A 72,089-nucleotide genomic window follows, 5' to 3' on the forward strand; every position below is an offset into this window, starting at 1 on the left:
GAAAAGTGTTAAGGATAGATATTTTCCTTCTTCCTTCTTACATTATTTGTCTTCTAAAGCTATTCTATTGTTTGCAGGGAGTAGGAAAAATATTTTGGAATCCATTAGATTACCATGGTTAATGAAAAATATATTTTTGGAATGTCATGAAACATGACTCTATTTGAAGATTTTTTGTTCATTTATATCTTACATTTTAAATTAATTTTTTTCATACACTTGAAAGTGAAATTGTAATTAATCTTAGGGTTGTAAAAGGGATAGCTTATCACCTTCTCTTACAACCATTGTATGAAGAGGTCTAATCTTCACTTGTTAACATTATAAAAGATTTAGCAAGTATACTTAATGGTAAAATTACTTAGATAAAGGGTTTGATTACGATTCAAACAGTTTAGATTAAAGGGTTTTCTGAAAGTTAAAGATTACCTCATGTGATTCTAGGGCTTGATAAATAGAGGTCTATCTAAGGTTTTGGTTACTTAGTTTGATTTATAGGGAACTTACGTGTTTAGGTTAATAGGGTTTGTGTTAGATTCAGATTTGATTAGGATTTCATTCTAGGGTTTGAGTTAGGGTAACTTGAGTTAGATTAGGGTTTCAATTTGAGTTAGGGTTTCAATTTGAGTTAGGGTTTAAAGATTAGGATTTTAGTTATGGTTAGGGTTAGGTTCTAGGGTTATCTAGTTATCTATTAAGATTAGGATCTGAGTTAAAAATTAAGGTTTGATCTAAAGGGTTCAAATGATTTCTAGATTAGGGTTTGAGTGAACTAGATTTTAAAGGGTTTGTTCGGGGTTACGGTTGTACATTATTTATTGAAACTTGGTTTGAGTTAGGGTTTGATTTAAAGGGAACTTTCAATTTAGATTATTAGTTTAGGGTTTGAGTTAAAGATTAGGGTTTGGTTAGCATTTGATTTAAAAAGAAATTATAGGGTTTGAGTAAATATTAGAGTTTGAGTTTTAAGTTAGGAAATTAGATCTAAGAGTTTGATTTAGATTACTGTTTGAGTTAAAGATCTAAGGGTTTTAGTTAAATTTGGTTTGGATTAGATTAGGGTTACGATTCAACCTAGGGTTACATTAGCCCATTTTAGTTATGGAACTCTAGGGTTAAAGATTTTTCAAATTAGGGTTAGAGTTTGAGTTGGGGTTAGAAATTAGGGTTAGGGTTATGGTTAGTGTTATTTTTTAGGGTTATAGTTAGTTTTAGGGTTATGTCTAGATCTAGCTCATTCTAATATTTTTTAATTTTCTACACTAATTTATTTATTTTTTTGTTTTTTCAAATGTTTTTCTAATAATTTAAGTTTAATGTTTTTTCTAATATTTTGTAATGATTTTTTCAAATATTTTATATTGGTTTTTTTCAAATATTTTATAATATTTTTCTAATATAAAATGTTTTTTTTCTAATATTTTATAATGTTATATATACTAATTTATTTTCTTTAATGTTGAACACTAATATTTCCTAATGTTAAAATACTAATTTATTTTTCTAATATTGTACAAGAAATTAATGTTTTTTTAAATATTTCACTTAGTGATGTTGAGTTCTTTACTTATTACCTTAGGCGTCTTTTGTCACCCGCTAGTTTTGATGACTCACTGGCTACCTCAGACATGTTTGACTCGCTTGCCTCTGCCATATGGGATTCTACTCTCCTTTCTATTCCCCATCGTTCCCTTCTCTCTTTCACAGCTAATTTTCGGAATACTTGTCCTATGAATAAATGGTTTGATGCCAACTGCAAAGCTTTCCATCGCTCTGTTTGTGTTGCCTTTGAGGCTCAGTCTCCTGCCTTTACCCATTTGCACGTTTCTTATATGTGTTTTCTTCGTCATAAGAAACATTCCTTTGCCTCTTTTCAGTGCGGAACCCTTTGCTCCACGCTTATCCAGAATCCCCAGATCTTCTAGCGCACCATTTTCCCTTGTTGCTCCCCCCCATCCTCCACTCTCAACTATCATTCTCTAACCTCCAATATCAAGACACTTTATGACATTCCTGGGCAACCTCCTCTCTACTCCACTCCACCTCCCCACTGTCATTTGTTCACCTATTCTAGCATTATGGAGGCCATCAAATCTTTGAGATGTAGCAGAGCGGCTGATGAAGAGGGTTTTCAGGCTGAACTTTTCAAACTTGGTACTTCAGTTCTTGGATCTTACCTTCCTACACTCTTTAATAGAGTGGTTTGCACTAGGTTTCCTGATTCCTGGTCTAGACATGTTGTTTACCCTATTCACAAGTCTGGGCCTATTTCTAATCCAGGAAATTATAGAACTATTATGATTGGTCATACTTTTGCCAAACTTTATGCCACTACTCTGAACACCATGTTATCTAGTGAGCTTGATAGATGGGGATGTAGGGCGAGAGGTCAGGCAAGCTTTCGAGAAAACTACTAGACTATGGATCATGTTTTTACACTGCGGGCTATCATTGAGGAGGCTAGACACCGCTCTCAAAAGGTCTATTGTTGTTTTGTGGACTTTTGTAAGGCTTTTGATTATGTTCCTAGGTTGGCTTTATTTCAGCGGCTTCAGGAGATTGGGATTTCAGATATGTTACAAACTGTTATTTTGAGACTTTATGAGAAGGTTAATGGTAGGCTCAGAACTCCGGAGGGCTTTTCTAATCCGATTCATAGCACCATTGGCATGAAGCAAGGTTGTCCTCTTTCCCCTACACTATTTGGCTTGTATATTGATGAGTTGGAGTATTTCCTTATGAAATCCTCTCAACCAGGAGATGGGTGTTATTTACATCAGGTTTTGATCTCTATTCTCCTCTTTGTTGATGATGTCATTCTCTTGGCCTCTTCTCCCGATAGCTTACAAAGACTCCTTGATAGTCTTGCTTCTTTCTGTACTCAGTGATAGCTTGTGGTCAATTTATCTAAGACACAGGTTATGGTCTTTAACTATTTAAAGGCCTCTCATCTTCATTTCTTGTTCCAGGGGGAGGAGGTTGATATTAATCCCTCTTACATGTATCTTGGTGTGAAGTTCTTAGGACCACGTTTCGGTTTGAGACCTGCTATTCAGTCCAGAGTTAGTAAGGGTATGGGCTACCTGGCTTTGCTGGAGAGACAATACTTCAGGCATCATTTTTAGGATATTTCGTCCAAGTTGTCCCTTTTTGACTCCTTGGTTCATCCAACAGTCCTCTATGGTTCTGTGGTTTGGGGACCTTCTCTTATTACTTCTGATTGGGCTTCTATTGAGCGGGTCCAGACACTATTGTTGCGTCATATCATTAGGTGTCACAGATTCACCCATCACAACATTATTTTAGCAGAGTTTGGTGCTCATCCTCTCAAACTTGCCATTATTTTTTACTTGATTTGGTTTCTTCATCGGCTTCGTGGTTTTATGGAGACTAGTGCTGACCGACATAGATACTCTTTTTTGGCATATTGTTCTTCGGTAGAGATTATGAGATCTAACACTTCTGCTAGATCAAGATGCCGATATGCTCAGGCCACCTCTTTGCTAGGTTGAATCGAGATCGAGATTGATCGTCTTCCTCCCTATTAGTTTTCGCTAGATGCCCCAGCTCATCTTCTTCCCTCTCGTCAGGAGTTGAATGAGCATGTCAAACAAGATATCTATAGGCAATACATTACCACTACTTGTTGTCATCCCCTGTGTGGTTTGCGACCTAAGATGGCCTTCTATGCTAAGCATTTTCTTGTTATTCAGGATGGTATTGTTGTTCGCCCTACCTATCTTTATCAACGTTGGAATCATGCATTACGATTCTCTTTGGGCTCTTTTAGGGTTGGTTCTCATCGTCTCAGGGCTCAGACTGATCACCATATGGATCAGGCTGATCGATTATGCCAGTTGTGCACTCTGATGGAGGTTGAGACCGAGACTCACTTCATATTTCGTTGTCCTCATTAACATGAGATCAGAGGGAGATTCTATTGCCTTTTCAGAGACTGTTCTTCTCTCTCGATGTTCTTCAATTATATTGATCAGCGATGTTTAGCACTTTATCTTTAGGAGGCCACCCATCTTCGAGAGAATACCCTGCAGTCCTTTCATCAGAGACAGACTTCTGATCAACTCATTACCACCTTTTTCTCTCCCTTGTCTCCTTCGTGGGGTTTGAAAAGGCCTTCCACTACTTCACATTCCAGATCTGTCAAACATTGTACTAGTCTCTACAAGCAGCATCAGTCCTATGGGGGTTCTTCACGGCATTCGAAGACTATGGATTGTCCACAGATGTACCTCTCTATTACAGATTTCTTTGTGACAATGAAGGACCCTTAGTCCTTGCCTTGTCTTTCTTTCTTCTTGTTGCTTTGTTCCTTTTCAGTCACTGTTTGGTGCCTTTGCTTGGCTAGCTCTTTTATTTGTATGCTCAATCCCATAAACCATTTTGATTTTTCGTGGACATTAATAATTTTATCTTTATCTTATCTTATCTTATCTTATCTTAGAAATGTTTTCATAATAATTCTAAACTGTTATTTTTTAATATTTTTATAATGTTTTTCTAATATTTTAAATTTTCAAGCCTAATATTTTTTAAAATATTTTCTAATATTCTCTAATTTTTTTCTAATACTTTCTTGTAATTTTTTAATATTTTTCAAACTAATATTTTTAAATATATTTTTAAATATTTAAAAATGTAATGTTTTTTCTAATGTTTTTCTAATAAAATTAATATTTGTCTAAAAAAAAATTTTCTAATGTTTTTATAATAAAACTAATATTTTTCTTTAAAAATTATTTCTAATTAAACTAATTTTTTTTTCTAATAAAACCAATATTTTTCTAAATTTTATTTTCTAATATTCAACACTATTTTTTTTTTAATATTTTATAATGTTTTTCTAATATTTTTTAATTTTCAAGAATAACGTTTTTAAAAATATTTTCTAATGTTTTTCCTAATATTTTCTCATAGTTTTCTAATATTTTCCAAATTGATATTTTTTAAAATATATTTTCTAACATGTTTTTCTGATATTTAAATGTAATGTTTTTGTAATATAAAAACTAATATTTGAATGTAATGTTTTTTCTGATATTTTTTATGTAATGTTTTTTCTAATGTTCTGATATTCTAGATTAACGTTTTTAAAATATTTTCTAATGTTCTTCTAATATTCTAAACTATTATTTTTCTAATATTCTAAACTATTTTTTTCTAATATTTATCTAATTTAACACTAATTTTTTTCTAAATTTGTTTTCTAATGCTATATTAATATTTTTCTAATATATAACGAACATATACAAAAAAAATTATAAACGTTAAATTAATAGAATTAAGTAACATAAATAAATAATAAAAATATTAAATTAACATTAAAATATGCTTTGAAAACATAAAAACATTTAAATAATAACATATAGACATACTTGAAATAGTGCAATGACGAGAATCTGGAGGAGAATGATGAGGCACACACGTTCGCTCCAACGTATAAGTCAAAATCAACACTGTAAAAATGAACAGTGAAATAGACAAAACAGCGTTTAAAAATATGGCAATCATCGTAAAATATGTTCGTTGCAAACACTATTGTAATATATATGTTTGCAGCGAACATGCTTACTATGTTCGCGCGAACAAATGATAAATGTGATTAGTGCATTTTGCAATTTTTTTGGATTTTCTTCATCCCACAAAAGTAGAACCCATTATTGTGAGTTCGCCTAGTACTGATTGACATGTTGGCAAGGCTCTTAATGATAAGTAGTCTCTATGATGTTATATTTTAATCAAGTCCCACCGCATTATAATTTCATAGAGAGTCGTCATGTTGCTATCAACAAAGTTCTCACAAGTTTCGATGGTGACATAGCAACCACTGTGACTCTACAGAAATCTAGTATCATGGAAAGAAAAAAAAAACACGTTACTTTCCCTAGTACCTCCTTTACTGTGCTTGACACTTCTAACATCCCATAATGTTAATGTGGCTTAGAATTTATAGTGCCAGTATTTACTTTTGGACTCACTGTGTTTCTCTTTTGTGGGAGGTCACCATGTCACAACCAATAAAACCCTTATAATTCCTAGTGGCAACATGGTGACGACCATTGATCTAAAAAGATCTGATGGCGCGAGAAAAGCATATTAAAACTATATTAAATATCAACTACATCCCACAGGTGGTACTTGCTTGGTCATCATGTCACGTGCTATAAAATGAATGCAACTTTCTATAATGACATAGCAACCAGTGTAGATCTTAGAAAGAACTAACGGTAAAGAAAATTTCAAGAGATTATGAGGCAAAAATGAAAACTCTTTAAATGGTTCCCAAAAAATATACTTTTTCAAAATATTTTTTCCCGCTTGATTTATAAGGTAAAGCATACGACCTAAAGGGGTTACTTAGGGCACAATATGTAGGATACTAATTAGGGTTTCCCTTAGGATTAACAATTTTAAAAGGAATCAAACCCTAATTAGTTTACAAAAACCAAGAACAATCACAGAAAGACATACTCAAAAAAACACAAGGTAAAAACATGATGAACAGGTCATACATCAAACAAATGATGGAGTAATGGTAAAGCAAAATTCAATGGAAAATGCTACAATTGCAATAAGCATGGACATAGAGCAAGTGAATGCAAGGAGAAATTTAAGTTTGAAGGAAAATGCTATAGTTGCAATAAACAAGGACACAAATCTTCTAAATGCAAAACCAATAGATTGAATCTAGTAGATTAGATTGTGAAAGCAATATTTGGATGAGACTACAACACATGGTGTACATGCCACTACTATGGTGAATTTGGGCACATTGGAGAAAACTATGCGAAACATCACATGAGGAAAAGAGATACCACTAAAAGATACTTCATTTATACATAACTTGGACATCTTGCCAAAAACTGTATGAATACAGGAAGAATTGAAGATGAAAAGAAAGCCAAGACTAACAATATTAGAAAGCAGATGAAGCAACAATAGATATCAAAATCTCCTAAGAATGCAAGCCAAAGTCATGAAGTAGATGTCACTCAAGAGTTTGGTAACTTAAGCATTTCAACTTGAATCCCTGTGGGAATAAGTGGAACTAAGATTCTAAAGTAGACATCCTTTATTAGTTTCAACCAACAAGAAGAAGAGATCCATATCAACATTCAAGATGCACAAGAATCATCGAGTGGTTGTGGAAATTCAAGACCTTACCGAGCTAGGTCGGGTCACAAGACCCTACCAAGCAAGGTTGGGATACACTTGGTGACAAAACGGAGTCCGTCTTGTTCATTTCTTGAATGAATTTGGCAAAGCTCAGAGATTAAAGGATGTGCTTAATCGTTAGTATATGGTAGGACTTGTACTAAATTTGGTTTAAACTTGATATAGGTTTTTAAGTTACTTTTGACATGGTTACAACATTCTACTCACACTTAATTTCTCTAAGTTCTTGGTGTTTTGAAGTGAAGTTGGACTTAGTAAAACTCATACACCTGCTTTAGCGCCATTGTGGTCCCAAACCCTCCGCAAACTTCATTGCCTGCAAACCAAACAAAAGATTTGAAAGAAAAAGAAATATCATGAGAAAAGAAACAAGAGAATTTATGCAAAAAGAAAAAGCAATACCAAAGTGAAATAAAGATGAAATTTGGTTCAAGGGTGTGCAATCATCTCTATCGGTGCTATAAAAATAATCACTAAAGGTAGAATCATGATTGTGCTGCTACATCGATAACTCTGTTGCGGCTATAGAGCCTGACTAGTAGCGGGACTCTGTCCAGGTTGCTTTTGAAGTAAAGATATTATAATAGCTAAGTTTAATGGATCTAAGAGATTATCAAGTTCTTGTCAAGCAGGGAATAAATTATTTGCACACACGTGAGTAACTTATGGTCAGGGTGCTTAGGATCAATTTGAGAGTTCTTTCCCTTATTGAGTGCTTGTTCTTAAGTAGATTTGCAGATAGGCCATCCTAAGATTTTTATTCTAAGTTGTTTTCTTCTTGAAACGTTCAGGAACATTTCACTCATGGAGTCACCAAATATTGTGAGGTTCTCACACCATCACCCCAAAATTTTGGAGACCTCCTTTTTCTGGATCGCCTTAGCAATTTTTTCCGAAGTTGTCCAAAATTATTTAGATTTAGAAAATTTTATGCCTTGGATGTCTTCAGGCCAAGAGGGATGTGATTAGATTTCTTTCTTCACTCAGTCTTAACTTGATTTTCCAAAGCTAGTAATTTTATCCTTAAGCCGAACAAATTTTAAAGAATAACACCTGGCAAGATAGATTTGCAACAAATTTTTGGACTTAGACGATTTTATTTTGAAAATTAGATGTAATTGTATAATCTTCAGCATTTTCAAAATTAAAAAAAAATTATTTAGATTTAATGGTTTTGAAATTTTTTAAATTTTTTGGGTGAAAAGAGAAAATTTTGTGATAGTGAAATTAGATTTGGAAAATCGATTTTGAATGCTAGAAAAATGGTTTATTTTTGGTAAAAGAAATTGAAATTGCATTGCAAAATCGAAAATGGACTTAATTGCAAAATTTTGCATTTAATTAGTTAAAATTGCCTTGAAGATTTTTAAAATATTTTTAAAAAATATTAGTAAATTAAAATTGAAAATCAATTTTGGCTTGCTAGAGTTGATTTTAATGATATTTCAATTACTAAAACTTTATTAAATGAAAATTTTGGCATCTCCAAGGCTTTCTTAATTTTATTTTACAATTTTTGGTCCTAACCGGCAATTAAATGTGCAAATTTTACTATAAGCAAACTTAATTTTGACTTGGCATTTAAATTGGGACCATTAATGAGACACTAATTTAATTGTCTTCTCTTATAGGTGCTAGTCGGCTAGCTTGGAGAAGTAAAAGGAAAGTGGTATAAGAGGGCTCCTCCCTCTCCCATTTCTTCATTCCATCATAGCCTTTTCTTGCTTGGCAAATTTTTTTTTTGGAGCAGCTTTCTTCTCTAGCTAGGTGATTTTCTGAGGAAGGGCAGTTCTATGGGTTTGGCAATTTTTGGAAGGCAGATTTCAACCTTGGTAATGATGGAGCAAATTTGAATGTTCTCTATGCTTGGTGATTTTTTTACAAAATGAGGCAATTTTCTACCCTAGCTGATTTTCCTTGAGGAGCAGATTTTCATGTGTTTGGCATTCTCCTTCCTCCAGATTGAGCAAATTTCAGACCTTGGTGATTTTGAGGGGAAGATCAGAATATCTTTTTCTTATTTTGCAATTTTTGAGGAATCTAATTTCCTTGCTAGAGCTGCAATTTCAATTTTAGATCTGAGCAATTTTACTTGGTAGAGGATAAATGATCGAAAGTTTAATTTTTGGCAATGTGGACAATTTCCAAGAGATTAAAATTCTAATTTTGCAAGGAAGCTTGAATTTTTTTTAAAGGTCTGATCCAAATTCAAAGAGAGCCCAGCTATTGGTAAAGGTAAAATTATGGTAAAATTCAATTCATTTTAGAGCTGAGGATTGGTTCAAAGGAAGCATTTACTCCTTGTTCTTGCTTGGTTTCGTTTCCCTTATGTTCTTGCATTCATCATCCACCACTTCATCATCTCATCTATGGGTTGAAGATTGGAGAGATAAGTGTAGATTTCATTATAGGACACTTGGCGAGGGAGAAATAAACTAAACCACCCTAGGAATGAAGTTGGGAGATATAAGTGTAGTCCATTATAAGGTAACGAAGAGGCAGAAATAAATGGTAGTCTCACCCCTAGGTTGAAGATTGGAGATTGATAAGTGCAGTGATTGGACTTGGCAAGATAGAAATAAGTTAGAATTCATTGATAGAAAGAATGTTGGAGATCAATAAGGATAGTCCATATCACTTAGAACAAAGGGACAAAAATAAGTGTTTAGGATGCTAAATGTTAGTGCAAACAAGAACCCCAAGAGAACAAATACCGAGAAAGACAAAAAAGACACAATGCCTAAGACCACGTTTTTCTCGAAAGTGAGGCGAATAAGTGATACCAATATCAGCACAATAAACATGATACACCTAAAGGATATACTAAAGGATGGACAATCCCCCATGGCAAAAAAGATTTACTAAAGCATAATTGTACATGCAACGGCCTTCCCTCTTAGCTTGCCTTGTCCAGAATTGGTAATGGAGTGTGCATTCTAGTTTGATTTGGTTAGTAAATCCATCATTTTTTATGAAGGGAAGAGAGTGTTGGCCAACATCATTAGACAAGTGATCGAAGAAGCATTCAATATCCCTCAGTACAAAAGCATGATAGTAGTAATGATGGATTAGGCAGCTAAGTTATTCCAGGACAACCAGAAGGCTTATTTCATTCACCTAAAGCAAAATTGGTTGCACGAAAGCGAAAAGGGAGTTACTAGATCATCAAGGCTCACCGTGTCAAATTTCAAATTAGAATATGGTGATCTCATTGTGATTCTCAACTAGAGCATGGGCTTAACTTAAGGTATGCAATTCAAGAACTGGATGTATTATTTTATTGATGAAATTAAAAATGTAAAAAGAAGACTTAATTGGGCTAAGATTATAAGCGAGAATTTAGAGTTGCAACTTAAGACTGTGCAAAATCAAAAGCAATTCTATATGGGGTTCTATCTCTTTTATTTGATTTAGAGGCGGTGAAAATTGAAAAGTGAATCTCAAGGAAGAGTGAATTTGGAGGAAGTGATTTGAAAATATTTGAGGTTAGAGACCAAAGGGATAATTCAAGTGGACAAGAGGAGAACGTCAATGAGACAAAATTTGGATCAAGATTCAATAAGTTGGAGAAGGTTGTCATCAGGAAGAAACATTTGAGCACCCTTGCCTCTCTCAATGCCTTTATCGAATATGCAAAAGAATATGAGAAGGATCATGAGAAAACACTGCAAGCAACGAGCAACATGATGAATTTAGCTGAGCTCAAGATAATACATACACCTTGCCCTCCCATGAAAGAAGTCAACAAGCTAGCCAAGTTCATCACTTTGGCCAAAAAGATGAAAGAAAAGGGTAGAACTATATTAGAAGATCATTTGATGTAAGCCCAAGTGGCAAATTTTCCTTTTTCTTGGATAGGATAGGTGTCTGATTCTAATTGGCTACCATTTTGGTGCCTTCTCATTGGTTGCCACTTTTCCTTTTTTTCATTGGTCCATTGATGAGGTGGCTTCTTCTCATTGGCCAATAGGGTGGCAACCCTAATTAGGGTTTCTAGGATCCAATCTAGATCATTGGTTTTGTCTCTTTATCTCTACCATTGGTTGTAATTTTGGCCTCTATATAAAGCCATTTTCTCTCATTTGTAAAAGGTTAGAAAAAATTGTTGCTAAAATAATACCAAAAATTGCCTCTCTTTATCATTGTTGTGACTTGCATGGTGATTAAGAACATTTGGTGTTATTGCATGGTTTCTACTTCCCAATAGTTAAAGTTAGATTTCCTTTGAAGTTGCGAAAGTAGATTTTATTTTAAAAAGGTTGTTAAGTAAATAATAGATGGATAATTGCATGGTGATATTAGTGGATGTTTGATAGAGATCTATAAACTAGGCTACTAGCATCCTAGCGGCTTGTTAGGAAGCTTTGTGGTAAACTACTCATTTTTCTTTAAATCATTGCCTCTATGGAGGTAGAGCCACTAGTTAGCTTTCATTGATCCCCGTCCATTTGCTAATCTTTCCATTCACAAGAGTAGGAGTAGAATAGCAAGTACTATGGTATTTGGAGTTTTGAAGAAGAAGGTTAGGAAGGCTTAAGTCATTAGAACATTCACCCTCCATCACCATCACCATCTCCATCAAAATCATCTGGAACTCATACAAAACCATCGTCATCATCATCCCACCAAAAGTCCAAGTTGTCCTCAAACAAATAGTGTAAGGCCGCCTACGTGATTACCAGCAAATCACATCGATATACTGAGTTTGTATCCACAGGTGTAAGGAACATTGAATTTTTGCTTATGTTTGCATGAGTATTAACTTTTCAAGAGAGGAATTGAAGATTTGATATTCTATATCAAGTGTTTGATTGCTATATGTTATGTAGTGGTACAAAAACTAACATCAACAAATTCCCTTTCTTCTGCTCTTTCAGGCATATAATACTACTTGTCTAGATTATGTTACTAATGGCTTTGTCTCTATCCACTTGCCTCCATTTAAAAGTGGCCCTTTCCTTTTTAACCAATAGACAGAGTAGACTTATCCTTAGAAAAGAAGGAAAAACTACTCAATTTCTCGTGTGTTGCCTGTACTGGTATTTCTTTAAATTCCATTCATTTTTTTCTAACTCCTATCCTAAAATATACATTTTACATCTATTTATAAACAACATTTTCTTCTAGTTCTCATAGAAAATCATCCTTGTCATTGAGAAAACCAAAAACTGATTTACTGTTTTTGGCAGCTGTTGATTGTTTCATATTAACTCCTTCAGCTTCAATTTTCCGGACGAACATTTCCCTTTATTAAATTATTGTCTTTGAACTTTTAGTGTCAATAGTTTCTTGGTATATTGGTAAATATTAAGATTAAATGATTGTAACGCCCCGCCAAGGGATCCAAAAGAATTAACCTAAAGTTTCACTAAGTTTGCTAAACATTTTTTTTTTTTTTTAAAGTAAGAATGTATAACATACACATCAAACACATAGTAGCGGAAGCAATAACATGAAATCATCGACAAACATACATTGCAAGTTACATTTCTTAAAGATCCCAAGACGTTCAGTCACGTTTAAATTTAATTAAATCTAAGTCTAACAACTATCACATACATATGAAAGAATAATCAGAAAGTCCCATGTCCATAATATACATTTGTTCCAAATGCCTCTCGGCAAATTAATTCGAAATGCTCAATCATCCACTGTACAAGTCACCGGGTATGAAAGGCTTAAAAGAATATACATATGTAAAAATAGAAATACATCAACCTCCATGAATCCATGATACAAAGTACAGTAAAGATATATACAAAACTATTCACCATACTTGATACATCCATACATCCATAATGATAAAACATCTAACATAAAATCTAACCATCCATCATAATAATCCAAGGACATAGTGAAGGTAAATGTCAATCACGAAAACTCCAGCCACGGTGACCACGGAATGGATCTCAATGGTAAGAGTAAAAGCACTACCACCCGACCGCGTGGAACCTAAATGGTCCACTCCCACCGCGCTGAGGAGATAGTCTCAAGTTCCAAATAGGATAACAAAACCTATAATCATAAATACTCTCTAAGTCCAGGAAATCCTATAAGTATGCTAACTCAAGGGTTCCTAAAAAGATCGACATCTAAATCTCAAAGGTACCACAAGACACGTAGGAAACCTAATATGCAAGTGGGAAAGTGTCATCGCAAAAGTCACGTAGAAGTTACCCGAGCAATCTCTTAGGAATCCCGGGTCCCTACTGATCCCTGCGGCCACTAGTATCCTCTCATACTGACGAGGCATACTATGGAATGCAAGGTCGTAACCAAGCGTTCTCTCTACCCCATCCTAGTCTGTACTAGCACTCAAGGCATGGGAGAGAACATACAATTATCTTGTTAGGTTCATTTTCTCCCATTTAGTGTAAATATTTTCACTTATTAAATCAACTTACAATGGGTTACTCCAAGCAGCCTCTCAAGGCCCCGATCCCCATTGCAAGCCACTTCCCGACACTACACATAGATAACCTACCCTAGGCTCATGAAATCACGAATCAAAGAATCATAATAAAATCACCTCAGTCCTATACAAGCAACTAAAAAACATCATAAAAAGATAAGCCACAAAATTACATCAGTTCTTCATGAGCAACAGATAATATCAAATAATAATCATATGATCACGACAGTTCTCTATCAGCAACTGAAGGCATCAATGATAAATCACAAAATCCAATGGTTCTCCAATGAGCAACCAGAAAGTATCCCAATAGTAAATTACAATACTGATCGAAGACTCCAAAATGGTCAAGTCAAAACATGACATCATCAATAACATAAAAAACACTTCAGTCCTCTCAAGCGATCGAAAAGCAATCCAAGTATAACTGATCGAGACTCAAAAATGGTTATCAAATATAACTGACCGAGACTCGAAAATGGTTAAGTCAGGTATCTCAAATACATACACTTTAGCTTCACACCAGGAAACTGGAAAGCAATAACAAACAGTAAACCAACTCCATAACACTCAAACATAAACAATATATAGAAAACATCATAGTCTCACAATTGGTTTTGATTAGAAAACATACAGTTGAGTTAAACAATAAGGTTTCAGTTTCAGTGTTGTCAAACCTAAATAAGATTAATTAATGATACATAAAGCATCATATGATATTTATTAATAATTTATTTATTTATAAAATTATTAATAAATAATAAAATTTCAATATAATTTAAAATTTAATAAATTTTAAATTAACTAATAATAATATTAAATAAAATAATTATATTTAAAACGATTTTTAAAAAATGATTTTTAAAAAAAAAAGAAATCGTAATACTTTTAAAAAGAAACAGCATTTTTTTAAGGCCCGCCGGCCTGCCGTCCACCTACGGCCGCAGGTGTTACTGCTGCCGCAGGCAGCAGTACCACCTGCTACGGCAGCGTGGGGAAGGGTGTGGGGCGTGGGAAGTGGTGGCCCCGCCCCACCCCAAATATATATATATATATATATATATATATTTTTTTTTATATTAAAAAAAAGCTCTAATTACGTTTTTTAATAAATGTATAAAATAAATTAATTTTTATTTTAAATTAGATTTATTTAATTTTATTAAAACAATATATATATATATATATATAAAATAATTAATGTTTATTTTAAAATTAATTTTATTTAATTTTTATTAAGACAATATCCTCAAGAATATATATATATATATATATATATATATATATATATATATATATATATATATATATATATATATATATATATATATATATATATATATAGAACTTTCAATTTTACATTCAAAACCCTTACTCAAATCTTAATTTCTTAATCTAGAAAACAAGGGTTCTAATAACTCTTCCAGTCTCCATGAATACAGAAATTATTGACGAACAATTAATGAATTCACAATATTGAAAGGTTAAAACTTTCATCACAGAGAAATCCGATTTACAAACCCCAGACACAAAGAAGACAAGAAAGGATAATTGCGTAATAAATCGATAATCAATAACACAAGACCCTACCTGATCCTGATGCTATTATGCAATCTCTAGGAACTGTAAGAGAATTCGCTCCTCTCAATAACCTTCTTCTGGAAAACTTTCTTGGTATCAACCTTCTGAAATTCGCTTCCAAAAGTAGTCTCCCAAAAATTCCTGTCCAAATACGTGTATCTCAAAAATGAACCCCCAAAGTTGTGATAAGCAATTTCTCCTCAAATCGGAGCACTAATTGTGCGTTTACCCGAAAAGACTCTTTGCACAACTCAGTTAACTCCAAATTAACCTTTATTATCTTTTCTTTTAATTTGCATTCATCTTTTATGCACATTAAGTTGAATTATTAAATAACTTTATTTAATATTCCACTTGACTTCTATTTTAAATTAATTTATTACTTTAATCTCATGTGCACTTCATGAAATTAAAATAACATTATTAATTTTTATTATTTAATCTTTTAATTTATTACTCAAATTTAAACTCATGCGATCTAGAATTCTTAATAATTTAATGTCTTTCAACTTTTTAAATTAATTTTAGAAACTTAATTGATAACATATTTAATTAATTTAATCAACAATAATATTTAGCATTTATTTAAAAATGAACTCCAATATATTATTATTAAATTAAATAAATATTATCCTGTTCTAAATTTATCTTTGAACTTTAATTTTCAAATTTAATTATTTTATTTAATTAATTTCTCAATTAATTAAATATTAAAGATATCATATTAATTCTCCATTAAATTAAATCATTAATTAATCTTTTTAATTAGACTTAATTAATAGAAAACACATCAGGGACTCTTATAACAACATACGAAAACCCTACATAGAAAAGCATATACTAAATCAAAACAAAAAGGGTTATAATCACGAAATTACATCATTTGATGCATTCGGAGGGTACTTAACTCAGATACTTTTCCTAATTATCAATTAGGACAATTGGCTAAAGGGTTTAGGAATTGGACTTAAGAGTTTATCTCCCCTCTCTTACCATTGAGACAGTGCGATAGGGTACGCTCATCTTGACGATTCAGGGAAGTCGATACCCGGTACCTGCAACCTACATAAAATCCACGCATGTACAAACACAATATTCTAAGCTAAACAGACAATGGCAGGAAGTGGTGCATCGTGTAGATCCCGACTAGCAGGTGACTACGACTCCCTTCCTTAACCACATCAGAAACATCATACATAAATAAAAACAAACACGCATACCATACACATGCAATATGGGGTAAGTATCCATAAGAAAGCACGTGTGATAATAAACCATCTAACTAATCATCATCGATAATTGAAAACATTGAATAATCATCATACATGCATGAAATATAGAGTACCAAGTAATCTCATCATATAATAAACTGAGTGTAAACCAACATCTGATAATCTGTAAAATAATAATACTAATCATCCAACATAAATTGGCCTAAAAGAGTTTGGCAATGATGACAGAAATGCGACTTAGGGGCAGGCACTACATCCACCCCCCCTAGACTTAGGCTTACTCCTGGAAGCCTACAACAAAAGAAAAACTAAGGACTCACTGTGCGGGTCCCATTGGACCCTTTCCCCCTGTAGGAGGATAAGACTCCACTGAGTACACTCTCTGGGCTCTATCCATGCCACCAACTGTAGGTTCTGAAGCTGCGGGTCTCTGGCCTGAGAACTGTGGTTTCCCTTGAGGGCAACGAGACGACTTGTGTCCGCGTTGTCCACATGAGAAGCACTCTCCATTGAAGCTCCTCTGAACTCTAGGTGCACTAGACTGCTGGAAACTACCCCCACTAGGATAAGACTGAACACTCTGAGATGGTTGGTCATACTGGATGTGCTTGTTGCGCTGAGCGTTATGATAGTTCCTAGTATTGGAACCACCGCCACCACTTTGTGCTGGAGGATAAGTACCTTCCTGCCGCTGATTACCCCCAGAAGGAGGTTTCCTATTGCCACCTGCTCCCTGACCACCCTTTGATCCTGATGTTGAAGGTGCTCCTACAAAACCCCCATGTCCTAAGTTCACACTCTGTTCTACAAGGATGGCTCGATGTACCGCATCCTTGAGGGTTTTAGGTTCAAACACCTTAACACCCCCAATTAAACGATTGTTCAAACCTCTAATGAAATGTTGTGCCAACTGTGCTGAGTTGTCACTGAATCCTGAAAAAGGCATGAGCTCATAGAACTTGCGCTCATACTCTACAACGGTCATAGTGAACTGTCTCAGGTTATGGAACTCATCTGCTCTATGCTACTTCCATTCCTCTGGTAGGAATCGCTCATGAAAACTCTCCAAGAAAATCTCCCAAGTGACACTACCCATATTAATGCCCAACTTCTTTTCCTCAATTGTCCACCAAGTGGCCCCAAAGAACTCTAGGTTGGTGATAGCAAACCTCGCTTTGACATTACTGTCAAAGTCCTGCATAGCAAAAATCCTGTCAAGGGCAATAAGCCACTGCTCAGCTACATATCCAGAACCCTGCCCATTAAAGGGCTTGACCTTGGACCTCTGAAGGTCCTTCATCTGTGAAGATACAATGGATCTATGTCGATCCCTCAGAGGGCTCCTAGACCTAGGTCTATGCTCATGTCCTGCCCGATGTGCTCTATCCTGCTCAAGAACAGGAGGTAGGCGATCAATGATGGTTCGCATCATTTGCCTCATGTCAACCTCCTCCGAGTCAGCATGCTCCTCCCTATGGTTCTCTTCCTGATGCTCGCTGACATGCTCTTCCCTATTCTCTTCCTGAATGGGGCTCTCGTGGATAGACTTATGAACACTAATACCTCTGCCTCGTCCACGACCAAGGCTACGGCTTCTTACAAGAGATCTCGTCCTAGATACCATCCTACAATAATATCCAAGACACAAGATGCTAAAATAACCATGAAACATACTACTGAAACACATAGATAAAAGACACATGTTTAGCAAACAAGATAGTTTCAATTTTCAGTTTACCTATAATTTCAGTTTAAGTATAATTTCAGTTTTGAAGTCTAAGTGTTGAAGTATGAAAAATAGGTGACTAATAGTTTACATAATGTTTCAATTCAACTAGTTTCAAGTTTCGGTTTGAAAGAGATACACATGATAGTTTAAAGTTTTCATTTTTGTTCAACTAGTTAACACTAGTGGCGTTCCAATATACCCAGAGCTCCCAATGTAGAAACCCTGGCTCTGATACCAGATGTAACGCCCCGCCAAGGGATCCAAAAGAATTAACCTAAAATTTCACTAAATTTGCTAAACATTTTTTTTTTTTTTTAAAGTAAGAATGTATAACATACACATCAAACACATAGTAGCGGAAGCAATAACATGAAATCATCGACAAACATACATTGCAAGTTACATTTCTTAAAGATCCCAAGACGTTCAGTCACGTTTAAATTTAATTAAATCTAAGTCTAACAACTATCACATACATATGAAAGAATAATCAGAAAGTCCTATGTCCGTAATATACATTTGTTCCGAATGCCTCTCGGCAAATTAATTCGAAATGCTCAATCATCCACTGTACAAGTCACAGGGTATGAAAGGCTTAAAAGAATATACATATGTAAAAATATAAATACATCAACCTCCATGAATCCATGATACAAAGTACAGTAAAGATATATACAAAACTATTCACCATACTTGATACGTCCATACATCCATAATGATAAAACATCTAACATAAAATCTAACCATCCATCATAATAATCCAAGGACATAGTGAAGGTAAATGCCAATCACGAAAACTCCAGTCACGGTGACCACGGAACGGATCTCAATAGTAAAAGCAAAAGCATTACCACCCGACCGCGTGGAACCTAAATGGTCCACTCCCACCGCGCTGAGGAGATAGTCTCAAGTCCCAAATAGGATAACAAAACCTATAATCATAAATACTCTCTAAGTCCAGGAAATCCTATAAGTATGCTAACTCAAGGGTTCCTAAAAAGATCGACATCTAAATCCCAGAGGTACCACAAGACACGTAGGAAACCTAATATGCAAGCGGGAAAGTGTCATCGCAAAAGTCACGTAGAAGTTACCCGAGCAATCCCTTAGGAATCCCGGGTCCCTACTGATCCCTACGGCCACTAGTATCCTCTCGTACTGACAAGGCATACTATGGAATGCAAGGTCGTAACCAAGCGTTCTCTCTACCCCATCCTCGTTTGTACTAGCACTCAAGGCATGGGAGAGAACATACAATTATCTTGTTAGGTTCATTTCTCCCATTTAGTGTAAATATTTTCACTTATTAAATCAACTTACAATGGGTTACTCCAGGCAGCCTCTTAGGGCCCCGATCCCCATTGCAAGCCACTTCCCGACACTACACATAGATAACCTACCCTAGGCTCATGAAATCACGAATCAAAGAATCATAATAAAATCACCTTAGTCCTATACAAGCAATTGAAAAACATCATAAAAATATAAGCCACAAAATTACATCAGTTCTTCATGAGCAACAGATAATATCAAATAATAATCATATGATCACGACAATTCTCTATCAGCAACTGAAGGCATCAATGATAAATCACAAAATCCAATGGTTCTCCAATGAGCAACCAGAAAGTATCCCAATAGTAAATTACAATACTGATCGAAGACTCCAAAATGGTCAAGTCAAAACATGACATCATCAATAACATAACAAACACTTCAGTCCTCTCAAGCGACCGAAAAGCAATCCAAGTATAACTGATCGAGACTCAAAAATGGTTATCAAATATAACTGATCGAGACTCGAAAATGGTTAAGTCAGGTATCTCAAATACATACACTTTAGCTTCACACCAGGAAACTGGAAAGCAATAACAAACAGTAAATACAATCATGTCATAGAGCATTTCATCACATTACCATGGTCGGGTTAAGAAAGATCAAGACCAAATCATCATGACATCACATTCACAACCCCGAGCCTCTGGTAACAACCTAAACTGGTCAACGCTAAACCAACCCCATAACACTCAAACATAAACAATATATAGAAAACATCATAGTCTCACAATTGGTTTTGATTAGAAAACATACAGTTGAGTTAAACAATAAGGTTTCAGTTTCAGTGTTGTCAAACCTAAATAAGATTAATTAATGATACATAAAGCATCATATGATATTTATTAATAATTTATTTATTTATAAAATTATTAATAAATAATAAATTTTCAATATAATTTAAAATTTAATATATTTTAAATTAACTAATAATAATATTAAATAAAATAATTATATTTAAAACGATTTTTAAAAAGATGATTTTAAAAAATAAATAAAAAATCGTAATACTTTCAAAAAGAAACAGCGTTTTTTTAAGGCCCGCCGGCCTGCCGTCCACCTGCGGCCGCAGGTGTTACTGCTGCCGCAGGCAGCAATACCACCTGTTGCGGCAGCATGGGGAAGGGTGTGGGGCGTGGGAAGTGGTGGCCCCGCCCCACCCCAAATATATATATATATTTTTTAATTTTTTTTTTATATTAAAAAAAATCTCTAATTATGTTTTTTAATAAATGTATAAAATAAATTAATTTTTATTTTAAATTAGATTTATTTAATTTTATTAAAACAATATATATATATATATAAAATAATTAATGTTTATTTTAAAATTAATTTTATTTAATTTTTATTAAGACAATATCCTCAAGAATATATATATATTTTATTTTTTATTTTTTATTTTTTAAATTTAAAACTTTCAATTTTACATTCAAAACCCTTACTCAAATCTTAATTTCTTAATCTAGAAAACAAGAGTTCTAATAACTCTTCCAGTCTCCATGAATACAAAAATTATTGACGAACAATTAATGAATTCACAATATTGAAAGGTTAAAACTTTCATCACAGAAAAATCCAATTTACAAACCACAGACACGAAGAAGACAGGAAAGGATAATTGCGTAATAAATCGATAATCAATAACACAAGACCCTACCTGATCCTGATGCTATTATGCAATCTCTAAAAACTGTAAGAGAATTCGCTCCTCTCAATAACCTTCTTCTGGAAAACTTTCTTGGTATCAGCCTTCTGAAATTCGCTTCTAAAAGTAGTCTCCCAAAAATTCTCGTCCAAATACGTGTATCTCAAAAATGAACCCCCAAAGTTGTGATAAGCAATTTCTCCTCAAATCGGAGCACTAATTGTGCGTTTACCCGAGAAGACTCTTTGCACAACTCAGTTAATTCCAAATTAACCTTTATTATCTTTTCTTTTAATTTGCATTCATCTTTTATGCACAATAAGTTGAATTATTAAATAACTTTATTTAATATTCCACTTGACTTCTATTTTAAGTTAATTTATTACTTTAATCTCATGTGCACTTCATGAAATTAAAATAACATTATTAATTTTTATTATTTAATCTTTTAATTTATTACTCAAATTTAAACTCATGCTTAGATCATGCGATCTAGAATTCTTAATAATTTAATGTCTTTCAACATTTTAAATTAATTTTAGAAACTTAATTGATAACATGTTTAATTAATTTAATTAACAATAATATTTAGCATTTATTTAAAAATGAACTCCAATATATTATTATTAAATTAAATAAATATTATCCTATTCTAAATTTATCTTTGAACTTTAATTTCCAAATTTAATTATTTTATTTAATTAATTTCTCAATTAATTAAATATTAAAGATATCATATTAATTCTCCATTAAATTAAATCATTAATTAATCTTTTTAATTAGACTTAATTAATAGAAAACACATCAAGGACTCTTATAACAACATACGAAAACCCTACATAGAAAAGCATATACTAAATCAAAACAAAAAGGGTTATAATCACGAAATTACATCATTTGATGCATTCGAAGGGTACTTAATTCAGATACTTTTCCTAATTATCAATTAGGACAATTGGCTAAAGGGTTTAGGAATTGGACTTAAGAGTTTATCTCCCCTCTCTTACCATTGAGACAGTGCGATAAGGTACGCTCATCCTGACGATTCAGGGAAGTCGATACCCGGTACCTGCAACCTGCATAAAATTCACGCATGTACAAACACAATATTCTAAGCTAAACAGACAATGGCAGGAAGTGGTGCATCGTGTAGATCCCGACTAGCAGGTGACTACGACTCCTTTCCTTAACCACATCAAAAACACCATACATAAATAAAAACAAACACGCATACCATACACATGCAATATGGGGTAAGTATCCATAAGAAAGCACGTGTGATAATAAACCATCTAACTAATCATCATCGATAACTGAAAACATTGAATAATCATCATACATGCATGAAATATAGAGTACCAAGTAATCTCATCATATAATAAACTGAGTGTAAACCAACATCTGATAATCTGTAAAATAATAATACTAATCATCCAACATAAATTGGCCTAAAAGAGTTTGGCAATGATGACAGAAATGCGACTTAGGGGCAGGCACTACAATGATTGCAGAAAGGTATTGGCTACCACATATTTCCTATGATAGTCCTGCATGAGATTTCACAGAGATTGTTTTATTTGCTTAGATACTCTTACAATTAAGTTGTGTGTACTTGCTTAAATCTGTATAATATTTACAAATTCGATGGTTCTTTCAAAAAGAAAAAAGAAAAAAAATTGGTTTCTTCTGTGCTCGTTGCTAAATAAGTAAGTTTCCATACATTCTTATCAGATAATAACTCACATCAAGCATTTTCAGCAAAAATGGCAACCTTATGGGCTTGAGACCATTTCCATGTACACCTATAATATATGAACCCTCAGGAAGTTTCATAGGCTCTGTAATTTCAATATGTTCTTCCATGTTCACGTAAGGTCCTGCAATTGAAGTTACTTGAAAGTTTACATCTTCACTTGACAGGATCTCATCAACAGAATTTCTAATTGGGGTGATCTTCTTGCCATTCTCCTGCTTATACTTTGTGCTTATTAATTCTGAGCATCTGTATACAGAACAAACAGAATTGCAGTGGGAATGATCACTAGTTCTTTAGACTACATGCATCTGTTCTTGTCAAATCAAAAAATAATCAAATACCATTCCATATAGCTATTGAATATTCCGAACCTCTGGTCTATAGGTGTAAAAGAGTCCACTTCAGATGGGCGATAAACTGTCAGTGTGTGCTCCCCAGCTGCCACAGCATACAGAAGCTGGCAGCCTTCTCTTTCAACATAAGATATAAGCACTGGCTCGAGCTGCACTGTTCTGTCAAAGATGGGTTAAGAAGAAATAAAGATCATTGCATTTGAAAATAAAAAGTTATGTCAAACAAATACCGTTGTGATAGAATCCAAAAATGAGAGATAGGCACTAATCCTAATCAGGATTCAGCAAGTGAGGTTTACCAGTAGTTTTACCAAGTTGGTTCTGTTCTCCATCTCCCCAACCATATACATTTCCTTCCTTTGTTATCGCAATAGAGTGTCGAGTTCCTGCAGAACCTTGAATAACCTGTATACGCTCAAGGACCTTCACTTGCATTGGAACAAGCATATCTTCTATAGTTCCCAGACCAGTTGGACCCCATTGACCTCAACCCCATTGTTAAGGTTAGCAGAAAAGGCTTCACTGGGATGAAAACGTGGAAAAGGTGCTAACATGGTGCAGTTAAAATATACTTAGGTCAGTTATAGTTTAAAGAGAAGGAATTTCCCATTTGATTCATTAAAAGAAACTAGGAATTACAAACAATAAAAAAGGACATCCATTCCAATAATGAAAATGGAATTTATACATTAATTATTTTGCTCTAGCTAACCTGCAGACAAAATAAACTTTCATTCATAAAATTCATTTGTACTTATAAGCTAAAAGAAATGCTTGTTATCAAGGACAATAAGTGCATCATGAGCACCACAAAAATCTTGGTGCCTGCCCTTGATGTTAAGTTCAACTGTTCAAAGTTATAATGATACGTAGAGTTAGGATTTTGCTTTACAAGTCTTACTAGAGATATTCATTAATTAAAATTCAAAAAAAAATTCAAAAAACTGTCTACCTTCACATATAAAAGTACAGTTATGTATTTTTCAGATTTCCCATTTATCTTTACTGTTTTCCAAGAAAAAAGAATGAAATATGTTTTCCTAAATTCTCCACCATTTAAGTACATTTATATAAGGTTGACAGAAAAGGCCCCAAAAAGAGAGGAATGTCATCATCTACCGTATCTGAAGACATTGCATGGCAATAATATGATAATTACATAAAAGCACAAAGCTAACCTGCCAACAAAACAAATCTCCATTCCTGAAATTCATTTTTACTTATAAGTTAAAAGCAATGCTTGTAACAAGAGCAGTATGCGCATCATGAGTACCGCAGAAACCTTGGTGCCTGCCCTTGATTCTTAGAACCTACTGAGTTCAGTTCATAGTGATTCATAAGTCCAAATATAAAACAGATATTCTAAGCTTAAAGACTTAAATTAAATACTTACAGAAAAGAGTCTTCTTCATTGTTGATAGCCATGGTATGGTAACCTCCACATATAACTTGCACAATCATTTGATCAGCCAGCAGTTTCACTTGTAGAGGTTTAAACTCATTTTCAATATAACCATGTCCCAGTTGCCCATATTCACCTCTTCCCCAGGTGAAAACCTTTGAGCATAAACAAATCCAGTAAAATGCTTATCAACATTTAGACAATTCCGTTGAGTTTGGACTACACTAAGTTAAGAGACTAGGACGCATTCCATATATCAGTCTGTTCCTTACATATCAATCAGACAGATTCTTATCTCACAAATTCAAATACATTAGATCACAATCAAGATTCACACTCAAAAAACTAATCACTTCTACCAAAGAAGGGGTTCATAAAAATGAATACATTGTGGACTGCAAAAAATGACTATGAAAAAAGCCTTTCCCACTGGGATATAAGTTTCGAGTACTCCGCATGCAGATATATGGCTAGGGCATACAAATTGCTTGTGTATTAGGAAAAAAGGCTTGATATGAATCAAACTTGAGTGACTGCAAATTGGTTATGGATCTCAATAATCACTAAACAAATCTCTCTTCAATCCCTGAATCATAAGTATAGAAATCACCAACCTGACAATGCAGCACTGTGGTTCTCCACGCATGCTATCTGATAGAAAGATAATTCACATGTCAAAGCATGAAAAATAGAAAGAAAAGGACAAAATCATCAAAAATAATAAATGGTACAGAGATTTAAGCCAAATCACAATTTGCATTCATGTAGTGAGCAACATCCACTACGAAACTGACATGATTGTACATAAGAATGGAACTTGGAAAACAAAGTATCAAGAAGGATGTGAAAGTGAGATAAAATAGGAATATTGTATTCAAGGATCCCAGAAAAAATAGATTAAGTTAAAAAAAACATCCACAGTGCATACATGTATTGCAGAAGATGCAAGTTCTTTTTGATACAAACAAAATCCAACTGAAAGAAAATCTCATGACTAATAAGTCATTTGGAAAATATGCATCAAAGCAATTATGCAATTATTTTCAGGGAGCTGGTGTTTGATTATTATTTGTTTGAATAATGCTTTTAGTTTACTCAAGCATTATAATAATATAGGTCACAAATAGTGGCTGAAAAAGCTACAAGTCATCATTGTGATGCAGGGTTGTTATTGAAGATTATAATCCAATCCGAGACCTTATAATATGACAAAACAAGATCATCGCCAACAAGAAATGTAAGCCCTATCCTTGAATGATGGGCAACCCACGGACAACAATATTTAATGTTGATTTCATTCCCTACTCACCATAAGCTAAGGATAATTAAATTGGTAAAAAATAAAGAGATCAGGAGGCAGAAAAGTAACAAACATTCCACAATTGTACAGATCCATAACTAAGATGTATGATTGTCTCTGTCATTTAAACAAAAATACATGGTAAATGAAGGCTCAACCTCATCACTACGAGAAGAAATGGAAGGACAAGACAGCTGAGGCAATTACATCTATATTGAATTCTCCCGTAATTAAGATCCTGAATTTGTACTCATCTTGGCCCATTGCTTTAAAACTCATCCATGACAGAATATTCTAACCAGTTGCTTTCAGAAGGATTCTTTACTCCTCATAGTTACCCCTGATGTGCAACCTTAGCTCAAAGGTATCACTCAAACCAATATAAGAGCATTAAGCAAGGACAGCTGTTAAAAAACATAGTAAAATACACCACCATATATATTGACGTTTTAGCCCAAATGACATAACAAAAATGCCAAAATACACCGCTCTATCAATGCTTCAGTTCATAAATAATCAAGTCAGCATTAATAATCAGACATCACTGACCAAATAATCATCAAACAAATCATCATCATCATTTGACTATTGCAATTAGAAGCACAAATAGTGCCACTAGCATTAGTAGTAGCAATGTCACAAATAGTGTCACTAGCATCAGCAGTGGCAATGTCAACCTTAGGGGCAGTCTAAGCGTCACTAGCTAACTCATGATCATCATCATCAATTACAAGTGGATAAAGGTAGGGTATCGAATCTTCCAACTCTGCATGCTCAGGTTCAACATCCCAATGCTTTGCCTCCCTTTTTGGTAGGCATTGTCTTTGTGTGTTGCAAGTCTTACGTTTGTAAAACAACAACAGCTAAGAAAAAAAAAAATCATAGACCACAACTGAGAGAGGCATAAAAACTTTCTTTGTTGTTGTTATCAGATTAGGCTCTAATACCATGTTAGATATAGCCCAGAAATCAGAGAAACAGCAATAATGAATAGCCAGAAAAGACACAAGAGACTCACAGAAATATCTTGGGAAAACCCTTCGAGAATGAAGGGAAAAACCCAGCCACCCACAACAAGAGATCATTCTATTGATAATGAAATTTAAGTGTACAATGTCTTTTGCTTGATGCAATATACATAACATAAAGAGAGACTTTTCACATTACAACTGAAGGTCTCTACAATTTCCAAAACACAACTCTTTGTATTTACATGCCTCAATGCATGTTATAAGACACATGTAATTATATTTAATATTACAATTCATCATAAATGTCCTTTTCAGCTGAAGGTGACCATAACAATAATAACAACCAGAGATAAAGATCTCTATCACAGCTACAAACTCCAACAATTAAAGCCAAATCATAGGCAAAAGCAGATCCTCTACTGTATCAAAAGTTCTGGATTGCTGAATTTTTTCAATTTAGAATTCCAAATTTCTGCAGCAAAGCAGCCCCAAGAATGTTTCTAACACCTGAATATGAACTTTTTCTTCTATAGAATGTTCAAAGTTATAAGAAATCAAGCATGGCTTTAGGCCTACTTGAATTATTTTCTTAGACAATTGACATGTAGATTGGTTCAGCAAGTTCTCCTTTCATTCTTCTTGTTCTTTAAAACTAATTTCCAAACTAGATAATGACATGTTGGGCATTGTGCACAAGAGTTTATGTGGTTTAGAATTGACGTGCACAAGAGTTTGTGTGGTTTCAAATTGATGTGCACAAAACTTGTGAACATCCTATTGCCTCTGATTGATAACAACCATATCATAAGCATATTGCCTCTGATTGATGTGCACACAATTTGTGAACGTACTATTGCTTTGCCGAAGGTTCCAAGCCATTGTGATTTCTTCAGCTTGGGTTCCTTGATTGCTGAACTATAATGACCCGATCAAAGTTTTCTAACATTTTTGTATACCTCCACTATTGCATCATTTATGTTTTCTTAACCATGGTTGCAACTTTGTTAATAAATATTTTCTTCCATATTAGTCAAGTTCAATTTTTCTATAAATTGTCATTACAAATCGTTTGATCAGAAGGTTTGAATAAGCAGCAGCATCAAAAGCATAAAGATACTGTGGTAAAGGGCAAAGGTAAGGGTAAGAAGTCTGAAAGTTAGTCAGTCAAGGGCATGTGATAGAGGTGGGTTACTTGAGCCTGCTTGCAGCAGCAGAATTGGTCCTGTTGCTGACAGTAAGGGACCGTTTGGTTGCTGAAATACAACCGGAATAGTCATTGTAAATTAGAACATCAAGTTGTATTCTTCATTTGGTGCGCAGAATGGGAATGGGGAATAGGAATAGTATTCCCATATTAGGCCGAAATGAGCATAGATCCATATTAGGAGTTGTTTATCAGCAAAAACTCCGCAAAGTATTCGGCAATAAATCGGCACTTTTATCGAACATTTGAAAATATAAATTTTCTTAAAATATTCTTAAAAATGCATACATACACACTACATTTGTAGAACTGTGAACATATAATGATTTGAGATATCTAACATATGTAAAGCAAAGTTCTGAGTTAAACAATAATTCATAATTTCATAGCAATTAAAACTTAGTAGATTAACATGGTAATAGAATCATAAACCGAAAAACAAGTATAACTGTATAACATTAAAATATAAATAAGTTCAATACATATAGCAATCAAACTCCATGAAAGTTTGAAATAACAACTTCTGAATACATATTAAGTTCAACTTTTAGTATCAATGAAAACTAAAAGTAGCAATCATAAATTGCGTCTACGAGTAAAACTCAAAAAAAATTGCTGCTGCTGGGTGAGTGGTGTTGAAGTAGTTGCCGTAGCAACATCCTCAATAAGTGCCCTAGTAAGTGCCTCACACTCCACAGAAGGCTCTGATGGATGACCAAGCTCAGGTTCCACCTCATGTGCTGCCACATCTGCATCCCAGTCATCTGCCTCCATCTCAAACTCAGCTAACTGCTCATCTGTCAATAAAGGTTCACCCACATCCTCATCTGCGCCCTCACCATCAGGAGGAGCAATCCAATCTGCTGAATATGGATCAATGTCATCCAAGTCTAGTGCTGCATATGAAGCTTGCCCTTTCACCTTCTTCTCATGCAAGAGAAGGTTGTACTTCACATAGACCAAGTCATTGGCGTTTTTGAGTCAACCTATTACGTTTCTTTGTGTGTATGTTTTGAAAAGTACTCCAATTTCTCTCACAGCCAGAAGCACTACAAGGCTACGATAAATTTTGGATGGCAACCTGTCGAAGATTAGGCGTTGTGGCACCATAATCTTCCCACGACAGATCTACAAGGTTTAAAAAAATCATTTATGATGCAGTAAAACTTCCAATAAACTTCACGAGTGAAATAAATGGTATGAACGCAAGTTCTTTTTTACCTGGCTGCAAAGTGTATCTCCTACGCTTGCAATCTGGAGAAGAAAATAATGGCCCCTCTTCCCTCTTGTAGCTCTGCAACTCATCAAGTATGATATCTCGGAGGTCCGTATCAGCAACCAATCTTCGAATACATGTGTCCAAGCCAATTTGAACCTCTGCATCTGCTTTAAAAGTGTTGGAGAAATAGTACTTGGGGTTCAAGCAGTAGGCAGCTGCATGTATGTGTTGGTGGAGTTATCGGTTCCACCTACGATCAATGATGTTCCATATGGGTCTATACTTGGTCTCATTTGACCTATACAAGTGCTGAATGGCCTCTTTTGCGCTATCCATAGCCTCATATAGAAACCCCATGGGGTTTTTATCCCCATCCACAATTCGTAGAACCTTCACCAACGGCTCTGATACCTAGACATAATAAAACATACAAAATCAGCCAACGAAAATATTTCAAAATTAAATTCTAAATCATCAATTAAGATTTGAAAACTTACTTTGAGGGTCTCCTCCATTAGCTTTTGAAAGCTACTATCAAACACAATCCTCACAATCTTCTCTGCTTCAGGCTTCTTGGCATAAGGACTCTCTAACCATTTCTTATCAAGAAACATGCGCCTAAGGTCTAACAATGTCTCTGATATGCTTTGCAAATTTAGAAAATTAGTAGCAAAGCGTGTGACCCCTGCTCGTACAAGATCCTTACCACTAGTGTGCTTTCTCATAAGACTCAAGACCCATTTATGATTGTAGATGTACTTCGCAATATTCCTTCCATCTTCAACCACCTTCTCCACCCAGCTCAATTTCCCTAGATCCTCAAGAAGCAAGTCGAGACAATGGGCAGCACAAGGGCTCCAAAACAATGTGGGATGTCTCTCCATCAGAAGTCTATCGGCTGCCACATACGCAGCTGCATTATCAGTCACAATCTGGATGACATTAGCCACTTCCACTTCTATTACCACCTCATCCAACATGTTACACAAATTTTCTGCATTTTTCACTTGATCAGAGGCATCAACTGATTTTAGAAATACCAACTGCCCCCCTGAAGCAACTAGAAAGTTGATGAGTGTCCTATTCCTACCATCAGTCCACCCATCAAAGATAATAGTGCAACCTTTTTGTTCCCAAACTCTTCGTTGCTCTTCCACAAGCTGATGAATGTTGCTTACTTCGTCATCTAACAATGGCCCACTCACCTCATAGGGAGTTGGGGACTTGAACCCCTTACCAGACAAAGAAATAGAAGTTACCACTTGATCCCAATATGGACTGCATAAAGCATTAAAGGAAAGATCATTCCGGACCCAAAATCTCATAATTGCCACCTTTGTCTTCTCATGCATCTCTTTGTTCCATGCAGTACCTAGTAAGCCGGGTTGAGCCCCAAGAGTGTTACGTGGAACTCAAAAATCTGTTAAAGGCCCACTTACACTTCCCGATCTTCGTATCCGAGGCCCAATAGTAGAAGAACTTTCTCCACCTGTTTGTGATCCTGTAGAACTAAAAGATCCCATTGGGGCTGCCATGGCCTTGAATATCCTCTTTTTTGCTGCCTTACTTTGTGCATATTTTTGAAGGCTTGTCATAGCCTCTCTTGTAGCCTCTTCTGGACACATCTCACACGATGTGATATCATTGCATGGAATCTTTGCAAGATGATATTTCAATCGGCTTATACCTGAAGTCATCCATTTAAAGCAATGGATACATTGGACATCTCCTTTCTTTTCTCCTAGGATACCATGTTTCCATAAAGGGTCTTTTGATCTGCCACCACCAGTCATCCTGTTTCAGTGACACACACAAGTCCACTGAACAAGAATGAAAAATCAAATATTAGATAAGCTTGAGATAAAACATAATTGTAACAATTTCTAAAATAGTATGAATCTAGAAAGCACAAATCAGATTTAAATAATGAAACCAGAAAACAGAAATTAAGTGCAATTCCCAAAATGCATAAGTTAATCAAATAAATTGGAATGAGGTCTATTTAATAGGGATAAATCATAGATCTATTAAAATATATTAAAGATTAATTTATATAATTGTATTATTTTATAAAACTCTTAATAACTAAAAAAATTAAAACGGTAAAATAGCAAATGGTGTGATATATTTATTATTTATAATTTTATAGTTATTAAAAATGAAAAAGATGATATAAAATAGATATTAAATTATTACTGATAATTTGACTTATTACTAATAATTATTAATTTATTAGTATATTACTGAATAATAAATAATAAATAATAAATATCTATATTTAAATTTAGATTTAATATTTTATCTTACATTTGCTAATTTTTAAAAAATTTAACAGTTATTAACTTATTAATATTTAATATTTATAGTTTATTAATTAATAATAATAAAATAGCAATTATATTTTAACCAGTCTTATATTTATTAGTAACTATTGTCAATATTTTTTTTAAAAATACAAAAAACCCCCTTACCTGGTCATCAATGTCGATTTTCTGGCCCCCGACTGAAACTTGTAGCAAATGCCAAATAAGATCAGGTTCAAACACACACGTTTTCAGCAAATGAATGGCACCCTGTGTTTTCAGTTTCAAACACATGTTCTACGATAATTGTTCTTTGAATGGCACCCCGTCTTTGAATGGCTACTTCACTTTGAGTTTGAACGGCACCCCGTCTTCACTGTTGGCGTTCAGCAAACAAAGCGCCCCAACAATGCCTGCGGAAGTGTTAGAAGAAAAACGCATTACAGCAAACAAAGCATTACTGAAAACACGCTTGCGGAAGTGTTGGAAAAACGCGTTTTAATAAAGTTTATAAAAACCCTAATCTGCACGACTTTTCAACGTTTTTTTGGGCGCTTTTTTCATTTCCACGCGAGTTTTTAACCTTATTATCGCCGCGGGTTTTTGCAGTATTTCGGCGCCGAAATATACTGCGTTTTATTCGGCTACAGGAGGGTTTCGCGAGATACCGCGATTTTAATGTTTTTTTGGCGATTTTTTAAACTATGATGTAATGTTATGTCTAGGGCAATGGAGAGATGAAGGAGAGAGTCAATAATCAAGAGGATGTTGTCTTTGGGGCCTGATAAAGATTAAATTCTATAGCTTGCGTCAATCATATGTTGGCCCATGGAAATTAAACCTATACTTTTGTAAATAGAAATAACTTGTGTGATGTATCAATCATTTAAAAACTTGCAACTAAACTCACAACTTATCTAATTCACGTAAGCTACTATCTAATGCAAGGGAATTAATGGTTACCTAGTTAAGTAACACCTACGTAACTACATTGTTATGATGATTTTTATATGGTGGCAACGGATGACACAGAGGTTATTTTGGGCATCTAGTGGATGGAGTCTCTTGATAAATAAAAGTTTCAAGAGATTAGATTTTGCATTCAAGATTGATTGGAAGGTAACCATTTTGAGAGGATGTCCAACAAGGAACACAGAACCATTTCAGCTAAGTGCATGGAGGCGATTTGTGGGCATGATAATGTGGCATGGACAGCACATCACAGTGTTTTGTTTCTTCTAAACCCTTGGACAAAAGCCCTAAATATTATCATGATGATCTTCAAGCGGTGTTGGAGAGACATAAATTTGGTTTTCAATGATATTCCCCCTAGGTACTGTCGAGAAGAGGATTTATGAACAAAGCCAGTCATTACCACTCCTTACAGTCATCCAAAGAAATTCAAAGATGAAATTGAGAAGGCAAGGCAACCAAGGAGCATCTAGACATGGGACACATCAAGCCTAGTTTGAGTACATTTTCATCTTCGATAGTAGGACTCTAAAGATGTGCATTGACTCTGGGGCTATAAACAAGAAGACAATAAAGAATAGGTACCCAATACCATTGATTGATGAGTTGTTGGCTGACCTACATGGGGCTGTCTTCTTCTCAATGATAGCTCTCGATTCAAGTTCTCATAAGACAGCTTTCAATGGTCATTATGGGAACTACAAGTTCTTGGTTATCCCCTTTGGGTTGACCAATGCACCTACCCAGTTCCAAACTGCATGAACCACATCTTCAACAAGTCTCCGAGGAAATTTTTGTTGGTGTTCTTTGATTACATACTTTTATACAGTAAAATATGGGAGGATCATTTGAAGCATTTATTTGAGGTCTTGGAAATAATGGAAGCACAATCGTTGTATGAGAAGGCCTCTAAGTGTGAGTTCAACATCATGGAGAGCCTATACTTATGGCACATCATCAATGAACAAGTACAAGTGCACCAAGAGAAGATTCAGACAATCCTTGATTGGCTACCACTGAGCACACTCACAAAAGTTAAGATGTTCTTTTGCATATGCACTTGCTACAGGAGAATTTTTAAGGGATCTTTACAGCTAGGAGCTCCTTTGATCAATCTCATTAAGAAGGGATCATTCATATGGAAGAAAGGCACAACAGGTATTTGACAAGCTGAAGGAGGCTATGAGCACATGTCCAATTCATGCATTACCAAATTTCACACAGCCTCTTGTGCTCGAGTGTGACATATCAAGACGGGAATTGGGGCAGTCTTAATGTAGAACTGTCACCCCATTGCTTATGACAATAGGGAGCTTAAGGATGTCAAGAGCCTGTACTCTATTTATGAGAAGGAGAAGCTCGTGATCATGCACAGTTTGGAAAAGTTCAAATAGCATTTGGTTGGCGGAAGGTTTGTCGTCAGAAGTAAGCATAACAATTTGAGATACTTCTTGGAGCAGGACTTAAATGAAAGGCAACAAAAATGAGTAAGATACAAGCATATGATTTCAATATTGAGTAGGTGAAGGGGAAGAACATGGTTGTTAATATCCCATATTTCAAGAATAACACATGAGGTTTATTTCTCAAGTCCTTCTGCTTGGCCTGTGTCCATTTAATGTGATTAGTCCAATGATGATGTGTACTTTAAACCTTAATTATAAGTAGAAGCCCTGCCCAATAAAATGTTTTAAGAAATTGAAAACAATTTGAAATCACTACATACAATATTGAAAGATGTGAAGTTGAGTGTTCACACCCTAAAAGGTAATGAATTTTTTATACACTGACATGTATAGTTATAGTATCAAAAGTTGTGAAGTAGAGAGTTCAAACTCTAAGAGAATAAATTTTTAATGCCCCCACTTGTCTTGTTATGTCCTAAAAAAAATTGACTTGGTAAACACTGAATGACAATAAAGTTTTAATTCCCACACTTGTCTAGCTTGGATTTACCCTTTTACTTCCAATATGACTGCTTTTAAGTATTACAACTTCGTGCACACAGGTTCAGATGCCAATTTTCCTCTCATCTATGCAAAGTCTTTATTAAATGACTGGACTGCAATGAATGAAGACTTTCATCCAGCAAACAAATAAAGCAACAACGCTGATGAAGATTACAACTTCTGATAGACAACCATCATAGATATAGAGGATAGCTCCTGTAGCTACCAAACTTTAACAGATCAAACATATAGATCAATCAGATTAGAAACTACTATATATTGTAGACAATAGTGATCTTATTCATTTGTTGTATGCAAGATTATGATAAGATTATGATAAGATTATGATAAGATTAAAAATATATAATCTATTAATATTTTGTGCTTGCATTTATAACCCCTATATCTAATTTGTAGTGATAGTAATTGGTCAGTTATATTGTGATCTCCTGTAAACAACCATGAAAGGATTAGGGAGGACCTCAATAGGGTAGCAGGTGTGAATTCCCCAGTTAAGTAGCCTGCCTCATGTTGGATGGACAAGAGCTCCTGCCACTTGAGGCCAAGAGGTTGAGTTTGGATTCTCCGTGCTCTTAAGCTTGGTTGTGGTGCGCCTTAATTTTGGAGTTATTAGGGTGGCAGGTGCATATTCTCTTGCTTAGTAGCCGACCTCTTGCTGGATGGACAAGAGCTCCTGCCACTTGGGGCCAAGAGGTTGGGTTTGGATACATTGCACACTTGAGCTTAGTTGTGGTGAACTTAGGGCATCCTAACACACTTCCTCTCTAACCCTTATTCTAATTTATAGAAATAGAACTATTGATTCTTGACTTCTTAAATGATTTATTTAAATAGACTGAAATGATTAGTGAAATATATGCATCTAAACATTACCCAAACCCTTAGAGAATATTTGGTAGAATTATGTCAAATTTGTTGTCTCGCATTTATTAAACTTGTGCTGAAGACATATTTATTAGTAAAGTTGAAATTCTAACTATATTACACCTCTTGTTTTTATTGAACTTGTGCTTCTAGGGCAAAATTTAGTGTAATCCCAAAAGAGGAAATCACAATACACTCCAACTTTTCCGATTGATTTGGTAAAGTATTACATCTCTCGAGGGCCAACGGTGTAAAAGATCCTCAGTCCTGCCTAGACCGTCTAAATTGTTTTGAGTTGTTATCTTTCATGTATCCACTGCAGATAACATATTGAGATGCATTATGAATTCTAATGATCGTCATTTAGTGTAGGTGTACATAGCAGTGTCCCATTTCCATACCAATTCCTTTCATTTAATCTATTTATCAAAAAAAAATAACAGGCAGAATGAAGCAAAGCCACATAGTGTGGCACACCTAGATTTTATCACGAGAAAATTATATTACGATATGCATCCAGGCTCCTCTTATTATTTGAAGACATATGCTGAATCAAAATAAGAGATTCCCATGAGAGAATGAAATTATAGCAAAGCTTAAATGAGAGAAAGCTACAAAAACAGAGGAATCAATTCATTTGTTTTATCAAACTGCCAAAGGAAGCGAAAGAAAATATGAATACACACAAAATTTTCCCATATTATCGCTGAATATTGAGCATTTTCTTAGCCTCAACTTGTTCTTCCAAAAGATATTCACTTGCATATTTGCTAAGAAGCTCATGTTTCTTCTTCTCTACAACCATTCGCTCAATTTCTTTTTCATCTGGAAGAGGCACATGAGCAATGAATTCTCGTTCTTTCTGTTGTTGGTTTCCTCTATCTTGTTTGTCCTCCTCCGGGATCTCCTCTTCTTCTTCGTACAGGATAGGTTTCACTGCAGCAACCTCACCGCTCTTGACTGTTTTCCTTGCTTCTCTCTTAATGGCCTCAATTCTCTGCCATTCTTTCAGTGCCCTAGATCGCATCTCCTCCTCTGCAACACGCTCAACATTCACTAAAATCCCATCCTCTTCATCCCTATAGCCATAATAACTTGCATCAATACGCTTGTAAATTTCATACCTGGATCTCCTCTTCTTGGCCTCTGGAGGCTTTTCAAACAGCTCCTTCACACCAGGTAGGTGTTTGGCAGCACCAAAATATCTGTAGCCTGGACCCCTACCGCTGGGATTCGGTACATCAACTTCATTTCCTTCCAAATCAGTCATTTTTGCCCCAGCTTTTGTATAATTTGGACCGCCAAGTTCAACAATACGCGCTTCCCAATGCCTCTTTTCCCTGATCAACTTGTTAATTTCATCATTAAGATCTCGCAGCCGATGTTCACCAAGCCCTGGGTTCTGAATTTCCATCACCTTCTTTCCTATCTCTCTGATTATTTGCTGGCGCCACTTATCCGCTTCTGCCAAGTCTCGGCACTCGGAGGCCAAGTACGGACGTCTCTCCTTGGGTTTCTTTTTCTCTTCATTTTTGAAGGCCAGGAACCTATTCAACATAGACTGTGCTTTCTCTTCATTACGAGCCATTTTTGCTTTGCGGACAAAAAGTGAGTCTACCCCTAGAACACAAAAGACCTGTTACAGGTAACTACTCCTCTCTGTCTTGTCAATCCACCTGCCACATACAATGAAAAAAGATAAAATTACCCTGATGCATATAAAATCCAACTGGTCTGAGATTTTAAATCCCGCCCAAACTTCCAACCGCCGCAACTTAAATTTCAACAATACCATCAATGGCTAACATATGAGAACCAAAGCTTAGTTACAATGATAGAATTACGGGCCATATAATGCTAGGTCCAAATATTAGCATTCTTCGAGGAACAGAATTTGGAGGGGTAGCCTATTATTTTTGCTTTGCTAGATTGGCCTTTCAGACTTCGATGACTATATATGGAAACCCCAGGGTTTGCCTATTTGCTGTTCGGCCAAATAAAATTGATGAAAAATAAATCTAGCATAGGAAAGAACCATTAACAGCGGATATTTCTGATTCTAAAGAAGTGGGCTTACCGGCAGTTCCTTTGATTTAGAATGCGAGAGAAATCATCGCAATGGCCGCCTCCGCCCTATAAAACTCGGCCAAATTTGCTGTAAAATGTTCGAAGAAAAAAAATCGGTCTTGCTCAGATCAGTTTTGTAGGTTGATTTCTTTCTCTTGATGAATATACCTTGTATTGTATTGAAATATATGGCTTTGCATGTAGAAAATATATGAAAATCTTTATGCGACTTTTCAACTATTTTAGAATAGCACAAGGGCTATGGCCAAGCGGAATAAAATACAAATTTATGTAATACGGTTGTATATTATATTGTTTTTTTTGCTTTTTGTCTTTTAATTTTAAGTTAGTTAGGGTGCGGTTCCATGGAGGAGGCTTCCTAAAAAAATTCAGTGAGTGTTCTAGAGATTTTTTAGGATTATTTTAAAGTGAAAGGTCTTATGAATTTTGTAATGAAGTTATTTTTGAAAATGTTAAGCCCCATAATTTATGAAAGCAGGCGGTCTCATTAATTATTTTTATCTTTACATATTTCATTCACTTACTAAATAAATAGAAATGTTTTTTAAAATTATTAATAAAGAAATAGAAACTAGTATATGATTGACAAGTGGCAAAAGAAAAGCTTAAGTTGGTGGAGCAATTTCTAGCCCCCACCTTTTCCACCAGCTCAAATTTACATTCTAAAAAGTAAGGGCTATTATTATTTAGGAGAAGATTTCAATTAATCTTGTAGCAAAACTTCTTTTGGTCTCATGGGACCACCCGCTCCATAAAAATAGATCCTATAGCCCCCCTAATGGGCCACACCCTTAGTTAAAGGCAAAAGATAAGTTTTTCTATTCAAAACACAAAAATCTATATTTATTTTAGATTTTTTCAATTTTTTACATTATATTTACTATATAGTATATTTAAATAGAGTATTATTAAGTTTAATAATATTTTCTATATATGATAGAAGTTTAGATTATAAAATAGTTTTATAAAAATAATTTTAATTGGATATATATATATATATATATATATATATATATATATATATATATATATATATAATATTTAAATATCTTAAATATATTATTATATTATTATATTTATAACATTTTGGGATCCAAAAAGTAGCAAGCCAAGTAGACATTAATGCGAAAAATGTGAATTATGTGTTTAAAGACCCGAAATCCCAAAACCCTAGCAAGGAGAAGAAAACATTACGGAGAATCTGCACTGATTTACCCCTCTTCAATAAAAATCTCCATGCAAAGGCCAATTTTATTGTACAAACAACGAACTCGCTTTCAGCCGTAGATGAGCAAAATGATCTGGAACATCTAGATTTGAAGCGATTTAATCTCAAAAATTTAGGGGCCACTTCAGTAGAAATTCTAGCAAACACAACAGAAAGGATAGGGTTCCAGACTTTGACAAAAGTGATCAGGAATGTCAGCACCCGAGCCAATGTGGACTCAAAACAAGTCTCTTCGCCCTACTCCTATTTGGGAAAGATTAGTAAACGTTTGGTAAAACCCCAAATTTATGAATCTCCCAAACTTTTCAACTCCTTGGGCTCACATAGTATTTACCCTATCATTTTCTCTATGGCAAGCCTTGATAATTCTTTTTATTCTCAACAAATAGGTTTTTTATCTAATTCGTCTGATGATTCCCCAAATCCTTATAAGAGTCGCCCTTGGAAGTCTAAGATCACAAGTCTCAATTCCCCCTTTATTGCACCCAATACATATATTCCTCCTCATTGCAGGAACTCTTTATCCAAATCTCTCATTCATCCTATCACTCAACCTCTCTCGGCTCATAAACCATATTTCATTAAATCTAAGGAAAATTCCTCATTATTAGTGATAAAGCTAGCAAAGACCATTGGTAGGAGTTCCAAAATGTTGGTATATTTGTCTTCTGGAACAAGCCAAAATCAGAAATGATCCATCTCACCAATTGGCTATAGGAATTCTGCAACAACCAAGTAAGCATCTCTCACCATGTTGATAGATTAGTATACATTCATTGTAATGATGAAAATGTTAAAAAGGACTTTCTCTTTGTTTATGTCTATTACTCTAAAGAATATGTTGTGAAATTCTTTGAGTAGATGCCGAATTGTAAGCAAAAAATGTTAAATTTCTTGATCCCAACTCGGATCTCTCTTCAATCCCTCCCACCGAAACTAATGCATGTAAAAATTATTAGGAAAATAGGACTCTTAATTGGTGATTTGATTAGAATGAATGCATCTTTTATATATTGCAATAATATCAAACTTCTTATCAATTGTAAGGTAAATAATATAGAATTCAAACCGATTAAAGTAATAACAAACAGAGCTATTTATAATTTAAATTATCATAGATGTGAAGGTAAAATTTCAGAGATAATTAAACTAGATAATGAAAGGAAAATTTTCTTCAAAAACTTGCAATTAACTGCAGATCTCAAAAATACATTCCCTATGATGAACATAAGGAATCAAAGAGAGTATCAGATGGATACCATATGTGAGAAAGACCACCTAAAGACTTGCCAGGATACAATAGGGAAAGCAAAGTCACAATTTGAGAGTGATGCAGTCAAAAAAGATAAGACAACACTATCATATCCATCAACAAATATTAGAAGCAGCTCACCTCCAATTTCCAAGAAAGAACAAAAGAGAGTAGTAGAGATAACACAGGAGGCTAAAAAGAAAGAATTTCAAAGTATAGAAAAGGAAAAACTCTTAATATTAGAAAATAAAAAAGAAGTTATTGAATTTACAAATACAAAGGATTGTAAAGGAATCAGTCCTATTTTAAAAATATAGACTACTTCTGTAAATCAAAATTACAAAGAACCCAGCAAAGGAAAAGGAAAAATTACTCAAAACTTGGATAACATAAGGTGACAAGGAATAGTCATCAACAGAAAAAAAAAATTCAAGAAAACATCAAAAAAAGTTAAAAAGGACAAGGATACAACATTCATAAATGGGGAGGAAAAATCAGTAGAAAAAAAGGTGAAACCTTAAGACAAAAAGCCATTGGGTAACTTGGTCAATAGTATTGAAGAAATAGAAAAAAGCCTCCTATTTGTGGATGAAGGTCCAGAATAGGGAAAGCTTATAGAAGAGGACATGGAAACTCCATAGAAACAGATAGAAGATCTTGTGAAAGAAACCAGAATCACTAATAAAGAAACAACAAATAGGTTCATCAAATTTGGGCAAACTCCATCCTCAAGAATAGAATCCCCTGATCTTAATTTTAGTGAGCATAAGGCAAAGGGAAGAAACTAGAGCAAGAGAAAAAGAACTTTAACACAAGAATTTCAAGACTTTTTAAACAATGATTCGACAAAGGATGAAGATTTGGAAAAGGTAATTTCAAATGAGACTGAGAAAGATAATTTGGAATTATTAAATGAGGAACTAATTCAAGTATTCAGCTTTGAGAATATAGATAAGAGTAGTGAAATACAAAAAGAGGAACTATTGCAACAAGTTTTGAAGCTAGGTGGAGACAACTACACTTTTGAAGACTTAAAGAGGGATCTACTAATTATTGAGGATGAAGACAAAAATAGTAAAACCTTGCAAATAACCGAAGATTTACCAATGACAGTCCAAGGTGATGACTTTGAAGAGGGTGGCTTCAGGAAGCTACCATCATCAAATGATAAACTCATAGATGATCATTACAAGAACTAGAAAATAAAGATAAAGATGAAAAAGAAAGAAAACAATTCAAAATTACTTTAAATGAGCAGGAGAACATAGAGCAATTGGGCATTCAGATGAACCAAGAAGGGATAATTTCTCCCAAGTATGGCAAAATAAAAGCTAAAAGAGGTAGGAAATCTCTCAAGGAGCTCAAAGAAGCTGACAGGCAAGCAAAAGAGTAGCAAGAGATCAGCTAATTACTTAATATAGGGAAGGGGAAGATCCTTCCCAAGGAAGTATGAAGATCACCACTTGGAATGCTAGGGGTTTAAATGCCCCTATTAAGAAACGATTACTAAAGCAAAACTTAAAACAATTTAAATCTAAAATTATTATACTACAAGAAATAAAATTAGATAAGGAAAAAGGAACCAAGCTAGAAAAGAAGCTAGGTAGTTGGAACGTTAACCTACATGAATCTAGAGGAGCCTTAGGAGGTTTAGGTATGATTTGGAATCCCAAGAAAGTTACTCTAAATATAGTAAAATTAAATAATTCTTGGATGAGTAGCAAAGTCAAAAGCATCAAAACTAACCTACAACTCATTTTAGTAAACATTTATGGTCTAATCTATAATATTGATAAAAAAACTCTTATGGGACAAAATTAGCATATTTATCAATAACCATAGTAATGAACTGATCCTCATAGGTGGTGATTTTAATACTATCTTAAATATAGATGAAAAATTCGATGGCACCCATCAAACTTCTCAAGCATCAAAAGATTTTAAAAACTGGTTTGACCTAAACAACTTGCTCAACATCCCACTTAATAATGGGAAGTTCACATGGAATAATAGAAGGAAAGATTTCTCTTATATAGCTAAGAAACTAGATAGATTTTTTCTCAAAGGAGGAATAAGTGATTTTAATTTCAATATCCAATCCTCAATTCTACCAATAGCAGGATCAGACCACTACCTTGTTCGTATTGAATTCTCTAAACCTTTTAAACCTATTAGAAACCCTTTCAAGTGCAAAAAAAGTGGTTTTTAGACAAAAACTTTCTGGAACTTATTAAAGAATGGTGAAATCAAGGTAATTTTAAAGGTTCTAAAATGAATATTTTTGTCTCCAAAATGAAAATGCCTAAAAAAATATACTTAAATGGAACAAAGAACACTTTAATAATATATTTAAAGAAAAATTAGAGATTGAGGAAAGATTAAAAGAACTACATTCAAAAGTAATTAAAAAGGGGATGGATAGCGACAACTTTTATCTAGAAAAAGAATTACTTGCTAAGCAAGAAAGTGTATTGGCAAATGAAGAAGTCTTTTGGAGACAAAAGTCAAGAGAAAAATGGTTAGCAGAAGGAGACTGAAATACAAAAAAAATCCATATTCCACCCTACACAATAGAGCTAAAAGAAAATTATTAAAAATCAAAGATCCATTGGGTACTATTACTGAAAACCCAAACAAAATAGTTGAAATCTTTGTAAGTCGCTTTCAAAATATACTAAACAACTATGATTTCTCGAATAGGGTAGCTCAAGCAAAAAATTTCAAAGCCATACCTAAAGTGGTTATGTTAGAAGATAACAAAACATTAAACAAACCTATTTCCTTGGAAGAAGTCATATTGGTGTTATTCAGCATGAACCCTGACAAATCTCCTAGTCCAGATGGATTACAGACCTTCTTCTACCAAAAATGTTGGGACATTATTGGTGTTGACCTTTGGAAAGCTATTGAAGCATCAAGAAATGGCAGATCATTGTTTTTTGAAATCAACTACACCTTTCTCACCTTGATTCTTAAAAAAGGTGAACCTAAAAACCTTGGGGATTTTAGACCTATAGCTCTATGCAATACTATATATAAAAAATCTTACCTAAAATTTTAGCAAATAGACTTAAAATGATTCTCCCCAAGATTATATCAGAAGAACAAACTGACTTTGTTCCAAGTAGATTGATCCTAGATAAAATTCTTATCATTCAAGAAATGTTACATTCAGCCAATAAGAATAAAGTGGCAAGCATGTTCATGAAATTGGACATCCAAAAATCTTATGATATGGTTTATTAGAGGTTCTTATGTAAAACCTTAGAAGCCTTTGGATTCTTGCACCAATGGATTAATTTCATCTACCAGTGTATCTCCACTACAAAAAATTTAGTACTTATTAATGGGACCCCTAAAGGTTTTTTTGACACTTCTATAGGCATTAGACAAGGAGATCCTTTATCTCTGTTCCTATATATTATTATGGCAGAAGCCTTTGGGAGAGCAATTACTAAGGCTCACAATGAGGGGAGAATAAATGGAACTACTATAACTGAAAATATCCCCAACATTACCCACTAACAATATGCAAACGATACCATTCTGCCAAGTGAAAGTACTACAAAAGAAATCCTAAACATTAGGTTTGTCATTCAACAGTATATGGAAGCGTCAAGTCAAAAAGTGAATGCAACAAAATCTAAAATCTTTTTCATTAATATCAAACCAGAAATGGAAACATAAATCTATAGCATCATGGGGTATAAAAGAGGCACATTCTCTTGTAAATACCTAGGAATTGAGTCAGAAAAAGGTAGTAAATCCAATAAAGTGTGGCAAAGTACTCTAGATAGATTGGATGATAGGATATGAGGCTAGAAAGATAAATGGCTTACAAAAGCTAGTAAAGTAACCAAGATTAGATCGGTGTTGTCTGCCCTCCCAACTTATCTGCTATCTTGCCTTCCTTTATCTAAACATATTAATAAAAAGTTTGAGGCAAAACTTAGAAGCTTCCTTTGGAATGATTGTGATGCCTCAAAAAGATTGGCCCTCATAAGATGGATAATATATGTAAGACAAAGGAGTTAGGAGGTCTAGGTATAAAAAAATTGAATTGACAAAATGAAGCATTAGGGGAAAAACTTACCTGACGCCATTTTTTAGAAAGGGAACATAAATGGGCTAAAATTATGTATAACAAGTACCTTAATGTAGTTGATCTGAAATGTCCCTTTACTGATTTTTATTGATATTTCCAGCCTCAAATCAGAACTTTAAAATCAAACAACCAATATTACAAAGATCTGCCAATTTCCCAATAAAACCCAAATCGAGTATGTCCAAATTAGTGCCAAAAACTTCACAACTTCACAAATTATTAATAAATCTGAAAATGGACATTTTTACAGAAATTTCAGCAGCATAACAGCCTACAAAATGACATTTCCATATTTGTATAGCCTTTACACAACAACTCACAAATGTAGGGCAAAACTATGCTCAATCAGGCTCCCGAAATTAACACAAAAATGCCCGGAAACACCACAAAACACTCATAAACTATCTCAGAAGTTTAATCACGATCCAATACATATATTTAGCTCTATTTTAACATCATAAAGTCTGAAATACAGTAGCAAACCTAACTGATATGAAACACTCAACTGAAAACTCAAACTCAAACCAAAAACAACCCCGAAAACACCCAAATCGGCACTATTCAGCACAAAGGAAAACTCTGTATGAGCATGCACATGGAATGGCTTCAAACTCCCATCCTTAGCCTTCTTGGAAACCTGCAAACTCTCATTCTTGGGTCTCCTTCTCCACAGGTTTGGCAGCCTCTGAAGAACAACAAGAAAATTAGCAAGAATCAAGATGTAGAATGAGCCCAAAATGCCTCCAAACCCCTTTTAAAGAGGGCATAACCCTAACTCACGTCCAAGAGGGGTTAATTAAATATAATTTAATAATAATTTTTATTTATTAGTCCATTGGTTTCCAAAGATTAACCCCTTTTTCCGAAATTTCACCTTTTTGGAGCCTGCCTGCCTTAACAAAGTTTTTTTTTTTAAATTATTTGAATAGAGGACATGACAAGTCCTCCCCTCCCAAATATTGCTTGTCCTCAAGCAATGAAGGTTGGAATTCTCAAGAATATGTTCTCCTTCCCAAGTTGCATCCTCTAGTGGTAATCCTTTCCATTTGACCAAATGCTCTATGATGCTCCTATTTCTCAACCTTTTCTCTCTTGTATCCAAAATCTCTTCTGGTATCAAAACTAATTTCCCTTCATCATCAAGAGGTGGTAATTCTGTAGATACTATGGTTTGCTGGCCTAGAACCTTGTTTAAGCAAGATACATGAAAAATATTATGTATTTTTCTGTTTGGTGGGAGCTCCAATTCATAAGCTACCTCTCCTACTTTCTTGATGATTTTATAAGGCCCATAGAACCTTGGCTTGAGTTTCTCTGCCCCACTTCTCTTCAAGGTGCTTTGCTTATATGGCTGCAACCTAACAAATACCAAATCTCCCACCTCAAAAGATCTTTCAATCCTTTTCCTATCAGCATATATCTTTTGTTGGTTTTGTGCATGTTGTAGATTATCCTTGAGGGACCTTATTATGTCTTGGCTTTGCTTGATGAAATCACTTGTTGCGGGTACTCTGCTATCGAAAAGTATTAGTTCAACAAAGGAAAGGGCATCATAACCATAAAGAGCACAAAAAGGAGGCATACCAATAGACATGTGATGAGATGTATTGTAACAATACTCCCCTAGGTGTAACCATTTCACCCAAGCATGTTGTTGATTTGAAACATAGTTCCTCAAATATCCTTCTATCCATTTATTAACTATCTCTGTTTGTCCATCTGTTTGAGGGTGATAGCTAGTACTGGGAGTGAGTTCAGTTCTTGCCAAATGAAAGAGCTCCTTCCAAAAAGAGCTGAGGAATCTACTGTCCCGGTCACTAACAATGTTTCTAGGCAAACCATGTAATCTAAAAATTTCCTTGAAGAACAATTCGGCCACTTGTGATGCCTTGAAATCAGATGTGATAGGAAAGAAATGTGCATACTTAGTTAATCTATCTACCACCACATATATGCAATCCTTACCTTGAACCTTGGGCAACCCAGTGATGAAATCCATGGAAATACTTTCCCATTTTTGTTGGGGAATAGGAAGTGGCTGCAACAACCCTGCAGGAAAATTTTGCTCACTCTTGCTTTGTTGGCATACCATACATTCCTTAATGTGTTTAAGGACATCCTCCTTCATACCCTTCCATGAAAACCGCTCTCGAATTTACCTGTATGTCTTGAAGTATCCCTGGTGACCAGCCAAAGGTGTGTCATGAAAGGCCCTCAATATCCTCTCCTTAGTTTTTGACCCTGGCACTAAGAAGATCCTGTTCTTGTAATAAATCAATTCATCAACAACCTTGTACCTGTTATCATCCACTAACTTATCCAAAACCTTGGTGGCAAATGAATCTTTAGCATACTCTAAAATTATGGAGACTTTCCAATCACCAGAGATAGATGATAAGGAACACAAAGTGGGTTTTCTTGAGAGAGCATCAGCAACCACATTATTCTTTCCTTTCATGTATTCAATATCAAAATCATAAGCTTACAATTTGCTTACCCATTTTTGTTGATGATCATTCAAATCCCTTTGGTTCAAGAAGAACCTGAGGCTATTATGGTCTGTCTTTACAATGAATCTCCCACATACCAAATATTGTCTAAACTTATGAAGTGCATGCATGATTGCCAACATTTCCTTATCATAGATGGAGTACCCTTTCTCTGATTGATTTAATTTTTGACTCTCAAATGCTATTGGATGTCCCCTTTGAGTTAGGACAGCCCCTATACCTTCTCCCGAAGCATCACATTCAACAACAAAAGGTAAAGAGAAATATGGAATTGCAAGCACAGGGCATGAACTCATTACCTCCTTAAGCTTATCAAATGTTTTTTGTGCCTCTTCTGTCCAAACAAAAGCTTCTTTCTTTGTCAAATCAGTCAAGGGGGCAGCAAGCTAAGAAAATCCCTTGGCAAATCTCCTATAGTAGCTACACAACCCGAAGAAACCTCTCAACTGTGTAAGATTAGTGGGTGGAGGCCAATCCAAAATTGCCTGGATTTTTTGTTGATCAACCTGTACTCCTTTAGAGCTTATAATATGTCCCAAATATAGGATCTCTATCAAACCAAACTCACATTTAGATAGCTTAGCATAGAAGGATTGCTGCTCCAAGATTCCCAAAACAGTGTCTATGTGCTTTAGATGCTCTTCCCATGTTTTACTGTATATCAAGATATCATCAAAAAATACCAAAACAAATTTTCGAAGATGCTGACTGAATACCTTATTCATACAAGATTGGAATGTTGCAGGTGCATTAGTGAGTCCAAATGGCATAACAAGAAATTCAAAGTGCCCATAGTGACATCTAAAAGCAGTCTTTTCCACATCTTCACTCCTCATTCGGATTTGATGGTAGCCTGATCTTAAATCAATTTTTGAGAAGTATAAAGCACCATGTAACTCATCAATGAGTTCATCTATGCTTGGTATGGGATACCTATTTTTTATGGTCTTCTTGTTTAGAGCCCTGTAGTCTATACACATTCTCATTGTACCATCCTTTTTCTTGACAAGTACCACAGATGATGCAAATGGACTAGAGCTAGGCCTTATGAATCCCATGTCCAGGAGTTCTTTAATAGTTTTTTCAATTTCTTCCTTATAACCTCTTGGATGGCGGTATGGGGTTGTTATAACTGGTTTGGCACCCTGTTCTAACTCTATAACATGCTCAAACCCTCTATCTGGTGGTAATCCTGGAGGCAAATCATTGAAAACTATACTATGCTTATCAAGAATATTTTGAATTTCAAAATGGAAATTATCTTGATTCTTTGGAGAGCTTGTTGGTTGGATTATGACTCCTGCTGCCCATGTTACTTGTCCTCTTCGAAAAGTCCTCTCCATCCTCTTTGCAGAGACCGCCTTAGGTGCTCCACTCGATAACCCTCTCAATATGACTTCTTTCCCATTGGAATGAAATTTAAACTCCATAGTTTGATGGTTCATGTAATAGCCTCCGATAGAGTGCAACCATTGAACACCCAATACAAGATCTGTCTCCCCAATACCAACCACATAGAAGTCATCACATAACTCATAATCTCCTAAGGTCATCTTGAGTTGTTTCACCACCCTTGTGCAAGGCATAGTGAATCCATCAGCTACAGTAACATTGAATCCCTCAAAATCTTCTGCTTTAAGCCCTCTTTTCATGACAAATCCCTCATCAATAAAATTGTGAGTTGCCCCACTATCAAGAAGAACAGTCAACCTTTGCCCTGCTAGTACCCCTCGAATTCGGAAGGGATGGTATCTTGGGACTCCTGATAATGCTGCTAAAGTGCCATCCTTGCTGATTTCTTTTACTTTCTCTTCTTCTACCTCCTCCTTAGTATCATGAAATTCCTCATGCTCATCTGAATCAGATTCTGAAGCAACTTCAATATAGTGCACTTGACCTTTCCCCAAACATCTGTGTCCTGGAACCCATGGTTCTCTACAAGTAAAACAAAGCTTTTTCCTTCGTAATTCACTCCTAGTCTCTTCATCTACCTTCTTTTTTGCCACATTTGTCACATCTTTTGGTGGTAGTGTTGGGAAAGTCTTTTTCTGAAAATTTCCCTTATGTTGCCAAAGATTTGGGGGTTTTTGATTAGTGATTGATTTCATAGGCACGCAAGTTTCAAGTTGCAAGCTTCTTTTGATAGCTTCCTGTAAGGTTGAGGGTGAGAAAGCCTTAACCAAACCCTTAACAGAATCTTCTAAACCATCAAGAAAAAGATAAACGATCCTCTTTTCACTCATATCAGGTACCATAACAGCCACTTTTTGAAATTCTTCTATATACTCATTAACTGATTTGGTTTGCTTCAACTTTGACAATTCTTTAAAGTACTCTTCATCATCCTTGAGGTCAAATCTATCTATCACCCTTTGACTGAAATCTTCAAATGTAGTTACCTGATCGTGACCTTGAGTAGTCATTCCATGATACCACCAATCATAGGCTGCATCTTCCAAGTGTAGACTTGCAAATTGAATAGCATCACTCTCTTTCATGGGGTTAAGTGTGAAGAAAGTTTGTAATTTTTGTAGCCATGCTCTAGCTGAAATTTTATTTGTTCCATCAAAAGTAGGTGCTGTAAACTTGCTTATTTTATTTTTGAGCTCTCTTCCACTTGTGTCATGCTCCCTCCTGTTCTCTTTCTTGGGCATCAAAGCGTTCATCATATCCACATATTCTCTAAAAGGAACTGAACTACGAAAGTCATCATCTAAGCCATTGTAAGTAGCTCTTAATGTAATCAAATTACCTGTAACCTCTTCCACTGGATTAATGGCTGGATTTGGTACTGGTGGCTCATCTACAGGCAAGAAAATAGATTTGGTTGATTTAGATTGTGTGGATCTCCCATTTCTCGGCTCCTCTGAAGTGCTCCCTTTCTCATTAATAGATGCAATTCCTTGTAATTTTTCTGTCAATATTCGCAAAGCCTCTCTAGTTTTCGCCAAACCATCCACTGTTTGCTTCTAAGTATTTTGGATGTCTTGGAAGAATTTCTTTGTCATCTCATCTGGATCAGCCATACTTTTTTCTTCCTTGGATTTTGTACTTTTGCTTTCAACTGGGGGTTTGATCAAAATTTCTTTATTCTTTTCTCGCTGCAAATGTCTTTTTTGTCTTTCACTTAGTTGCATGCAATCATAAAATATGACATGCAAGATCTGGGTAGTTATCAAAACTTGACATGCAAGATCTGGGTAGTTGTTAAAACTGACATGCAACTTCTACAAACCCTCAGGCTGGCAAGATCACGGCTCTGATACCACTGAAATGTCCCTTTACTGATTTTTATTGATATTTCCAGCCTCAAATCAGAACTTTAAAATCAAACAACCAATATTACAAAGATCTGCCAATTTCCCAATAAAACCCAAATCGGGTATGTCCAAATTAGTGCCAAAAACTTCACAACTTCACAAATTATTAATAAATCTGAAAATGGACATTTTTACAGAAATTTCAGCAGCATAACAGCCTACAAAATGACATTTCCAGATTTGTATAGCCTTTACACAACAGCTCACAAATGTAGGGCAAAACTATGCTCAATCGGGCTCCCGAAATTAACACAAAAATGCCCGAAAACACCACAAAACACTCATAAACTATCTCAGAAGTTTAATCACAACCCAATACATATATTCAGCTCTATTTTAACATCATAAAGTCTGAAATACAGCAGCAAACCTAACTGATATGAAACACTCAACTGAAAACCCAAACTCAAACCAAAAACAACCCCAAAAACACCCAAATCGGCACTATTCAGCACAAAGGCAAACTCTGTATGAGCATGCACATGGAATGGCTTCAAAATCCCATCCTTAGCCTTCTTGGAAACCTGCAAACTCCCATTCTTGGGTCTCCTTCTCCACAGGTTTGGCAGCCTCTGAAGAACAACAAGAAAATTAGCAAGAATCAAGATGTAGAATGAGCCCAAAATGCCTCCAAACCCCTTTTAAAGAGGGCATAACCCTAACTCACGTCCAAGAGGGTTTAATAAAATATAATTTAATAATAATTTTTATTTATTAGTCCATTGGTTTCCAAAGATTAACCCCTTTTTCCAAAATTTCACCTTTTTGGAGCCTGCCTGCCTTAACAAAGTTTTTTTTTTTAAAATTATTTGAATAGGGGACATGACATGATCCCTACTCCATCTTTAGAATGAGGACCCTCCCCAAAGGATTTTAAAGCTAGAATTTTATAGTTAAAAGCCAAGTCCTTATTAGAAAATATCTCATATGGGACGTTGGTAAGGGTGATGAAGCTTTATTCTGAGAAGATTCTTGGGATGGGTATCCTTCAATAGACAACATGGAGATCCCAAAAAGCATCAGTGAGAAACTAGTCAAATACTGTGGGTACACGTTAGTAATTATAACACCGAAAAAACTATTAGCAAAATCACAAGTTGGGAATGGAAATCTATGAATAATATAGATATGGAACCAGTAGTAAAAAAGGTATACAAAAAAATAATCTAGAGCAGGAAAATCAAGAATTTAGAAAGGAATGCCAATCTCATCTGGGTTGCATCAAAAGATGGCAGGTACAGTGTTAAAAATGGTTATAGAGCTCTCATTCACACCCAAAGATGGGATGAAGTAGAAATCCCACTTAAACTCTATTAGGATTCGTCTTGTTTGCCAAAGGCAAGTTTCTTTTTATGGTTGGGATTTCAAAATAGGATTCTAACAGCCGATAGACTCCGCAAGTTGGGTATTAAGGGCCCATCAAGATGTGTTCTTTGTAGACAAGATATCGACAATATTGACCACATCTTATATAGATGCAGATATACACAATACTATTAGAAATGGCTCAAACAAATGTTGGGTTGGAACGCGCCCATGCCAAAATCCCTAGTTGACTTTATTAAGGGTAGGTCAATAGATATTTGTAATGGTATCTATAGTAGATTATGGAATATTTTCCCATCTATCCTCATGTGGAAGGTCTGGAAAGAAAGGAATAGAAGAATATTCTGTGACCAGGATATGCAGCCAGATGAGATTATCAAAAAAATCAAGGCAAGCATAGTTGAGACTTTAAACTCTTGCCTTAGGAATACCTAGAAAGAAGAAGGATTATTTTCAAGATGGAATGGTTCAATGAAAAAGAATCAGAAAAACCTTTTTAATTCTCCACTTATATAAAAAGAAGAATAAAGAAGCGAGGAAGAATTACAAGTGGATCCCTCCACTGACAAGGTGGACCAAGTTAAACTTTGATGGAGCTTCAAGAGGCAATCCTAGATCTTCTGGAATCAGATGTATCATTAATAATGAGTCAAGCAAGTGGATTTCCAAAAGGGCCAAATCCATAGAGCCAACAATTAACAATTTGGCTAAACTAGAAGCTTTGCAAGAATGCCTCAAAATTTGTCTAAACTTAGGGTTATCTAAGATTATTATTGAAGGAGATTCACAGATTGTACTAAATTTAATTAGGAAGAGATCAATGCCTAATTGGGCTTTAAACTCAAAATTAGAAGAAGTTCTTAATATTCTGGACTAGTTCACTAATTCTCAGATTTGTCATATTTTTCGAGAAGGTAACAAATAGACAAATCAGCTGGCAAATAAGGGTGTTGATGGTGAAAACATTTTGGTCTTCAATGATAGTTAGTTTTAATAGGAGCCCTTGGCTCTTTTTTTTAAATTAGTGGTCAATCATAAGCAATCTAATCAACATCATATAGCAGCTCTGATTATAATTGGACAATTCATCTAGATCAGTCATGCAGACCATCTCAGGTATTTAAATAACATCCCCTCCTTAGTATAACCAATTATCCTAGCACTACATTTAAACCTCTCATGTATGCATATATCTCCATGTATTATTAGATATTCTCATTTATACAATGTATATAGGGTAACCAAAAAAAGAGTAATCTTAAATGCTAATGTTATCTAAAAGGGAAATAGCCTCCTATTATGCCTGCAAGGACCCTTCTAACCTTATGACTTAGTCTTCCTTTGGACTTCCATTATAGTGGAGCTAATCTACCCTTTTAGGAACAATAAGGACTGTTAGGTACACCTTGTAAAAGGATTTATACAATATAATGAAGTATGCACTCGGTTAGGAGATTTTGTATAAGATTGTCAAGTCCACCTTGTTAGAGGATTTGACTGATGCACCTATTAGGATGAACCAATAGTAGATCATTGATCTGCAACTCAATTTATTGAATGAGATTCCTTTGATGTAAAATGATCACCTTGTTTTAATAGATGAGACTTTTCTTTTCCTTATACTAATTGTAGCCTTTGTCTTCTAATTTGTATTCATACTTATGCTTCTTCATTATATTCTTACACATTTGGATATGAAAAGATATCTTACATATATATTAATCCAAATAATTATCTTTTGAGGTCGGCTACAATACCAATTTTGACAATCTTCACCAGGTTGGCTCAATGCTAATACTCAGGTTCTAAAGACCACTCAGGTGATATTTTGACACTCGACAACACAGCAAACTTGGAAAACTTTGGCACTCAGTTGACATTGGTGCTTGGTCCTTATTGATCACTCCAGAGTAGGTGTGAACCCAGTTAGCACTGATGACTTGGTGAATACTATATAACTCAGCTGATACTATAGAGCTTAGCTGACACTGCAACTCAACCAACATTACTGAAGCTATGCTCGGTTAACACTTACTTTCTGCTTCATTGTCACTACAACAACATAGTTTACATTGTGAGGCTCGATTAACACTACAAAAACTCGGTTAACATTGTAAATCTCAGTAGCAATGTGACCATCAAAATGATCAAATGTTTTTCCACTAATAGACAAATTATTTGACCATAAGGTCAACAATCTCCCCCTTCGGCATTAGTGACAAAAATACTTATCATACCAAAATTTGAATACTCAAAAAATAGGTCAAAACTCCTCCTATCAATGTACTTGGGTCTGTAACTCAATTTTGATTGTTGTGTTGATACTTGATTGACATTGACTCTGTTTTAGATTTTTCAAACTTGTATTTTTTTCTTTTTCGTACTTAAATTCCTTCTATTCAATTATATTTCCTCCTTATAGCTATATTTATTTCACTCTTTTTACATTTTGTATTATATTCCCCCTTGTTTTTTACACAAATGTGAAAAATGCATAATTACAAGGTAACACCAAAATGTGAGAGGAAATCTCTATGTACCTTCAAAACTAGAGAAATGGTCTTGTCCTCAATTTTCTTGCAAAACTTTTGAAGTATGCAAAGCTATTTGTACTCTAGCTGATAACTCCATCATATGATCAGCAATAGAAAAGTTGTTGTCATAGATTAATATCTTTGCATGAACAATGTGTTTATGCATTATATCCATGTTTTGAATTATCATACTCTAAATCTTTTCCAGTGTAGTCCTGATTCTTGCTTCTTCTCTCAACAATTCTACCTACAAGTCTATCAAATACCTAATCTTTACAAAATGAGTTGAGCTAGTGCTAGGGACAAGTGACACCTAGTGTACACTTGCCTTCATATTAGTGTCAATCTTAGACAACTTATCCTTGATTTCCTTGGTAAAACTTGTAGTATCACTTAATTTTAAAAACAAGGAAACAAGATTATTTACAATATTATTAAAAGAAATAAGAATAGTGGATAGTTCCACTTGATCAATAGCAATTTTGTGCCACCTTCTCCAAAACTTTGATATCAAATTTTATTTTTGCCCTCTACAATAGTTTTTCCTATCCATTCAAATCTTCATTAAACTTGTGAACTATGTCAACAAGTTGATCCAAAGTAGGCTTCTTATCATCAATTTCAATACCAAGTGCATCAATAAATATACCTTTGATATCTTCAAGCACATGATTTCTTTTCTTCTTCTCTTCTCTCAGTTTTTGTTGTCTTGACCTTTTCTTCCAAAGTTCTCCAAGAGTGTCCATTTGATCAGAAGTGACATTGGAGAGATCCCAATCTAGAATTAATATTTCCTCTTCTAGACCAACTTATTATCATGAATGCTAATGATGCTACATTGTGGGAGTATCTTGAGCACTAGAGATTATTGATAAGCTACATTCATGGTTGTGTTTGTCATTGATGTCAACATAACATGGTTTCTATAAAGACTGGCTAAGTAGCAGATAGAGATCCTAATGGTATAGATAATGATTTGATTTTTTGGTCATGTGTAGTTATGGACATGTACGACATAGTATCTTGATGACATGGTCAAATGCGCAGAGTCTAAGTTAAAGACATATGAAAGTTGTATCTAATTTATAGAGAACAACTCAAAGACAGAGTATTGGGAAAGCAATTCCTACTAATTGTTGGTTATCTTACATCTAGGATGTAATGAAGAGATGCACAGTTGGGCAGTGATAAAGAACATTTTAACTAATGACATTAGCGAGTGCTCAAGCCTTAGTATCGCACTAATGAATTTTTGTATAGACTATGAGCCAACTGTGCTATCATAATTGTAATTAATTAATTACCTTATTTTAATTAAGTGGGAAAGCCTCAACACCGACTCAAGGAATTATTATGAAGATATGGTATAAAGGAAAGATGTTTTCCTTGGTTGTAATGTGTAGGTTGTGTATAGAGATCGTTTTTTAAGTGTGAAGTGTGAAAAGAAGTAGAGTTCTTACTGAATGCGTGTAAGTGATCCAAGGGATTATTGGATGCAAGATTCAAGCTCTAGTTACAAGATTTGAAGGAGAAGAAGTCTAGTTGACAGGACAGAGATAGAGGAACAAAGTACATTTTAGTTCTATTATTCTACAAGGAATAATACAAAGATCATTTAGATAGTGGATTCATTGGTCTTTCCCTTGAAGTTATTTGGGCAGTGGGTCTAGTTGTCTTCCATAACTCCTAACAGGGTTGTCACAACTTGTGATAGGGTTGGACTCTCCTAATAGGGATTCAAAGTCTCTAACAAGGAATATTTATATTAGTACATCATCTTGTGGGTACCATCCCCACCAGGGTTTCCCCTCTAATCAAGGTTTTCCCTAGTTAACATATATGGTGCTAATGTGTATGAGTATCTTGTTGTGGTTTTAGTTTACATTACTCATATGGTTAAGATTGTTTAAGGTTGTTAATTGTTATATTAGTTGGATAATTGATTCACCCCTCCCCCTCCTTAGTTATATCAGTGTACTATATATTCTAACAATTAGTATTAGAGTATCAGGTCCTTGAAGAATAACAACATTGGGAGATCAATGGTGAATATGTTTAGGAAGGATAGTTCAAGATTCAATGGGGCCAACTATGACAGTTGGAAGGAGAAGATGAAGACTCATTTGTTGTGCATGGGTTTAGGATATTGAATCTTGATGAAAAGTTAGAAGATAATTGTTGAAGAAGAAAAGCTCGAAGGATGTAGTGAAGAAGAGAGAGATCTATTCATGTGTAACATGAGAGCAATAGAAGCTCTACTAATAGCTCTTCCAGAGACTGAATATAGTCAGGTAAAGTCACTTGTAACATCTCATGGAATTTGGTAAACATTAGAATCTACTTTTGAAGGTGATGGATCATAAAAAATGGATGAGATTACGGAATTGGATATGTGCATTTCAAGATGCTAGAATGATGGAAGATGAATTCGTAAGAAGTTATATTGGCAGAATATCAGAAATGGTTGCAGGAATTTGGTCTCATGGTGGAACCAAGGAAGATGTAAAGTCATATGGAAGATCTTAAAAAGTTTAACACCACCATTCAAGCTGATAGCTCAAATGATTCAGTTGGTCATGCCTTACACTAAGAATTTCACAAAGGAAACATTACTTGGAAAATTAGAAGCAAAAGAAAATCTAAGACAGTCTAGAGAATTTGTAAGAGTCAAAACAACTTTTAGTGCCTTAAACATTTGACCTAATTTGTCAAGGAGTGTAAGCACACATGGAGATTTTGTTGGCAATAGCAGAACTAATGAAGACAAAGAGATTGAGGAAGGAATAGCCCTTCTAGTGAGAAGAGAAAAAAATGGTAAGAAAATCTTTAAATCTTGTACTTGTAAAGAATTTGGTCATTATGCATCTAAATGTCCTAAAAGAGGGAAAAAAATATAAGGGAAAGTTCAACCCTAGAAGAGATAGAGGTAGAAATTATTTGTATGCAAATGAAGATGAAGAATTTGATGAGAAAGGTCAAAGCAAAAGTGATGATGAATTAGGATTTTCCACTATCAAGGAAGATGGTCTTGATAGAGAAATTAGAGAAGAAAGAGCTCTAGTTATGCAAGAAGAAAATAAGTTTGATTGGATAATTGATAGTAGTTGTTCACATCACATGATTGGTGATCTGAATAAATTTGTTAAGTTCAAGAATCATGTTGGAGGTATTTTTAGAGTTGGTAACAATGCAACTTATCATATAACAGGAATTGGATCCATTATTCTTGATGGTAAAATTAACACTAATGATGTTTATTTTGTTGATAGACTAAAGCATAACTTGTTGAGTGTTGGAGAGTTGGTGGACAAGGGTTATCTATTGCAGTTCACTGATAAGACTTACATTATCAAAGATAGAGGTGGTAAGATGATTGTAACTGGCACTAGATCTAGAGGTAATGTATTTTAGTTGAATCCTACTAAGATGACCTGTTTGGTAGCTAAAGTGGATAATAGTTGGTCGTGGCATAGAAGATTCTGTCATATAAACTTTGATAATATTGTGAAGGTTAGTAGCACTTTTGCAATTAGAGACTTGCCTAAGATTGTTAGGTCTAGTAATGTTGTGTGTAAGGAATGTATTTTGGCTAAGCAGAACAAAGTATTAGTCCCTAGCAAGAAGCTCACTACCACAGAGAAGCTAGAGATCATTCACATAGATCTAAGTGGTCCTTCTAGAATAAGAGGATTCTATGGTGAAAGGCATTTTATGATTTTTGTTGATGATTTCACTAGAATGATAGGGGTCGCATTTCTTAAAGAGAAATCTGAATCTTTTGAGAAGTTTAAGATATTTAAGAATAGAGTTGAGAATGAATCTAGTGTTAATATTAAGTGTTTGAGATCTGACAGAGGAGGAGAATTCACCTCTAGAGAATTTAACATATTTTGTGAAGAAAATGGAATCAAAAGACAACTATCTGCACCTAGAACACCTAAGAAAAATGGGATTGCTAAGAAAAGAAATAACTCTATAGCAGAAGTAGCTAGAGCGATGTTATTTGAGAATGAAGTTTCTATGATATTCTAGAGAGAAGCAATTAATACAATAGTATATACTTTGAATAAAGTACATATTAGAAATGGCATGGACAAGACACCTTATGAACTATGGTTTGGACATTTATCGTCAGTAAAATATTTCAAGATATTTGGGAGAAAATGTTATGTTAAGAGAGGTGATGACATTGGTAAGTTTGATCCAAGAAGCGATGAAGGTATGTTTCTTGGCTATTCATTGAAAAGAAAGGCTTATAGATGTTTCAACTATAGAACTAAGACAATAGTTGAATGCACAATGCAAGGATTGATGAAAAGTTTGGAACTAAAGAAAAGATGGTAGATTATAATTCAAACGAAGAAGAGAATAACTCTAGAATTGTTAGACAGAATGCTGAAGTTTTGTTTAAGACTAACAATGACTTGAAAAATGATGTGCTAACTTTTGAGCAAAGAGGAGAATAGAGTTATGAACCTATAGAAGAGATAAGAGTTGAGATGTCAACTCCTACCCCTGACATAAATTTAACAAGGAATCACCCTCCCAAGTATATAATTGGAAGTAAAGACAAAGGTGTAATGACAAGGAATAGAGTAAATGAGGATATATGTTTGATATCTCAACTTGAACCCAAGTGCACAAATGAAGCAGTCAAAGATAATCATTGGATCCAAGCAATGAAGGAAGAATTGGATCAAATAGTAAAGAATGATACATGGGAGTTAGTTCCTAGACCAAAATACAAGAATGTGATAGGAACAAAATGGGTTTTCATGAATAAGATGAATGAATAAGGAGAAGTTTTGAGAAACAAGGCCAAACTTGTTTGTAAAGATTATTCACAGCAAGAAGGAATGGATTATGAGGAAACATATGAACCAATAACAAGAATGGAAGTAGTAAAGATGTTCCTGGCTTATACAATGAATAAGAAATTCAAGGTTTACCAGATGGCTGTTAAATCAACCTTTCTGAATAGAGAACTAGAAGAGGAGGTTTACAACCTAAAGGTTTTACTTAGAAGAAAAAGACATGGTATGTGGATTGATGAAAGCTTTATATGGTGTAATTTAAGCATCAAGAACCTAGTATGCAAGGTTAGATAGTTATTTGGCAAAGCTTGGATTTGCTAAAAGTATCTGAAAGAAATTGAAGATGAATTGTTGATTATTGTAATATTTGTTGATGACATCATTTTTGGATGCAATGATGAAGCAAGTGATAAATTTTCCAAAGAGATGAAGAATGAATTTGAAATGAGCATGATAGGAGAAATGAAGTTTTTCCTAGGATTGCAAATTGTGCTGAATAATGATGGTATATTCATTTCACAAGCTAAGTACCTAAAATATTTGTTAAAAAGGTTTGATTTGGAAAGTTGTAAGCCTATTGGCATGCCTATGATAACTGATCACAAGTTATCTAGCAAAGATAAGACACGTGTAGTTAAGCATAAGAGTATAGATCCATGATTGAAGGTTTACAGTATCTAACTCACACCAGACCAGATATAGTAAATGTAGTTGGGATTGTAGCTAGATTTCAAGTTGGTCCTAAGGAATATCATTTTGTAGAAGTTAAAAGAATATTCAAATATTTGAAAGGGACATCTAACTATTGAATCTGCTATGACAGATCAAGTGATTTCACTCTATGTGCATATACTAATGTTGATTGGGCAAGTAGTATGGATGACAGAAAGAGCACTAGTAGTGAAACATTCTTTCTTGGAGCAAGATTGGCTTCTTGGTTAAGCAAGAAGCAAGATTGTATTTTACAAAGTACTGATGAGGTAGAGTATGTTGTAGCAGCAAACAACTATAATCAAGTTATAAGGATGAAACAAATGTTGAAGGATATCTGAATTGAGATTGAAGAACCTCTTATTATTTACTGTGATAACACAAGTATAGTGAGTATGTCTAAGAATCATCTATTGCATTCTAAGACTAAACATATATCTATTAAGTATCATGTGTTGAGAGAGAAAGAAATAGAAAAGGAGATCAGATTGGAGTATACAAGTACTAAGGATCAGATTGCAGGTATCTTTACAAAGCCTTTGTCTAAAGATACATTTGAATACTTGAGAAGTATGCTTGGAGTTATGCCCCTACCTACTTCTAAGTAGATGGTGTAGAGAGTGCATCAATCCAATGGTACACATCACTATTAATTGATTGGACTAAATGTTGATGCTTCCTATTTAGGGGAGTATCTGGTATGTATTGAGTCATTAAGGACTCTTGGTATTTAGTATTGAATAGTGTCTTTGGACACTCAAGCTAGTTGATGACTTGGAGTAGTTGATTAACAATTGGTATGTAACTTTGATATTGAGACCTTTGACATTGATGTCAATGGGGAAAAATATGCATGAAAAACATCTTCTTAAGCATGGGAGAGAGTATGCATAAGATGAGGACAGAAGCAGCAGCAGAGTATTACTTGGTATTCTTGGAACTTAGATGCATTTCATCTATGTTGCCATCAATGCCAAAGGGGGAGATTTCTAGTATGAATGTTGATGTTCATAATTTTTTAGTAGGGAGTTTTTTAGTGGTGAATGTTCATAATTTTGCAAAATTTAGAAAAAAAATCTAGTAATTTGGTTGATAATTTAAGATTTAATGCAACCCAAATTGCCATATTTTTATTAAATTTAGTTCTAAAATATTTATAATTGTTCAATAATTTATTTTATTAAAAAATTTAAACACAAAGATTCACCATAATATTTGATACTTGATTAGATTGATTCACCTAAATATTATATATTATTGAAGAAATTAAAATTAATTCACCAATAATTATCATAATTATTAGTTACTTTAGGGATATATTACCAATATTTAATTTTTGTTAGTGTAATTTTTTATTTTTCCTATTTTGCTAGGTTTTTCCTACACTTTTAATAATCTCGCTTAGGTTAATAAAGCATGTCTTATTAGGTGAATGGTTGTGAGGTGTCACCTTCCTACATGTGAACATCCATTAGCTATTTTGGGAAGATACTTTTCTATCTTTAGTCTGATAGATGGTTGCTCCTCATTGGTTGGTGTTGCCACCTCCTCCCTCTTCTTAGCCTATATAAGAATGCTACCTGGCTTGTATTTGGATCTCTCTTATTTTTTGCATCCTCTTAATGCTATTTTGCTTCCACCATTTGCATTACTCTCTTGGAGACTAACTCTATGATGCTATTTTGATTTTGTATCATTTGCATTCATAGTTTAGATATTTATTCTTTGCACTAGTTTTCTGGGTTATTAATATTATCAGATTCTAACATGGTATCAGAGTTTTTCTATGTACAAGAGTAGATTTTAGTTTCTTTATTTGAGAGATTCAGGGGGGGCAAATAAACTTTATTGTAGTTTTTTGAAAAATGAAGTATGCTCTTCTCTTGCATCTTTGGATGATCCTGAGAATCAAAAAAGTTTTGACAAAAATGGTTTTTCTCTGGGGTTTCAATCTCAAATCTGACAACCAACTTGCATATTTGGAGTTTTCAATCAGTTTTGTAGGTTTCAGCATGCCATTGATGGACTTAGGAAGCTGATCCAGCATTTGCATGTCATATTCTGGTTGCTGGGGTCATTTTTTAATTTTTGGAGCCATTTTTTACTGTTAAAGGCGTCTGATTTACACTACAACAACATCTTCTGTATATCAGCAAGAAAACCACTTTTTGGGCTTTGTTCGCAGCCCCGAAAAACCATCTGGGTATCTTTTAGATTTTGCATGCAAGCTGTATATTTTGTAGAATCGAGCATGTAAAGCTACAGCCATACCCCTCTCTATTGGCAATTGCAGATTTGAACACAGTTTTCAAATGTCTCGTTCTTGCTCATACGGACTTCGATTTTGATGATTCTTGTTATGAACTTGGCTATTTTTTTGTGCTCTATCCACTAGTGGAGTTGTTTTTTGATTTTCATGCATGAATTCTTCAGAAATTACAGATTCTCAGTCGTGACTGTGCACAGTTCTCATTTTGGAAACTTCAGAGGATCATAACTTTCTCATACGACCTCGTATCAAGGCGATTCTTTTTTTTGAAAGTGCATGATTTTTTGAGTAGATCGTAGTGGTGCTATTTGTTTCCTTGATTATTGTGCCCAAGTTTCACTTTTAGAATATGCTCTTCATGAGGAGGCCCTGTCGATTTTTCTTTCGTAACTTGAGCATTTTTTGATCCAAAAAATGCGTCGAAAAGCTGGTTCTGAGACGGAGATGATGGTACAGGTTTTTTTGATTTTTGCTATAGTCTGGTTGTTTGTTTTGGCAGTCAAAGCCAGATGTTCTATTTTGCCTTCTGGGAGCCATATCTCGCTCATTCAGACTCTTTTCTGGGCTCGCCAGATATCGTTGGAAAGCTGGTTCTATGAGTTATTCATTTGCAGAGGTCTTTTATTCGGATTCTGCTCCAGGTTCTTTCTCCTCCGAGTTTTTCACTTTGGCACTCTGGTGGATTACTTGGATTCTATAGGTCTTGGAATCTCTTCTTCTATTCTTTTGGCTCACTCTTCTTTCTGACTTTTGAGCATTGTATGCTTCTATTCTGTTTCATGCCTTTTTTTGTAAATGCACTGAGATAAAGTGTATGCTTTTGCATCTTTGGGATATTGTACACCTTGTGTTTGTTTGTACTCACACTCAGTTATAAAGTGCCATGGGGGGTCATGATGTTTTGCCATTTTGTGCTCATCCACCTTTGTCAAGTGAATTTTTCTTCCACAACATTAGCCCATGCAATGTGTCGGTGACACCGCCCTTTATCCTGTGCTTGTACTTCTATTGCACTGTTGGTGTTCCTGATTCTTCTTCTTGCAGATGTTTTTGGCATTGCATTTCAGTGTTCCTGTCACCCCTCTTCCTATTCAACATTATGGGGGGGTTCACCTGTTGGCTCTATTACTTCTTTGGTTTGGTTAAGTGATCTATGTATTCAGTTTTTGTTCCTATGTACTAGGCAGATGCAGTGGCTAGGCACCTATGCATTTTGGTGAGATGGTTCATCTACTATATAGACACTCATTCATTCCTACCTTTGGAGGTCACCTCTTCGATTGATCAGCTCTTTAGACTTTGTCTTCTCTACCTAGTCATGCACTATTTCAATGGGGGTTACAGCAGTTTCTTTTGATAGTGTTTGCAGCTTCATGCTTCGGAGATGCTTCATGCTCTTTTTTGTTCCTCTCTTTGGGACATTTCCTAGATTGGAGGCTTAGTTTCCTTCATCATTAGGTACTTGATCAGGCCTTGTTGCCGGGAACCATTTTCCTGCTTTCATAGCTTTGCTAGGTTAGCATCCACCTAAGCTTCGCTTATGGGGGGGGGTGTTAGTGTAGTTTTTTATTTTTCCTATTTTGCTAGGTTTTTCCTACACTTTTAATAATCTCGCTTAGGTTAATAAAGCATGTCTTATTAGGTGAATGGTTGTGAGGTGTCACCTTCCTACATGTGAGCATCCATTAGCTATCTTGGGAAGATACTTTGCTATCTTTAGTCCGATAGATGGTTGCTCCTCATTGGTTAGTGTTGCCACCTCCTCCCTCTTCCTAGCCTATATAAGCATGCTACCTAGCTTGTATTTGGATCTCTCTTATTTTTTGCATCCTCTTAATGCTATTTTGCTTCTAGCATTTGCATTACTCTCTTGGAGACTAACTCTATGATGCTATTTTGATTTTGTATCATTTGCATTCATAGTTTAGATATTTATTCTTTGCACTAGTTTTTTGGGTGATTAATCTTATCAGATTCTAACAATTTTCACTATCGATTTAAGATATAATGTAATTATCCTCATAATTTCCATGAGATAAAACACGTTCCATTTTGATTTTTAATATTCCATGATGATTAGCGAACTTTTTATTATTATTGAGACTCACCGATATTTTCTACTCAAAAAATATGATTCCAAAATAATCGACAATTTAAATAATATTTTTTTAAAAAAAATTGAGAGATTCACTGATAAAAATAATTTGGTTTTTCAAAATAATAAAAGATTCACCAATAATTTATATCTTTTTCTGGAGGGGGGTTTCTTAAAGTTTACCCTAATTGTGGGATTGTTTTGAGCACTGGAGAGTATTGATATTTTGCATTCATGACTATGTTTTTCATTGATGTCAACATAGCATGGTTTCTATAAAGACTAACTAAGTAGTAGACATAGATCTTGATGGTATAGAGAATGCTTTGATTGTTTTGTTGTGCATAGTTATGACATGTACAACACAATGTCCTAATGATGTGGTCAACTATGCAAAGTCTAAGTCGAAGATGTACGGAAGTTGTACCTGAATTACAAAGAGAAGCTCAGAGACAAAGTATTGGGAAAGTAGTTCCCGATGATTGTTGGTTGTCTTACATTTGAGATGTAATGAAGAGATGCATAGTCAGGCAATGATAGAGGGTAGTCATCTAATGATGTCAGCAAGTGCACAAGCCTTAGTATCACACATGTGAAGTTTTGTATAGACTATGAGCCGATAGTGCTATTGTAATTGTAATTAATTACTTATCTTATTTTAATTAATTGGGAAAGCCTTAAGGCCGACTTAGGGAATTATTATGAAGATATGGTATAAAGGAAAGATGTTTTCCTTAATTGTAATGTGTATGATGTGTATTGAGATCATTGTTTAGATGCAAAGTGCAAAAAGAAGTATAGGGCTTATTAATGCATGTAAGTGATCCAAGGGATTATTGGATGTGAGATTTGAGATTTGGTTACAAGATCTAAAGGTACAAAAGTCTAGTTGACAAGATAGAGATAGAGGAACAAGGCACATTTAAATTCTATTATTTTGAAAAGAATAATATAAAGATCATTTGGACAGGGGGTTCATTGGTCTTCCCCTTGAAGTTGTTTGGGAAGTGGGTCTAGTTGTCTTCCACAACTCCTAATAGGGTTATCACAACTCCTAATAGGGTTATCACAACTCCTAATAGGGTTGGAATCTCCTAACAAGGATTCAAAGTCTCCTAGCAGGGACTCATATGTACTGAATGTTGTAACAAACTCCGAACAAGGTCTATCCTCTAATAAGGAATATTTATATTAGTGCATCATCTTGTGGATACCATCCCCCCTTGAGGTTTTCCCTTTGATCAAGAGTTTCCCTAGTTAACATATCTAGTGTAGTGTATGAGTATCTTGTTTTCGTTTTAGTTTACATTACTCATATGGTTAAGATTGTTTAAGGTTTTAAATTGTGATATTAATTGGATAACTAATTCAACACCCCCCCTCTCAATTATATCAGTGGACTATATATCATAACACAACTTCCTCTTTTGAAACTTCTACCTCTTTAGCTTTTGCTTTAGGTGAAGGAATAATTTTCTTACCTTTACTGAAATCCTCAATGCTCGGTTGAGGCTTGGCTTCGACTGTCATTGCACTTACTATGGAAATACTTGTAATAGAAACAACATTACTGATTGGATAAGTAGAAACAATAGTAGTGCTTACAATTTCTTGTTGTGACTTAGTCTGGCTTGGAATTGTAAATAATGGAGCCTACTACTCAGTAGATGAAGTGGTGGTAACATTACTCATCACTAAAGTTGGTAAGACAACTCCAATAGTCAATTGAGTGCTAGGTTGAACAATGTTTAACCCAATTTTCTGTGACTTGATTGTAGTCTCCACTAAGCTTGATGTAACAATTGCTTTGCTTGGAGAATTCGGAAGGGAGACCATTACCTCTACTACAATATTTTTAGGATATGAATCTTTAATATTCTAAACTTCAGGTATATCCTTGTAGACACCTAAATTTGATTACACCGCTTTGGTAATCCTATTTAGTTATTTCTAAAAAGGCATTATTAATTAAATTTCTATTTAATTAATCCTTTGTCATCCCCTAGTGGATTAATTTAATTAATCATCTATAGTCCTAATTGATAAATCAAATAATCTATTATTTATCAATTAAATCCTATTCTTCTATCTAATTCCAAAAATCCCCATTTATTAAATAAATCTATTTGATAAATGAAATCCTCAAATTCAAAAACCCCTAACCTATCTCTAATCCTCCATTTAGCCTAATCCACCCCATCCACCCATGCTAACCAAGCTTAGCCACTAACTCACCCACCCTCATTAATGCCATCCACTTGCACATCTCTAACATCCCTAATCTAATCCTAAACCCAAGCCTAATCCACCCCCTAATGTTGTCACATTCCTTAAACAAGTTTAAGACTTTCCTAATCCAAACTAAAGTCTTCCCTCAAAAAAACCCAACCACTAAGTCATGAGTGCTCTTACAAAACATAAAGACTCTTACAAGCCCACTCATGACTCTTACACCCATCTTCCACACTCTTCCCTCTTCCACACTCATTCCTCTTACATCCCTCTTACATACTCAACCCCACTCATCATGACTTTAACCAACCCTTAACCCTACCCTCTCACACTCATCCTCCTTGTGACAAGTGTCACCTTCCCATTGGTGCTAAACAAGCACAATGCATGTGCTCCCCTTTGAGTGCATCTTAGCCCTCCTTAAGCCTTCATCCATCCTTGCATCTAAGCCCTCCATCCCTCTACCCCTTAGCCTATAAATTGAATCCCATCCCAAGCCATTTCATCAACAATCTTTGAGCTAAAGTTACCATGCTATTTTGAGAACCAAAGCCATCAACCATACCCTTATAATGCCAAATTGAGAGCTCACAAAGCTACCAATTTGCCATTACCCATCTCCATTGAAGCAGCCTTTGAGCATCTTGAGCATACATCCACAACAAAAGGACACATCTACAGAATCAAGAAAGCATGGAGTGTTTTCTCTTGTGAGGTTTGCACTTCTTATTTTTCTTTCTTAGTCTAAGCATATTTGTGAATTTAGTTTTTGGTTTGTGAATGTTTACTTCATTTGTTAATGTTCTTTGCATACTGATTCTAGTTCTACATTTTGGCACGCCCGGTGGGACCCCACTATGGGTCATTTAATCATCTATTTTCATCTATATGTCATTTTTCTAACCATCTAATGTTTGCTGTTGTTTGAGTGTGTTGTGAGGGTGTTTTGCTTGTTTTTGCAGGTTAAAGAACGCACTTAGGAAGAAGAAATACCATCTAAAAAAAAAAAATTTCGCATTTTCAGCTTTTTTTTGGCGCAGTTTTGGCGTCTGCAACCTGTTCTGTCTGCGAAAATTGACTTTTGCGACAATCGACATCTGCGAAAATCCGCGTCTGCGCAAATTGACATCTGCGAAAATTCGCGTCTGTGAAAATCGACGTCTGCGAAAATCTGCGTCTGCGAAAATCGACATCTCTGTTTTGTCCTCTTCATATTTTGGCGCCTCTGTAGTTCAGCATCTTTCTATTTTGGCAGACTGTTCTTTGCTTGCTTATGTCCCATTTCTGCTATATTAGACCATTTTAAGCATTTTTACGCGTAGAAAAAACAACAAAAAAAGTTAAAAATTTTTTTTCCCATAGTTAAGCTCTCATTTTTTAAGATTTTGGCTAACTAACTAAATTGCTTTTTTTTTGTCTCATTGCAGGTTGGAGCACATATGGAACCACTAACCATGTTTCTTGTAGGTTTTCATGTTGCTAAAAAATGAACTTGAATGTTTAACCATTTGTCTTTGAATGCATGTTGCTAAAAAAAAAAATGAACTTGAATGGTTAAACACATTTTTCATTGAATGAATGTTGCTCAAAAACACACTCTTGAATGCCATGGATTAAAATCAACTTTCTTTGGAATGCATGCTTAAAACAAAAAAATCCAATCTTGAATGCCAATGATCAATTAACCATTACAAATCTCTTTTTTAAAGTTGGATTTTTGGACATTTAAGAAACTTTGTTAAGTTAAAATACAAATTTACAAAAATCAATTTGAGTAGTTCCTTGGACTCACCTCTTTTCTAATCACCCATCAAATATTAACCATTGGTTGCAATCTCAGCGCCATTTATGGGGATGGGTCTACTTGAAAAAGGTGTTAAATGTTCCACAATCTAACTCACTCACTTGGTCTTTGAACGGTTACTTTAACTTTATCAAAATTCTTAAATGGTCAAAACTCTAGATTAAATCGATCACACTTCAAGTTTGGGCACTAAAATTGAACAACAACTGACGTGGAGAGCCTCCGGGCGCGCGCTTGAAATCGAATCTCACACACTTTTGTTTTGGGCTTAAAACAAACTCACACTCAATCTTGAATGCCTTAAAGAAAATTAATCGATACTTGACGTGGAGGGCCTCCGGGCGCGCGAGTTTGCTTTTGTTGACCCTAACTCTTCTTATTGTGTGCATTCTTCGATCGATTTACTTTTGTTGGCGCTTCAAGTTGGAATTGAACATTGTCTCTTAAACATGAGTGCTTGCAAAGTCTAGATTAGCACACATAAGAGTCAGTTGGTAAAAGAACAAGCGTGTTTTTTAGCCCAAGGTCATCCGAGTCTTCTCTCCCCTTGTCGTCTTTCGAGGCCATCTTGGGTGCATAAGATTAGGATCCAAAACCTTGTTTCTTTTTTAGGAGGCCTGCTTGGGGATTTCATCACCCCTTGGACGACCTCAACTCCAGCGTTCCGACGGAGTATAAGAATCGGGAGGTGAATCGAAAGACACCTCTCTTGGGATCAAGATTTTGTCATTCAGGCTAAGCCTCAAGGAACTTTATACCCTTGAGAAGTGAAAGAGGAGAAGTGGGTTACCGCTCCTCTTGGCTGTGTGACATCCTTTTGGTTTCATCTACGGATTTGGGCCTCACGTACCTTGCGTATATCGAGGACTCCCTAGCTAAACCAATTGTCTGCCTTGCAGAAAACCATCTAGGATGTTAATGTGTTTGGAGTGACTGATCGAAACATTTGTAGAACATACACACTCCTTGGCGCAAGTACCACATTCTGAGAACGACAAACTTCTATCTGGGTGTTCCTATCTATTGCTTGTTTTTATTTTACTTGTTGAATGAATGTTTGCCAAACTTGGTCAATCCTAGCTTAGGGCACACTTAGCGTAGTCACTGCCTATTTTGGAAGTTGAACAAGTTGAAGCAAAACAACTGAGATTTTTTCCAAAGCCAAGCAGATTCAAGAATTTATGTCGGAACAACCCAAACCCAAACCCAAACAGAAGTTTCACAAGGTCAAACTCAAGCCATCTCTAGCATACCAAGAACTTTCAGCCAAGAGAAAAGCAATAACACCAAGCCCACGAATTTCCAAACTCCACAAAGCAGAGGACAAAGCTACCGACGAAGCACTTCAAGAGGCCTGGTTAGAGCGCACCATCAAATTTAGCCAACATCCAGGAGTTAATCCTGCTTATGCCTTACCAACTAGGCATGATTTCTATGATTAGACACCCTTGTTTCTCCACATCTTCTTGGATAAGCTTCACTCTAGAGTCATCTTTGTAGAAAAGCCAGCCATCTTAGCTTATCCCCTTAAGCATTATTAGCTCATCCATCTCATTTAGAATCATACCATCTAGCTAGTAATCGAAAATCTGCACATCTAAGCTTTCAAAATTGTTGTCACCTTGCTAAAAGTTTGCCATTCCTAAAATCTTCCAAATCCACCAATCTCACCAAGGTTATACCTTCGACAGAGCTTTGTCTAGGGTAATCTGGCTTTGTCACTTGTTATCCCTCATCACCTTGAGCTAAAGGTTGGAATTTTCAAGTGGTCAATCTCGTGTTCTTCCTAAAGGATCATCAGTCTATCCTTAAGTTGACACAATCACCACCAAGCTTGCACATAGGAAAGAAAACCTTTTGTACTTTGACAACATATCTTTGAAGTTAGAATCCCCAACCCAATCCTCCTTAGGTTTTTTCATATAGCTTTGCCTCAACCTAGGAAATCATTTGCATAGAAAAGCCTTCCCCCTTTTGCATCCATCAGCATTATTGCATCTCATCTCTAGGAGCATTTTTTCATGCCACCCGTCACTCGCTTAGCCAAGAAGAAAGAAACAATGGAGCCCTATCATTTAGATCGAACAGCCTCACCCCCCTTGAGCACTCAGCCATCCTTCAGCCCAGAGCCAGCTATGCCATCACCTACTGACATTGAAGCTTTCATGAACCAACCAGGAAATGCAGTATTGGTAAACGCCATTATAGACAAAAACAAAGAGACAATCATGGCTAATTTTCGAAGGGACAATGTAGGAACCTTTGACTTTGGAAGACCCCCTCCATTATCAGATCCATCTCACCCATTGTTTGGGCAGCTACCACCACCCATAGGCTCTTATGATCCAAATTATCCTCAATATATTCCAAAAGAAGAGCCTCTAGTCAATCCATATGACCCAACAGACCCAAACATACCATCATCCACCCAAGTTGAAATCTCCATGCCGCAAGCCAACCCAGCCACCACCACTCCATCCTTGGTTCATACCTCTCCACTCCAAACCCCCTTTACCCAAAACATCTCACCGTTCACCCCCTTCACTATTGCTGCTGCTCCCACACCTAGCCTTCCCAATCCACCCATCTCCCAAATCAGTGCTAGCATCTTTGGCAAACCTCAGCAATATACAACAGGGATGCCACCCATGGGGCCAAGTAATCAACCTTTCATCACCCCCAGCTTGTTCACCATAGCCCAAAGCACAATCCCATCATTTCCATTAGGTCTTGGGAGCTCAATACCACCAGCCACAAATCCACAAGCTACTACCTTCACTCCACAAAGCTATCAAATCCCACAAGCTACTGCCAATCTTCTACCAAGCTCCCAAGTGACCCTAGCTCCCACCACCACTCTACCAAGCTTCCAAATCCAGCCACAAAGCTATCAAACCCCATCAGTTCCATTCCCAAGCTTTCAATTCCCACCACCTCCACCACCAACTAATCCATTACCTCCAATTACCAACTACTTTTCAATGCCACTTCTAGGAGGTAATCCACCACCCCAGCCAACCACCAATTATTTGCAGATGCCATCCCAAATGGGGGCACAACCCACATACATTGGTCAAACCCCACAAGCCCTCTGATCCTTTCCCCAAGCCTCACAACCACCTTATACCTTACCTCCACAAAGCAATCCATTTACCCCACAGCCAGCTTATGTTCCTCAATCCCAACCTCAAATCCCATATCAACAGCAAGCCTCGCAGCACATGCAACAATATGTGCTACCTCCCCCTCAACAACCCGTCATCCACCATGCAGCTGCCCAAACAATGTACAATCCCTATCAGCAAATCCCTCATAGCCATCCATATTCAGTGGCCCCATCCAACACATACCTACCTCAAGGCACTCCTACATTGGGGGCACCCCAACCATCACCTATCAATTCAGAGTGGGAGCAAATGAAGACAGCTCTGAAAGCCATCCAAGAAGGGAATGATCCAAAGACATTCAAGTTTGAGAATGTGTGTCCTTACCCATTTGACAGAGCCATTACCATGACACCATTTCCCAAACACTTTGAGGTACCTAAATTTGACAAATTTAGAGGAAAAGGAGACCCTGTCACACATATCAAAGAATTTTACATGCATTGCCAGGACGTGGCATACAATGATGTCTTCCTCTTGCGCCTCTTTCCCAAAAGCTTGGCTGGACCAGCTCTTGAATGGTTTTATAGAATCCCCTATGGCACAATTAAGAACTTTGCTGAATTATCTGAGGCATTTGTAGCCCAATATGCCCATCTTGTTGAAACAGAGCTATCAATAGTTGATCTTGTCCACACCAAGCAAAAAGGTGGAGAAAGCCTTGCCGAATACCTGCAAAGATGGCAAACCCTTACCACCCACATATCCTGCACCTTGCCAGAACGCCATGTGGTGAAAATGTTTATTGATAATGCACATCCCAGCTTGGCTCACCACATGACCATGAACTGTTTGCAGACCTATAAGGATATCAAAGAGAAAGGAATGATCCTTGAGCAAGGACTCATCAAAGATGGTGTGGTAAAGATTTACAAAGAGGCCAACCAAAATCAATCACATTCCAATGACAAGTCTAGGTATTGGAACAAAAACAAGCATGTTGCAACAGATGGGGTTACTGACACCAGACATGTGAATATCATTGGTCCTTCTCGAAACCAGTCTAACCCACCATATCAAACAAACAACCAACAAGCTACCAATTACCAACAACGAAATAACCAAAGCTATCAAAACCACAATACAAGACCCAACTTTCAAGGGTCTAACAATCAAGCTAATGCCATCAATGTAGCTGCAGGGCAAAAGCCCAGATTCCAACCTGCACCTAGAAACTATACACCCCTTGGTG

General features: G+C 35.3%; 2 protein-coding genes and 1 pseudogene across 3 annotated transcripts; all 3 read right to left on the minus strand.

The window, feature by feature from the left end:
* Positions 1–22,688: 22,688 nt before the first annotated feature.
* Positions 22,689–25,293, minus strand: LOC149540911 (ultraviolet-B receptor UVR8-like). Its single transcript, XM_089801974.1, has 5 exons — positions 25,257–25,293; positions 24,634–24,797; positions 23,540–23,787; positions 23,259–23,394; positions 22,689–23,133 (listed from the first exon to the last, which is right to left on the minus strand). Exons 3-5 carry the CDS (start codon positions 23,685–23,687, stop codon positions 22,830–22,832), a joined length of 588 nt encoding a protein of 195 aa, XP_089658100.1. The 5' UTR covers positions 23,688–23,787; positions 24,634–24,797; positions 25,257–25,293; the 3' UTR covers positions 22,689–22,829.
* Positions 25,294–28,546: 3,253 nt separating this feature from the next.
* On the minus strand, positions 28,547–31,026 carry LOC149540912 (uncharacterized). The gene is made up of 3 exons (XM_089801973.1): positions 29,834–31,026; positions 29,339–29,747; positions 28,547–29,245 (listed from the first exon to the last, which is right to left on the minus strand). The coding sequence occupies exons 1-2, from the start codon at positions 30,686–30,688 to the stop codon at positions 29,574–29,576; spliced, it is 1,029 nt and encodes a 342-aa protein (XP_089658099.1). The 5' UTR covers positions 30,689–31,026; the 3' UTR covers positions 28,547–29,245; positions 29,339–29,573.
* Positions 31,027–36,057: 5,031 nt separating this feature from the next.
* LOC149540913 (uncharacterized) lies at positions 36,058–37,672 on the minus strand (annotated as a pseudogene). Its single transcript, XR_016356453.1, has 2 exons — positions 37,523–37,672; positions 36,058–37,121 (listed from the first exon to the last, which is right to left on the minus strand). The product of XR_016356453.1 is annotated as an uncharacterized LOC149540913 (transcript).
* Between the last annotated feature and the right edge of the window lie 34,417 nt (positions 37,673–72,089).

This window comes from Cupressus sempervirens, chromosome 9 (assembly GCF_028749045.1).
Source record: "Cupressus sempervirens isolate cs-2001-9-10 chromosome 9, ASM2874904v1, whole genome shotgun sequence".
Lineage (NCBI taxonomy): Eukaryota > Viridiplantae > Streptophyta > Pinopsida > Cupressales > Cupressaceae > Cupressus > Cupressus sempervirens.

Coding starts and splice junctions, on each gene's coding strand:
- LOC149540911 (XM_089801974.1), bottom strand. CDS start 23,687: ATGCTTGTTCCAATGCAAGTGAAGGTCCTTGAGCGTATACAGGTTATT. Junction 23,395..23,539: donor CCAACTTGGTAAAACTACTG/GTAAACCTCACT, acceptor TTGACAGAACAG/TGCAGCTCGAGCCAGTGCTT. Junction 23,134..23,258: donor TTTACACCTATAGACCAGAG/GTTCGGAATATT, acceptor TTCTGTATACAG/ATGCTCAGAATTAATAAGCA.
- LOC149540912 (XM_089801973.1), bottom strand. CDS start 30,688: ATGCATGAGAAGACAAAGGTGGCAATTATGAGATTTTGGGTCCGGAAT. Junction 29,748..29,833: donor TAATGGAGGAGACCCTCAAA/GTAAGTTTTCAA, acceptor TATTATGTCTAG/GTATCAGAGCCGTTGGTGAA.